Source organism: Corvus kubaryi, unplaced genomic scaffold, assembly GCF_017639235.1.
Source record: "Corvus kubaryi isolate FWS band 111438036 unplaced genomic scaffold, C.kubaryi_AGA036_p1.0 37392, whole genome shotgun sequence".
NCBI lineage: Eukaryota > Metazoa > Chordata > Aves > Passeriformes > Corvidae > Corvus > Corvus kubaryi.
Window position 1 is genome coordinate 5,112,687 of NW_024581131.1, and position 71,457 is coordinate 5,184,143.

The 71,457-nt window shown below is 46.3% G+C and overlaps 1 protein-coding gene and 2 long non-coding RNA genes across 6 annotated transcripts in view; 1 reads left to right on the top strand and 2 right to left on the bottom strand.

The window, feature by feature from the left end:
* The window catches only part of IGF2 (insulin like growth factor 2), an 18,335-nt gene extending 12,280 nt beyond the window's left edge, over nucleotides 1-6,055 (top strand). The window contains exons 3-4 of the mRNA XM_042038586.1: nucleotides 2,823-2,989; nucleotides 3,434-6,055. Coding sequence (XP_041894520.1) covers nucleotides 2,823-2,989; nucleotides 3,434-3,676 — 410 coding nt within the window. The 3' untranslated portion in view covers nucleotides 3,677-6,055. The remainder of the gene's footprint in view (nucleotides 1-2,822; nucleotides 2,990-3,433) is intronic.
* A 26,567-nt stretch (nucleotides 6,056-32,622) lies between these two features.
* Nucleotides 32,623-57,483, bottom strand: LOC121669560. 4 transcript variants are annotated; one of them, XR_006017803.1, is made up of 8 exons: nucleotides 57,344-57,483; nucleotides 56,858-56,977; nucleotides 55,122-55,296; nucleotides 50,036-50,159; nucleotides 43,383-43,459; nucleotides 40,954-41,120; nucleotides 38,212-38,941; nucleotides 32,623-33,323 (listed from the first exon to the last, which is right to left on the bottom strand). It is a non-coding gene; the product is annotated as an uncharacterized LOC121669560 (long non-coding RNA). The 4 variants fall into 4 exon arrangements; XR_006017800.1 differs by having other exon boundaries at nucleotides 32,623-38,941; XR_006017801.1 differs by having other exon boundaries at nucleotides 32,623-38,941; nucleotides 40,954-41,123.
* Nucleotides 57,484-61,459: 3,976 nt separating this feature from the next.
* The window catches only part of LOC121669561, a 130,684-nt gene continuing 120,686 nt past the window's right edge, over nucleotides 61,460-71,457 (bottom strand). The window contains exon 5 of the long non-coding RNA XR_006017804.1: nucleotides 61,460-61,695. This is a non-coding gene — a long non-coding RNA (uncharacterized LOC121669561). The remainder of the gene's footprint in view (nucleotides 61,696-71,457) is intronic.

Below are 71,457 nucleotides of genomic sequence, written 5' to 3' on the forward strand. Positions count from 1 at the left end.
GTTGTCTCCAGGTACTTTCTGTGACTAAATCCCTGTTTGTTTTGTTTGCTTATTTTTTTTCCTAAAGTAACTCTCCCCCAGAGGATTGTAGTGGCATTTGGCAAGGTCTGTACGGACAATTATGTAATGGGAAATGTGCCCTATCGGAGAGTTGTGGTGGAGCTGGCAGTGGTGCCCGCAAGGGGAATGGCTTGCAGCAGCTTTATGCAGGAGAGAAAGGGCAGCACATTGGGGCTGGGGGCCACACATGTGCCTGATGGGCAGGCAAGGGCAGCAATCAGGAAGGAAGAGGCCATACCACAGTGGTGGTCCCTGCTGGGAGCTCACCCTGGCAGTGCCACACCTGGGCATTTGCAAACACACACTGACATGATCTTCCCGTGTGTACACATGCCAGAAATTGCCCTTGATGGCACAGCAGTGAATATGGTCCTGCTTTCCTTGTTGTTTTTTTCCTCCCCTCTTCTTTCCAAACAAACACATAATTGCAAGTGGGAAACTTCTGTTTTTGAGAGGAGATACGTAACCTTTGAAAACCTCAACTTCTCCTCAAACCATGTGTGTCATCACTTGTGCAACCTTCTGTTCAGAGGGAGTGTGAATGTAGCCCTTAGGGGATATGCTAGCAAGAGGGGGGGGGGCTTGAATTTTTTCTCTTTCCCTTCTAAACTCTCCTTCTGCCCCTGTCAGGATGCCTTTGTGGAGCAGCTTAATGCTTCAGCAGCCTGCCATGGATTGAGTTGGGCACTGGGATTGATAGGAGCTGAGCAGGGACCATGTGCAGTGCAGGATGCTGGTGGCAGTGCGCCTCTCCCACGGATCTTACTGGGCATTTCATGCACAGAGATACATGCAGCTGGCCCCAGGCTGGCTCCTGTCCCCATCTCCTTTACCATCACCACTTGGGCTGCCTACTCTGGCACTGCTTGAGCTGTGGACACCCAACACACCTGTCCTGCCTTTCAGGGGAGGACCCAATCCAGTGTGTTTATTGACCACAAGAGAGAAAGTAAAACTCCTAACAGTGTTCCCTTCGATGAACCTTTGCCAAGGGGGAACCATCCTTCTCACCTCCCTGCAGGGCTGGTTAAATGTCGTGCCTGAAATTCTTCTAGAGAAAAAGAAAAGGAAGGTGGTGGCACAGGGGGACGAATGTGGAAAACAAAGCATTTGAAATTACTCCCAAAGGCGGGTCTCATGGTATGGATCAGCTGCCCCATCACCCAGCACCCAGATGCTGTGTCTGTGTGACCTCTGAGCATGGTGGAAGTACACCAGCATGGACCAGAGGGCTCCTAGCCTATGGGAACATGACTGATTTTAGTAGAGAGCAGGTGCCCTGCTGCCAGGGCTATTACAGAGCCATCAATGAGGCACTGTTGTGGTGTTTTCCATGCCTGCATTGCACATGTGGGGCTGCACTGAACTCGCAGGACCACATCCCGCATTCATATCTGTACTGCACATCTGGGGCTGCTTCTCACGTGTGGAGTTGCACTGTATGCATAGAGACCTGTGCTTTGCACTTTGTCCCGAGGCACTTTGGATGGGCATCCAGGGTGGGATACCCTCCAGAGAAAGTGGTCAGCTCCACGTAAGCCGGCCTTAGATCTTCACTGAGGCCTAATACTTGAGTGCCTGCTTCATCAGGAGTGCAAGGGGTGGGGATGATGGGTCATGCACAGGACCAATGTGGAGGGTCGTGTGTGTTCCTGTGGGCCAGCTGGGAGGTGAGGGCTCGGCACTCTGTGGTGAGCATGGTTAGGCATTGCACTTACACCACTCGCTCTCAGTTTTTCCCATGCCCAGAACCTCCTGGCTGGGATGTGGTACCGGATCCTGTTTGCAAGCCTCACTGTTGCTGGCCCCTGTTTCCCTCCCTGGGAGCACCTTGCGCTGGGAAGAGGTGCTCATGGCAGACTACAGAAGCCTGGCTGCAAATCCCACAAACAGCACAAGAGCATAACATGCTACGTGCAAAAGCATGGAGAAAATCCTTTTGTTTTGGGCCAGTTTACATTTTGGAAGTCACAATTCCCAAGCAAATTTGCTTTGCATCAGAAATTCAACTTTACCCGTCTCTTTTACTTCAAGAGGGGGAGGAAACACAGTAAAACTGATGTAAGCTTTTCCTCTGGAGCGCTTTGGCCATATCATTAAGCAGTGATATGAAATGCACTCGGTCATTGCTGCACCAGACATAGGCTTTTGCATCCGTCTGCAGGCAGAAATGGGAGAGGAACCCTTATTAAAAGATTAAGTTTAATAGCTATTCTTGGCGGGTGTGGGAGCCTGTATTCTTTCTGCAGCTGTCTCAGAGCTGTCCCATCTGGTAAAATTTAGCCGCCTTGGTTCACTTCACCTGCCTGAGTGTTGATCTGGCGGAGGGAGGTTGGCAGCCGCAATGCTGTGCTGCTTCTTTCTAATAAAATTCGCTTGCCAGGATCAACATCAGAGACGGTCGCAGTAATCGGCGCAGCGCCGGCGGTCAGGCTGGGCTTGAGCTTCCTTGCCTCAGCTGTGCCCAAGAAGGCCACCCATGCCAGAGATACAGGAGGGAGATAAACCCCATCATTTAAAGTGCCTTTAAACTGCTGCTGGAGGCACGTGTTGGCATCCAATATCATTTGTCTGGGAAAGTCTTAACATGAGACTTGGCTGGTTTGTAGGCACATGTCAGCTGGCATGGGAGAAGTGCTGCTGGTTTTGAAGCATGTGGAGCCCACCAATCTCTGGTGGCTGGAGGTGGAGCAGGTGCTATGGAGCTGGGGAGAGGGTCCAGCACAGGTTGGTGGCTAATGCCAGGATCTCTGCTGTTGCAGGTAGACCAGTGGGACGAAATAACCGGCGGATCAACCGGGGGATCGTGGAGGAGTGCTGCTTCCGGAGCTGCGACCTGGCTCTGCTGGAAACATACTGTGCCAAGTCCGTCAAGTCGGAGCGTGACCTCTCTGCCACCTCCCTGTCGAGCCTGCCAGCACTCAGCAAGGTGAGGAGGCTGCGCAGGGATGGTGGTCCTCCTCGGAAATAGAGAGAGAAAAGACAGGAATGCTGTGGGTGGAGAGGACAAACTCCAGCTTCAAGGTCTGATATTTCGGCAGAGCTTTTGAGAGACAGCCACCATTGGCAAGTCGTGCCAAATAGCCTGCCAACAGTCAGCGCCTAGTAAGGTGGGGAACCAGAGGTGGGCTGGGTCAAGGAGTCATGGAATGGTTTGGGTTGGAAGTGACCTTTAAAGGTCATCTAGTGTAACTGCCCTGCAATAAGCATCAACCGGATCAGGTTTCTCAGAGCCCTGTCCAACCCTTCTGTGACTGTTTCCAGGGATGAGGCAGTATTTCCATGGGAGGGATGGAGGTCCAAGAAGGGAATCCCCATCTGGAGAGTGGGCAGGCCTGAGTGGAGGCTAATATTGCTATCCTTCTCCTCGCAGGAGAGCTTCCAGAAGCCCTCGCACGGCAAGTACTCCAAGTACGACGTGTGGCAGAAGAAGAGCTCGCAGCGGCAGCAGCGGGACGTGCCCAACTTCCTGCGGGCTCGCCAGTACCGGTGGCAGGCAGAGGGGCTGCAAGCGGCCGAGGAAGCCAAGGTGCTGCACCGTCCCCTCATCTCCCTGCCCAGCCAGAGGCCCCCAGCGGCGCGAGCCTCCCCGGAAACGGCTGGCCCCCAGAAATGAACCCTGACCAGCTGTCTCGATTTTTGATCTCCTGGGGAGGACGGGAGGACTGGCGATTCCCGACCCCCAAGCCCCTCCGTCCCCGGGGCCGCTGAGCCGAGGAGCGGGGCGGCGGGGCACCCTCGCGCCGCTCCGGCCCCAACCAAACAACTGACACAGCAAGGAGGGGATGGCGGCAGCGGTGGCGAGCAGCACCGCTCCCACGGCATCTTCCTTTTGGGGTGGGGGGGAGGGTTGTTTCGTTTCCCACACCTGTTTCATTCCCCCGCGCCCCCAGTATTTCCAAACCTGTACTTGCAAAGGGACAGTTTGGCACTTGAACTTTTTGCTGCTGGGTGCTGCGTGACATCCCTGGTGCCAACGCCAGAAGACAAAAGAAAGAGCAAGAGGGAAAAAGGATATGAAGTTAAATTCTTTTTTTAATCTTTTTTTTCTCGAGAAGAGTCCATTCCGTGTCTTTCTTGACAATAAAGTGAAAAAAACAATAGAACGGGGAGAAACATTGAGGGATAAAAATCTTTTGCCTCATTCCCACCCCACTTTTTTTCTTCTTTTTTGTTTGTTTTTTTTTTCTTTTGGTTTTTCTTATTTTTATAACTTTCTTTTGCACCTTTAAAAGAAAAATGTACCTGAGAAGAAGTTCGGAGGAGCCCCCATCTGCGTTTTTGTGTGTGTGCTTCATTACAAGATTCCAAATCGACTTGCACCTTTTTGAAATCACCGATGACGGGAGAAAGAGAGGAAGAGGAGAGAGAAAGCAAGAAAGAGAGAGGGAAAAGGAAAGGGGAAAGAAGAAAAAAAAGAAAAAAAGTGAGCTGATGCTCACTTTAAATGGAGGAGGCGTCTGCATTGCACATTTGCCACGGATTTAGTTGATTTATATATATAATATATTATATAACTTTTTTGGCAAAAAAGCACTATTTTTATGGGACATTTTGTGTAGTATCTGAAGAGGGATTGTAATGTTTAAAATGTGTTATGGTGCTAAAGTAAGTTGGAAGGGAAAAATCCCAGAAATAGCAAGGGAGGGTGGGGAGGGAAGGACAAGATAGCGAATACTGAACTTGAAATTTTAGCTTTTCGTTTTAGGAAAAGTGTGATAAATGTGTTTCTTTTCTCTTCTGAAATATAGCTTGGTCATGACCATATGAGCTAGTTGGCTGTTACTCATGTACACAGATGCACGCACACACAGAAATACATCGACACACATCCTTTTTTTTGTTTTAAAAAAACAAAACAACACAACCACCGCGACTTAGACTAAAAGGGAACTGTTCTGGAGAAAAACTATTTTGAATGGTGAAGGTGTTGCCAGTTAGAACTCAAGGCCCTGCTTCTGCACAGACCCCCTGGCCGAGCTTGGCTTCCCGAGCCATGGGGAATCTTGCTCTTCCCCACCGCTGCTCGAGTGCCGATGGTGCAGCAAGCAGGCGCGCGAGCAGCCCTCACCCCAAGCCCTCGCAGAAGCAGCAGTTCCACCCCTGCCATCTCCTTTTCCTTCTCTTGCCCTTTGTATCCCTCTCGCTGGACCCTCACGTCCCTGCTCCGCACCCCCTGCCCTCCTCCCCTCGCTGCCCTGCCAGGGGCTGTGCAGGAGGAGGGGCCCACCTGCCCCAGGGTGGCCGCAGGGCTGGGACCGCTGCATGGGATGGGGGGAAAGGCAAGTCTTTGGCTTGAAGCTCGGGACTCGGTGAGCGGATGGGTTTGAGAGGTGGGCAGAGGGCTGTAAAATAGGTTGGGTTTAAAATAATATATATTATCTGTCTAGGAACCGTAAAAGGGGGGGAATCAATTACATCTCCCTAATATACTCTCACTTGCTAATAAAATGGGGACACTCTGTTAACCAGTTCTGTACTTGCTTTGTCTTATATATCCATACATTTAAAACATAAAAAAAAAAGACTACTTGAATTGTATTCTATTTCGTGGTTTGGAGGGGAGGGCTAGGGGCAGTCTTGAGAGGGGGAGGATTTTAATGTATAATCCTTTTGTTTGTTATTACCTTGCAATGTTGAGCCATGAAGCCTTTGTTTAAAAAAAATGGCACTGCAATACACAACAAAGAAAATCCTTTATTTATTTTATTAAATATATATGGAAAAGAATGAAAATCAGTCCAAATTTGGGGGGGGGGAGGGGAGGGGAAGGGAAGTGGGTGGGAAGACAGAATAAAAACAGAGAAATTGCAAATAATTGACTTTTTTTTTTCCTTTTCATGTGTCTTTTTTTAAAAGAAACTTAGTTTTTATTTTTTAAAAAGAGAAGTGAAAGCTTTCCTGGATGCTTTGTACCAAAAAAGAAAAAATTAAAAAAAAAAAAAAAAGGAAAGGAAAATCTGTTAAGCAAATAAATATCCATCCAGAATATGAAGCCTGACTTTTTCTTTTACTTTTCATTTATTTTTGCTCCTGGGGTGAGAGTTGGGTGGGAAGAAGGCCACGCCAAGAGCCACTCCCTGTGGAGGAACAGAGTGCGCTGCAGCTCCTCTTTTGGAGCTCAAAATTACAAAAGGGCCTGTGGTACCCTTAAACACAACCATGAAACTTCAATCCTGTGGTAGGTGCCCCCCTGAAACCCCCAATCATCTGTGCAGTGATTCTTGGTGAGATCTGGAGGTGTTTCCCAGCAGCTGTGGGGATTTGCTGAGCTTTTACCAGTTTGAGCTGTTCCCAGAGACCTGAAAGCTGGATGGGAACTGAAGATGGCAAAAAAGAACAAAGAGATGCTGTGTCTAGGTTAGGTTTCCTGACAGATGGTGTTTCCCTGGTTTCTTGGGGTAGATATAGCTTCTCTTTAAGTTTTTTAGGAATCCCAAAGAGCTGCTTTTCATCACATATAACCATCATGCACCACTGCAAATCGGAGGTAAAACACTGCAGTTCCAGTTTGGTAGTAGAGTAAAACAGTGCCCAAGCATCCCTAAAGTGGCAAATCAGTCTGACACCACATTGACTGTGCAGCCCCACTGGCATGGCCAAGGCCTCTGTTGTGCTGTGGGGCAAGAACCTTGCCAAGCCCAACCTCCTGCCCCAGATGATTTGGGCAGGAAAAGATTTTCCATCTTGGAATTGGAGTTGCTCATTTAGACCCTTGGAAATACATGTTTTAAACCAGTTTCTTTTTTAAAATCTGCAATAATAAAAAAAGAATTTTTTTTTCATGTTTTTTTCTCCTGTGATTTTTGTGGTTGATCAGGGAGGGTTTTGTACAGATGCAGGGCTGACTGCTTCCTCTGGACATGTACTTTATTGCAGGTGGAGAAAGGATGTGTCTGCCTTCCTGACCACGTTCCAAGACCTGGCACAGGTTTCCTTTTTATTAAAATGTGTCCCTGTGAAGAGTGAGGACTGATTTCATTGTGCCTTCTGGTTGTCACTGCTGGAAATTTTGCATTTGGGAGCTTTGGTCCTTTTCTGCTCTTTGCTGTGTAAGCCACTGTCATGGGGGGCATTTAGAGATGATTAAAAAGCAAGCAAAACTTCAGCCAAGTCTCTTGCTGCTTTCCCCAGGAAGCAAAGCAGCAAAGCTGGAGGCACCATAAGGGTGATGATGACGTTTCCAAGCATGGCTTTTCTTAAACCCTCTTTTTTGCCTTATGCTGTCAAGAGTCACAATGGGGCCAGACCAGAACAGCTCATTCCTCTGGATATTAAGCGACTGTTCAAGATGTGCCATCTTGCCTTTTGGCTTGTCAAGGATGGCCATTCCTTGCAAGGAGAGACAGAAGCTGCCTCGGAGCATCATCCTGGCCAGAGGGTGGGAGTCTGAATGAAACTGGACCTTAGCTTTGTCTCAAGTATCTTCTGTTGCCTGCAAAGGCTCTTTGCAAGGTGGCAGGTAAGTCGTGGTCTTAGCCTGGAAATCTCAGACAGCAGGCTTGAGAACAAACCCAAGACTGCCATGTTTTCCCAGAAAGATGGGCAGAACTGGCTCTGATTTTTGTCATGATGCCTCTACACGCAGGCGCAGCTCTGAGTGCTTAGCTGCTGGATTGCAGGAGCATGGGAGGCTGCAGCAGTGACTGGCAGTGATCCCTGGGGAGGTACAACTGTCACGTCCGAGCTCCCAATGCACCTCCACATCCAGCCCAGCTGGTCCAGGGACCTCCACCCACTGCCCTGCTGACATGCAAGAGGGTGCAGAGGCAAAGGATAGTTTCGGCAGAGAAGTCCCAAATGCTGCTTAGAGACCCAGGAACAACTGGGAAAGCTAATCCTGCATCCTAGCCCAGCCCCAGCTCGGGCCCCTGGGTCTCAGCATTATCATGTAGCTCTGCAGGCAGCAAAGGGCAAATGTTTTCTTGCATAAAACATCTCTTTGGAGGGCATTTTCACAGGTGATACACAGATACTGGGAAAGAGGGGAGGTCCAGCTTGCTGTGTGGAAGTGGCCACAGTATTATATAAATCAGTGTCTCTGAATTTGTCTGGATAGGGGACAGGAAAAAAAAAAACCACTAACCAACAGTTACTTTTCCTTTCTTTCCCCCCCTCATTTTATATTATTTCTTAGCTTTTTTTTTTTTTTTTTAAACCCAGAATGCAGCTGAGCTGTTACCTAGTTTTCAGTGAGTTGTACTAGTGCCATCACAATGGACTGAGCCTCCAAACTGGTTCCTCTGTATCTCAGAGCAGCTTCATCCCTTTCATCCTGCCTGCTCTCAGAAGTCTTTCAGTGATGTACCTCGCTGCACTAAATGAAGGAACTAGCTGCACCAGGTGAAGGGAAGAACCATGTTTGTTTTTTTTTAAAATCACCTGATTTCCTTGTTGCATTTGTTATTGTCCACTGATTTTTTTAAATGGCTGTGGGGAGAGCCTGAGAAAGGTCCTGTTGTACCATGGATTATTTCACTCAGCAGTAGGCAAGAGTCAGATGCTTTCTGCACCTTTTGTGCTTCTCATTTGTAATGCAGTATCAATAAAGCAAAGCACTTCTAACAAGCTCCTGGCAGCTGATAACTTTCCCCCCTTCACTTTATTTTCTAAAGAGCAGGTGAGTCATAAACTACCCCGAAGCTGGGGTAGCACAGCAATTCCAATGCTCCCAGTGCAGACAAAGGGGGAAGCCTTATTTTCAAAGATAAATAGACCCCATGTCCTAAGAGGGGTCTGTCATTGCCACCAAGGAGCCAGCATTGGCTTTCCCCCCCCCGCAGGTTGCTGAAGGATGCTCTGACTGTCAGCAGGCAGCGTGCAGTGGCAGACATGACTTCAACCTGCTGGAAAGGCACAAGTCCTCACAGGAATCTTGGCCTGCTTTACTGCTGCACTCCCAGCTGTGCACAACCCAAGGAATGCACTTGCTCATTAAAATCATGTCAGAGTTTGCAGAGAGCCCTGCGAGAGCCTCTTTGCCTGACTTCTTCTTGTACCTGCCAACAGCAGACTGAAAGCTGAGGTTTCCAACCTGCCAGGCTCTGGCTCAGGGACCAGCAATAGCCTGAAGGCAGGAAATTTCTGAACTAGGGTGTTTTTTTGACTTGGGCAGCATGGGAGGTCAAACTTGACATGCAAAATGGGCTGTTCTGGTCTTCATCTGGCTGCTTGCAGCTCTGGGTTTGTGTTTCCAGGACAGGCACAGCAGGCAACAGTGATCAGAGGAGAGCCCCATGGTGGAAAACCCATCTTCATGTATGTTCTGCAAAGGGCAACATGACACACAGCTTTGACCAGAAAGTATTAAGCATATCACACTTTCAGATGGAAAAAGGCACTATTCAAATAACCGAGTAACTCCCAGGTAGAGCAGCAGAGACAAGTGCAAAACTTGCACCCTGTCACCAGCAATAAAATACCTGTTTCACTTTTCAAAAATACTTGGAATTAATTCAGCTGATGCTGACTTTTCATTGCTCTCACATCTTGTTCTTGAACATGCTTGTGTTTCTTTGTTGGCCAGCTTTACAAAGAGCATAGCTCACAATTTTAAGTCCGTGAGGTGAAATAGTACCAATGATTACAATGTAAAACAATGTATTTGTATGTTTTTCCATGGGAGAAGTACGGGCACAGTCTCTTTGCCTCCCTGTCCTCCCATCAGCTTGTTTAAATGAAGGTTGTGCTCCTTCTGTACAGGACCACATCCTTCAGCTGTGTCAAACTTGAACTGATTTAGAAAGGCGGTCAAGAGCCAGGGAGCTTATTATAAAGCTTGCCATTACAAACAAATATTATAAAAAAAAATTATTAGCAGACATCTTCCCCCAAAGTATCTAAGTTTCTTGTCTCATTGCCTCTACTGGCAGGCCAATGGTGACTTACCACTTCTGGTGGCTAGAAACCACCTCCTAAATACCAGATGAAGCCACCTATGATCACAATGGCAACGCTGTCTTTTGTGTTCTCTCCCTGGATGGAGGAACCAACTCCTTCATTTCACCAAGGTGACAGCATTTTGGGCACACTTTTGTTAAGCTCCATGTGAGGAGCTGTCTTGGTTTCGAAAGACAGGTGCCTGCTAAGGAAGGCAGGAGCCTCCCTTGCAATGGAAAATGTAACCCCTTCCCTCCCAATCATTATAATCTTGAAATTAAGGGGCTTTCAGGCAAAGATACGAGAAATAGGAATAACAGTTCTTTACTAATATATATAACAGGGCAATAGTACAGAAACACTGGCTTAACCTGACAGGGATACGACCTGACACCCTGTTGGGCAGGGTGGCAGTAGCAGTCTCATTAAATGGTGGCTGCGGTCCTCCTGAAGTGATAGCTGTGGCTCTGTCAAAGTGGTGACCCTGTAGAAGGGCCTGGTCTTCTTCTGAAGGTCCAGTGCTGGTTATGTAGCTCTTATCCTCCAGGAATCCAGTAGGTGAGGACTGACTGTGGTGTTGCAAACCTCAGATTATATCCAGGCAGGAATGCTTGGTTCCTCCCCCTGGGCGGGGCATCTCCCAGTGGGATGATGTAATTTTATGAGTCACGAAGTGAGGCTGGATAGCCCACTAGCAGAAGATATCCGGGCGCCCCCCCCCCCCCCCCCGAGGGAGTTATCAGGGATGTGTCATGGAAGAGATAAAGAACACTACCCCACCTGGTTTTAACAGATGGTGATAGAATACATACTTTTGGTTACATCTTACATTGTAACCTAAGAGCACAGAGACCTATGGTGTTACCCTCCAGCTTCTAAGACAGATTTCTCCTCATTACCCCCCCTCACTAAAAAAAAAATCACCAGTGACAGGAATTTTGGATACTTGATTGTCCTGTCCTAAGCCAGAAGGGCACACTGATAAAGGTAATCTTTGTTTTCTTCACATCTGGGGCATAGCTGAAAAGGGAGGAAGGCAATTACGAGAACATTAAGACTTCATCTTCCAAGACGTTTGCTTCTGTTCCTCCTCCCTCTCCTCTCTATTCCCCGTGTGTAGCAGAGAAAGCGGCAGGAGCATTATTTCTCAAGGCCTACACTGACGTCAATACGCAGGGTATTTATTTATGAAATCGAATCAAACAGTGGGGGAGAGACGAGTGGAGGAAGATGGACGTGCAAAGCTAGCAGCTGCCAAGTTATAATAGAGCAGCTGTCTCCCAGTATTTTTCTATCCTCTTTCTGGGGGAGGGATGCAATGATCAGAGCTTTGGAGGCCCAGGGAAAGCAAGGCGGAAGAGAGAATCAGTGGAGACAGGCTCAGCATCGAGAGCAGAGGAAAGGTGTGACAAGGAGGAATCATTACAAGGTATATAGCCCATTTCTGGTGCTGGAATACTCTGGTGCAGTCCTTATGCAGACACCTGCTTTCAGGCAGGCTCTGACCAGGCTCTAGCAGCCCTTTCCTCTCAGCCTTTTTAGTCTTTATACAGAAAATCCAGAGTTTCTAGCCTAATAAATAATGATGCCTCATTCTCGTTCCCTGTTTTGGCTCAGTCAGCAAAACAGCTGTTTGGGGAGCCCAGCACTGAAGTTAACTTGACAATTAAGTTGTTTCCTGCAGTCAGTGAGAAACAGATTTTCAGAGTATAATTTTTTTCCACCAATATTACCATGTGCAGAAGCATAGGAAGATGAAACTCAGAAAGGGAGAGTAGTTTCTTTTCTTTCCCAAGGAGGATACAGGCACCAGTGCAGAGCAACCACAATGGGGAGGGGAAAAGGAGCCTAAGGAGCACAAGTGACCATGGCAACATGATGCCCTTCAGCTTCAACTCCGGCAATCACTGGGAGAAGATGCCTTTGGGCATCTCTCACCATCCTGGAAGTCATGCATGGAAATGCAAATGGAAGTAGGTGAGGACGGCTTTTGTCTTTCTCTCGCCTGCTTGTGGCCAGCCGGTTAGCATAGGATAGAGCTGGGCAGGGGGAGGAGGGAAAGTGAGCATGGAAATAAAATTCCTTCTCTTTAACTCTCTGGGCTCCTCCAGGTTTATTGTCGAAAGCCTTCCCTGCACAGCTCCTCTCCCAGTCGGAAGAAAGCCTGCTGCGTTGCATGAGGTGCAGATGAAGGAGCCCCGCAGGTCTCCAGGTTTACTGTTAAAGCTCCTGCCTTTCCCGGGATTCCACTGCTGACTTCCCATTGCCTCGGATGAGAGGAGGTGACACTCTGGACGAATTTCTTCCTTTAAGGGAGAGACCTTGCAAACAGCATCAAGGTGTCAGCCAGCCCTGAGTTTATTGTTTTTCCAAAATAAGGAAGGAGAGACATGTTCTGGAGATCCGTTTACAAGTCGGACTATTTCTAGTTATATAATGACACAAGCCTGGCTGCCAGCAAATTGTTGCTCCAAGCTGGGAAAGACAATTAGCTCGCCTCTCAGGGCGGCGAGCGTGCACAATGCCGGCTTTGTGCCACCCTGCCACCGGCCCCGGCATGTGCGGGAGAGCCTGGCTCACCCATCATCTTCAGAGGTGGCAGAGGGAAGAGGGAAAGGAAAAGCCGCCGTGTTCAGAGAGGCAGCGCCCGCAGCTCGGTGGCTGTGCCCGCGCCAGGGCGGGGATCCCTGCGAGGGCTGGGGGCGCCGGGGATGGAGCCCGTCTGCGAGCGCCTTCCTGTCCCGCCACTGACGGGATGACGGTAAATCGGTCGTCGCGCCACAGGGCAGAGACAGCTCTGACCCCTCTGCTGAAAATGGGATGAGAAGCTTCGGTGTTTGGCTTCCTGCGCTTCCTGGTGCGCTGATGGATTTGGGCTTTCGCTGAAACTCCTGGCGCTGCCTGCAGAGTCAGTGGAAAAAATGTGACATCTAGAGATGGGAAATACCTAAGCCGCTCAGAAATGCTCTCACTTCAAAGGGAAAGGCAGCTTCCAGGTGAACTTGCATTCCTGTCCTCAGAGGATGGTGGATGGAAGCAGGGCTTTGGAAAATTCAGACTCTGGTCTGTTTCAAAGCAGCCGGCAGTTAATGATAGCTGGGTCCTGCTCAGACACACACCTGGGGCAAAACAGGCTTCCAGCGCGGTTATGCTGCCAGAACTGCATGCCTGGCCAGGGAGGAAGGTCCTGCCCCTGCTGCCCCCTTGGCACGGTGGGGCAGGGACATGCCATGGAGCTGCACATGAAGAACATCTCTCAGCTCTCCTACATGCAACAGCAACCTTGGTTTCAGCAGGCAGTGACGCATGGAGAGGAAAGATGGTCTGAAATAAAATACCCGATGTCGTCAACAGCCACAGATTAATTCAGTGAAATCGCTCGTTGCTGCAAGGAGTTAGTGAAAGAAAAACATTGGGAAGAGATTGCTGCCTGTGTGACAAATAAGGGTACACAGAGCTGTGTTTTGCAGGGGAAGTGTTGATAAACAACACTAAACCCTCATGCTTCGGGGGAGCTAAGTGATGATAACCTGGGGGGCAGAGGAGACTTCTGCTAGCAGCTTGTTAGTCTCTGAACACTTTTACCTCATTCTCTACAGTGTTTAATTAAATACAGCACTGCTCTGAACCATTCAGGCAGTTTCTGCTTGCCTAGACAAAGGTGCTTTGCAGAATTTTTTCTGTCAAGAGCATGATGAGTATCCTTATGTTAGTACCACTGGTTGCAAATATGTGTAAATCTGCACTGCAGATAAACAGGTGCATCTTCTGCTTGAAGAGCTCCCTCAGTGTTCATAAAGCACACCTGCTCTGCATGCCCATCACACAGTTTCCTGGGTGTCCAACCCATCCCTGTGGATGTCAGTAAAGCCCTAATGGCAACCATGTAGATGCCTAAAACACAATGCTTAGTCCAGCCCAGCAAAAACAGTTCCTTCTGGAAGTGAGTCATATTTCTTCATCTTTCAAACCACTTCAAGCAATTTGTCTTGCAGACTTTCTGACTACATTTACATAAAATGCATCCTTCCTTTCCTTCTATTCTTGGTTCCATGCATGGGGTTATTTTAGATGGTGTTCTCAGAGGTCACTGTGACACACACACACAGAGGGGAGAGCACAGTATGCTTTTGGTAGGTACTCTGTAATGTTTATGCAGGTGGCAGGCTCTTGGTTTCCCTGGGCACTCACCACGGATTTACATGCCAGCACAATGACAGAAAAGGATAAGTTTCTGGCCACTGCCAGAAACGCCATGATTTTGTCTACAAAGTGCAGCTTGTAGACATGAATAACCTCACAAGACCCTGGGAAGATAAGCTGGAGTATGGGTTGCTGGCAAAACTGGGGAGGTGTAAGGGAGGATGGGATCATGGAAAGCTTCCAGGAATGGCTTGTGCATGTGTACGGCATGGTTAGGAACTGTTCCTGCCTGGAATTTGAGTGCAGGCTATTATTTATATTCTCAAAGCTCTGCCAATGCATGGTGCTTGCAGCATTAGAGCTAGAACTCAAGCCCTGAGCAAGCTGGAGGATGTCATTCACATCTGAGAGACGCAACAAGACCCTTCGGAGTCTGAAGGCAAATGAGGCTGGACGATGAAGCAGCCCAAGTCCTTCACAAATTCCACCTTATGGCTTAGTGTCCTTCCCAACTCAGCCAGGTATCTTCAGGTTGGAAAAGAAATGACTGGGGGGGTATATGAGAGAGGTTTCTGAGCTTGCAAGTGGCCTGGGAGCAGGGATGTCGGGAGTCAGGCTTTGCTGTCTCTTCCTGTACAAGAGCAGGCAGCATTACATAAAGTTAGTAGGAGACAGGCTGAAAAACAAACAGAAGGAGATGGTTCCTCATGCAACAGGCAGTAGATCTGTGAATCTTCTTACCAAAGGATGTTGTGGATATGAGAAGCTTGCATGGATTCAAGGAGAGTTCACGGAAGAGAAATCCTCTGAGAGTTACTAAATACATAGAAACCGTATCTGGCTCAGGAAGTTCCTGAGCTGAAAATAGTTGGAGTCGGGGAGAACACTGAGGGGAAGTATTGTACATGCTTGCCCTTGTTCTTACTCTCCCTAAGCTTCCACTCAAGGGCTCTGTTGGGGTCTGCACATTAGGTTAGACAGACCTTTAGTCTGACCCAGTGGAGCTGGTTTTATGTCCTTATGTACCTTCACATACAGACGAGGGGTTCTTGCACGGTTCCTTCCCAAAGCTCACCACCCTCAAGCACCCTCACCACTGCTCACCACAGCTCAGGCACCGTGCACACCTTTTTCCAGGTTGCATTTGACTGAGCAGCTGAAGATCCTGACTGCTGGCAGACAGATTTGTTGAACAACTTAAGGTTTGTGGTGCCTGAAATACACTCACTCTGGAGGTTTGATGCTATCAAGTGTTTGGCAATAATATCACTGTTGGTCACCGCTACCCCCCTCACCTCCTTGATGCCCTATTTGTTCCCATCTTAGCAAACAGTGTGAAAACTACTCCAAACCCAACTGTTTGTTTGCAGTGAATTATAATTCTGCACTGGTCACCATTTGGTACCGAGTTCGGCTATGGAAATTGAGTCCTTATTGACATCTGTGTTAAAAATTGCTGAAGCCGCCAAGACGTGTAAATCTCAGATGAACTGCTTTCGGACTTTATTCATCCTCCTTGGGATATGTTTTAAAGGCTTTATTTGTAGCGATAACAGTCAGAGCCTTTCTCACCCCTCTCTTCCCTGAAAAACAGCATTTGAAAGACGAGTCTTTGAATAACAAGCAAGTGGCCTTGTTAGCCTTCCCTTCACCTCTTCTCAGCTGCTCTCCTGTCCTGGCTCTCTCACTGTGACTTTGAGAAACTGCTGTAAACTAAAAGCAATCAGAACAGCAGTGACCTCTGAAGGGGAATTAGGAAAAAATGGTCTGGAAAAAGATGAAAAAGCATAAGAAAATACGTATACCTGGAGCTTGCTGATCGTCTTCTCTCTCCCAGACAGTTAAAGGGAGAAGCATGCACGGCTACAGCAAGAACTATCTTCTGAGATGAATATATCAGTTCAAGATTTTGGAGATTTCATAGCAAGCCATCTGTTGGGGAAACAAAAACCCTAGCTCTGTTGCAGTTCAAAACTTGCTGGGGTCAATGATGTCCAAGTATCAGCACGTTTGCAGCACTGCAGGGGTTACTTGATGCAGAATTATGGTCCTAACTTTGCTATCCTTTTTGTCACACCAACTGTGGAACTGTGGATCCCCACTGAGGAAGTTTCAAAATTAGCCAAGCACTGCTCGGAGATCTCCAAAAGTGGACTACTGTCGCAATGGGTGTAGTGGGATTTTTGCCTCAGGTGACATCCACAACACCCACATTATCGTTACTCATTTTTTTTTGCTGCTGCTCAAATAATGGCAGAAACTATTCTTAGCAGCTTGGACCCTAATGTTTAAGAAAAAAAAAAAACCAAAACACAACCCTCCCTCCCCCCCCTTTGAGCCATTTCCGCAACAATAACTTGTAGCAGGGAGGAAAGAGAGTAGGCCAAAATATGTAGCTCTCTTCGCCAAATAAGGACCCTTGTAAGGGCAGGCGCCAAAAACTGCAAGGCTTAGGAAGGACAGGGAGGGCTTTGGAGTGGAAGAGTGAACAAGCATGGCCATCAGGTCACACCCACATGAATAATACCTCTCACTTCCCTTGAATTGTACATTGTAATAAAGACCTAGCTGCCTTTTTTTGGTATTCCAGCGTCTGCCTGAGAAGAGTCAGATGTGAAATTAGGTTTCCTGTACCTTAATAGACTAATTTAGTTTAAACTAAAAATGAGGGCACATGTACTGTTGGGAGTCAAGAGGCCTCAAATGACATATGTCTCCTTTTCAATACTTTTCTTTTTTTGGTGTGTGTGCTCTGTGAATCTAAACATTGATTTAAAAGTGTTTTCTTGAAAATTTCTCCCAAATTTTAGAAGTTTACCACTACTAGGAACCTGATTTGTGCAAGTGTTGTGTGCGAGCATCTGCAAAACCAAAGGTGATCACATCTGCTCAGTTTCTTGGGACCCTGTGGAGGCTCTGCCATACCATGGGGAAATATTAACTCCTAACTCCTTTCGTTGTCCTCAAAGTTTTCTGTCTTAACAGCTGTGCTTGCCCATAACACACTGGCTCACCTGCCTTCCTTCTGAGCATCTGAAGGAGAATCCCTGGATCATGTTATCCTTCCAGTGTGCCTCATGGCAGGAAAGATGCAGATTCTGTATCTTAACTGCTACGGGATATTACAGCAGGGAAAGAAATGTACTTCCAGTAGACAATTGCAAAAACCTCATGCTGAAATATGATGTTTTCCTTCAGAGGCCCATAACAGGTTTCCCTTCTCACAGAGGGAACATCGATGGGAATTTCCCTGGTGACTGTGAGTACACCATCTTTATCTGAAAGTAACTCATGATAAATTTTTCCATGGAAAAGTTTTCCCTGTGACCTAGTGAAGGCTGTTAAGTGTCTCAGACAGTCCTGGCTGAACTTTCTTACACTTTTAAGTTCTGCGTTGCTAAAAGAAGCGTTTGCAGTTTTGCCACAAGATTAGCTCTGTCCCCTAGTGTTAAAGATACATGACTGGCAGGAGACTGCTCTGCCCAGTTAAAAATGAACATATATTACTGCTCACTTCACTCAGAGAATAGCAGCTTTTAGGACAAGATACAATGAGAAAAAGATGGAAGAAAGGTTACACAGATATTAGAGTTGCTGAGTTCAGAGTAAACAGACCATGTCAAACTCTTCTTCAGGTCCAGATGCCTTATTGCCCTCCCATCTTACAAACAAACAGCTTTGAAAAAAATTAAGTCAAAATTGGTGCCAACTCTGATTCATGGACAAAAACTTCTGCCATGAGGCCTTTCTGGAGTTTCCATGCCTCTAAAGATCTAAGATAGTCTGATGGTACCCCCAAATACCAGAAGGAGTCATAAGGCATGTCACCCCTTTTTCTGCCATCTCCTTTTTCACCTGTAAATCCCTGCCACATCCAGCAACTCTGTGATATGTTTGGGAGTGGACATAAGGCTCTTTTCTTGAAATCTTACAAATAAACCTTAAGCCCATTGTATTCCAGACACTCTGTATTTTGGGAGGTGGCACTGGCTAACTCACTGGGTTTATGGCACATGTTTTCTGCGTTGGTTCTCTGATTGAAGTCATAAAAACTACCATTAAGCCACTCCTTTTATAACCAGTGCCACTTATCACCCAGTCCCTCCTACTCAAGCAAATGGCAGAACACCAACTGCGGGTGCATCCCAAGTCGTCTCCCAGGGCTGTGTTGTATGGTTACACACTGACATTATTTCCTGAGATGGAGCAAACTCAAACCTAATTTTTAATAAGGTGTGATTTCACCTTGTTAAGAAATGCACCTTCTCCAACACTGCTATGTTGTATCAATGTACTGCTTCACCCAATGGTAAGGACAGATAAAAAGTGGCAGCTCTTGTGCTGCTTGTGGCTTTTGCCGGCCATAGTTTGCTCCCATGGTTTCCTCGCCTCTGGCCAATATGTTTCTGCGGTCACCCACAGGCTCAGCTGCTAAGCCCACAGGGGCAAGGGCCCTCCACATCTGGAAGTCCTGACCAGATCAAGCTCTGGGGCCACAGCAGGAGCCACCACACTCTTTGCCGCCACCTCCTCCTCCCAGCCAGCTGGAAGGAGACGAGAATTTCCAGCTCTCTTGTCCTTCTTTCTTCTTAAAGTGGAATTTTAAGGAACTGTGTCAAGTCAACAGTCTGTGACAAAGACAAAAAAAAACAACAACAAAAAAAAGCATATCAGGAACACCCTGGAATTTCCTAGTGATTGCTGATAGCAGATGAAAGCCGCTGAAGAACAGCATCGATGATTACGATGATTAATGTTTCTTTCCATGTGAATGCTGCTGAAAGAGGACAGATTGTGTGCCTTGAGAGAGCAACATTCCTCTGTCTTGCTCATCTGCCCCTTGTGAAGACCTTTATCTGTTTTTCAAATCCAAAAATGGCTCATAAGAAAATAAGTCCTTCCAGCCTCACAGGTTGTGTCATTATCCTAAGCCTATCCTCAGAAGGCCGGTCAAAATTAAACCGACAATACTTCAGGTCTTTCCCCTCCCATTTATTCCTCTGTCTGCTAAGGGGACCCCATTTTAATTATTATTTAGGAAAAGACAGCTGCTTCCTGTTTGTATCATTAATTTATTTTGTTTCCTGAAGGGAAGCTTCGGTGAAAAGAATCTTTGGATAGCTTGAACGTCTTACAAAATATCTCTGGCTGCACGGGCCAAGGTTAAATACAATAGCTAGGTTTATTTTTAAATGATTATTATTTTTCTAAATCCATGCCAAAGCAGAGACTAAAATTCTAGCACACATAACTAAGCTTTTACAGTAAATTCTGCCTTTCCTACATAACTCCCCAGAAGGGAGACAGACATTCTTAGTTACAACAAAAGCTAAAACACCGATTTCCCTCCAACTCTTATGAAAACCAAGGCCGGAGGGAGATGAGGTGTGGTTCCCTTTCTCCAGTTTCTCAAAACCTCACGCTCTGGTGAATTTGATATGCTGAAATCATTCCTGGCCATCGTGATAGCCTTTCACAATGAGATGAGTGGCTCAGTGTGCAATGAACATTATTTGTGCCAATTTTAACAAGGTTTTCGACACTGTCTCCTATAACATCCTTATAGACAAACTGATGGAGTATGGATGACATAAAAGGACAGTGAGGTAGCTTGAAATCTGGCTGAAGTGCTGGGATCAAGGGCCTGCAGTCAGTGGCATGTAGCCCATCTGGAGGCCAGTCACTAGTGGTGAACCCCGGGGGCTGATACTGAGGCTGGCACTGCTTAACTTTCTCATTAATGACCTGGATGATGGATCTGAAGACACCCTTGATAAGTTACAGAAACAGAGCACATGGTTGTGGTGCCATTCAGAGGGACTTCAGGAGGCTGGAGGTATGGGTCAACAGGAATCTCACAAAGTTGAAAGGGGAATGTGACGTCCTGAACATGGAGACGGATAACCTCAGACAGCAATACAAATCGGGAGACGATCAACCAGCTGGAAAACAGCTCTGCAGAAAAAGACCTTAATGTCCTGGTGCACAACAAGCTGACCGTCAACCAGCAATGTGGCCTCATGCCAAAAATGCCAAAAACATCCTGGGCTGCATTATGAAGAGCATTTCCAGCAGGTCCAGGGAGGTGATCCAACCCTGGAGAGCTGTGTCCAGTTCTGGGTGTCCCAGTACAAAGCATGGATGTGCTGGAACAAGCTGAGCAAAGAGCCCTAAAGGTGATTAAGGAATTGTGACATCTATCATGCAGGGAGGAACTGAGAGCACTGTGACTGCTGAGCCCAGAGAAGAGAAGTCTGTAGGGGAATCATATCACCATGTATAAATATCTGATGGGAGAGGAAAGATGGAGACAGACTCTTCCAGTGATGCCCAGTGGCAGGATAAGAGGCCATGGGCACAAGCTCTCCTAGAGTGGCAGTGAGACACAAGTCGTACCACCAGTGCCATCCTTGACTACGTGAGGAGCTGTGAGCTCCACATTGCACCAAGTCAGGTCTGTTAGAGCATTTTTGGAGGCTGTTAACACTGTCCATTTCCAAGCCCTCCACCCAGCCCCCATTCACCATCTCACTGCTTTGGCCTCATCCCTTCCATTTGTCCTAGCTGAGAGGCACCCACTGGCCCTGGAAGCCTCTCTGCTGTCGAGTCTTGCTGCTGGGAGGAATTATTTGGCACCAGCACTATAGATCTTTTCACAAGACCAAAGATTATGGGAGGTTTTATTTAATGCACATGAAGTAACCCCTTGCCCCCTGCACTGTTTTTTCTGGTTTTCTTTCTTATATTTGGTTCTCTCCTTCACTAGGAGCTTTCACATGCCAAGTTGCTTTGATAAAAACCACTACCTGAGAAAGAAATATTGTACAAGTTCTTTCTTCTACTCCCTCTTTCCATACTGAGTATAGCTTAAAACTAAATAATGAGCATTTGTTTTCTTAGGAGAGTATTTAGCACTGCAAATTCAGCCATGAGAGGCAGGATATGATAAGATATACTCCAAATAATGGTGTTGAAAACACTTAATAACAAAGTGGACAAGGTTTTATATATAGGGAAAGCTACACTTTATTCCTTGCACATCAAGTGACTAAAATGCCTGACAATTTGCTGTACCCTTCCCTGGGTAAATAACTTCATCTTGAAGTGAACACTTAGTTTGGCAAAGTTAAAAGCTACTGAAAAGCAACCTTTTAAGAGAAGTACCAGATAACTTTTGGCGTAAGCCAAGATTGCTGACAGCAAGCCAGTGCAGGATTTCCAGCAGAAAGTGATTGATGCACATGGGCTTGCATAGAGAAAGAAAGGTGGGATGAGCAATGTGCTGGAGAAGGCACGTCCTCCTACGCCATAGAAACGTGGCACCCTTGGGCTGCACATGACAAGCAGCATGAATGAATGAGTGTGGCAACCGCACGCAGAATTAACTTCTGCCACATCCCGGGATTTCTTCCCCCAGGAAAGAAATAATATTACAATGTGCATTAATGAGCATTCTGTGCAGGCAAGAACCACTCTTTACAATTGTGACTGAATTTGAGGTTCGTCCCCCCAGGACTAACTGCAACCAGTTGTGACGGTTCCCAGTGTTGTCTGGAAACTGGTTAACACGTACAACGGTGCTACAACATTTTCCAACATCACCCATGTCCAAGGCTGGGCTCCCACTCTACTGCCGTGGCTGGCTGAGGCGCAGCCCTGGAATTATAAAAGACTTCAGCTTTATTTTTTCTCCAGGAGATGGGCGGGAGACTTTTGATGGTACTATTTCCTGCTGGATGGACAGAATTTAGAAGAAAAATAAAACTTTAACCTCTTCACTCAACTATAGTGAGAAGACAATCTCACCATTGGGCAAGGCTTATTCTGCTGGGAAGCTTAGGCTATTCCCATCCTGGGTATAACACAAGGTCAACAGCAGCAGTCTCCAGGAATATTAATCTTTCACCCCTCAGACTGTGCCACGGGTAATTAATCACTTGATTGCATAACTTCTTGTAAGACAGGAAAAATAAGCTGCCTTTGCCAGCTTTTTGGACAAGCTATTTCACATACATTTGAACTTTCTTCCAGTACTTGTTGGGTTTTGATTGCAATGAATGAATTCCATCCAAAGCCTTTCCCAGCCATGGAGGAGCCAGACAGCATGGAGGCGCACAACGTCCCAGTGCAACTCTGGGGAGTGGGTCACTGTGCTGTTTTGAGGGGGTCTGTCCGGCCTCCCAATGGGTGGGGAAAGGTACAGCATCCAGCAGAGCAGCTCAGCCCAGGGGGAATAGCAGAGCACCACGTTACCCTGCATTTTACATCTGTATGCAATTGAAAGCAGGATCTGGCCGAGTTGTTGCCGACTCCAGAGAGCTGCAACTTGCTTAAGAGTAAGGAAATCCTGGAGTTTAATCCTAGAAAGTGAAGTTGTGTTTTGCTGCGATCACCTGGGACAAACCACTGTGATAGGTCCAGCTGCAGGAGATCTTCGGGCCCTGGAAATCGTGAAAGGCTGTGGGGTATTGAGCCAAGTGCGTTGCTGGAATGGTTGAATATCAGCTAATCCCATCTCCCCAGCATGCTTCAGGACTCTATCTTCCTTTCTATAGCTTTATTAAATGGCTGTGAGAAACCGAGGTTTTCTCTAAAAACATTTTATATGAGGTGGTAATGAAATGGGAAACAGTGATCCAAGGCTATCTTGTGCCTCATGCTCACAGGGACCACTCCCATAAACCAGCTTGCTTCTAACCCTGAGCCTCTAATTTTGGGTGAAGATGAAGGCATTCCTGACTGCCTCAATACTGGCGCACCCCTCAGCAGCTCTGAGCATTTCACCACCCCACTGCTGCTTCCCAAAGCGGGTGGTGGCCATCCTTTGGCTCTTTGGATTGCCCCAGTTAAATATTTGGTGAAGCTTCCCACTCACCATCTGAGTGGCTCAGAACAATTTCTTCCTGTACTGCCTTAACTTAATGGTGATACATGGTGACATGGCAGCAGTCATGAGTTAAGTGCTCTCCTGAGTCCTAAAGTGGAGGGTTCTCAGTCACACACTGAAAAAATATTTAGTGGCCACAAGAACCAGAACTAGATGAGACTGATGGATGCAAGCACTATTCCTTAACAGGTCCTGGAAAAGCATTCGGGAAGCTTGGTTTGAAAGTGTTCCTGCAAAGGTCATTTTGTCCTTTGGCTCTAGGTAGCCCTTTGGTAAAACCGGAGAAAATTTCCATGTCTTAAGTGTTTTGAGATCCTTGCAGGGAAGATGCAAATAAAGTGGATGCCTTAGATATGGCTATGCAAGGCTACCTCATGCTCCAAGCGCTACATGGTGACACAGGGGGAACTGGCACAGTGAAATGCAGTTTTCCAAAGCCACAATGACTGGGGACAAGAGAGTAGAGTAGAAATCCCATGAACATGCAGTCACACTGCAGATGCTGCCATAGAGGGTCATTCTTGCAGCTCATCTGCCTAACCTAAGGCTTCCCAAACATCTCTGGAAGAAAGGAGGCCGTGAGCACTTGATCAGGGCACCAGAGACCTCCAAGAAATACCCTACAGGTTTTTAGCTGGTTGCTCTGCCTTATGCTTCATGGAGCAAAACCATCTATTAAGCAAGCTCCGATGAGAGTTCTGATATATTCCCAGCCATGCACATGTGCTCCTCCTGTGCAATGTGTGGCCACCAGCGGGTCACACTCCATCTGGCCACAGTTAAAGGGCTATCAAGAATAGGTCACCCACATGAATTTCCTCCAAATCTGATGTTGCACCAATGTAATGACACGACGCTGCTGAAATACAGACAAATTAAAACCAAGGCCAGGCACAGCTATTCCCCAGGTACCTTTCACATGAATAAACAAGATAAAGTCTGGGAAGAAAAGCACAGGAAATGGTTCTATTTACAGCATGATCACACATCTTCCAAAAGCAACTGAGCCAGCTGGACAACTTACTATCTTGAACCACTCTCCTGCTGCAGGATGCTGCCCCTTCAGATTGGTTGGCAAGGAACTGCGAGTAGCTCAGAAAGCAACCGCCCAGGCAGTTCAGACATCAAAACAGATAATAACTTCCAACCGGCGACGGTGAAATGCAGGTGAGGACAGAATAGAGGGGCTGATGCCGTCAGCCAATTAGTGAGTAACACAGCAGGCAACTAGATGATTTTGAGACAGCAGCAAAAGAACCAGTAGGAACCAGTTCACCCAAATATCTCATGGCTCATGGACCATGAAGCATTCCAGCTTCCATCTGTGGAAACCTTGCTGACAGCTCAGTTTCCTGGAAGGGGAATCTGCTTTAACCAAGGTTTAGCTACTCCCATGACAGGCAATGCAGGACCAGCTTAGGTCAGAACTTAGGAGGTTCAAAGCAACTGCAAAACTCCTCAAGAAATAATATTTCATGGTCGCTTGGTAAGTGCACGAAAGCCTTAGCCATCCTCTTCCTCACTTTCTCCACCCCTAATGGAGGACAAGAAAAGAGGAACAGCATAGTCTGACCAGTTGGGGGGATCACCTTATAATGACCAGCCACCTTATCATGACCAGCTACAGAGGCTTTGGGACAATAATATGCCATAGATGGGTGCAAATCAGCTAATTTACATTAAAAGTAATGGAGCATCTAAGATGAGCAAGCCGAGGATTGTGTTTTCATAAACAAAATTCAAATAGCTGAAGGTGAGGTCACTGGTTGCTGCTGAGTGGCATTCTTACATTATGTCTTGATCAGTGGTGGACAAAGCTGGTTTTCAGCAAGGTGTCTACCAACACCAGGCCCCTGTGTTCAAAGTCCCATGATCTGGGTTTGAAGGAATTGCTACAGTCAGGAGCAGTTGCTTTTATCCTAGCTGACTGCAAATCAAACATTCCATTTTGATAAAATAAAGGCTAAATCACCCTAGATTTTGCACACCTGTGCAAAAGTGTTCGGATGTGTGAGTGTAGGCAGGAATTATTGAGGACAGCAAAATTAAGAAAGCTTCAGTTTGCATAATATCTGCAGTCTGTGAGTTAACATGAGACTGCTGCTGCCTCATGCATTTCAAACTTTCCTGAGCAACTTTGTAAAGCATTGGTGGGGCAGAGGAAGATTTTGCTTTTCTCATTTACAGGACAGCTCAGCAAACGAGGCAACTGAATCAGTGGCTTTGGTGGGACACCTGCTGCCCATAGCAGAGTCCCAGAAACAAAAATATCTGTGGAGTCCATTTTGGATGTGAGAAGAGAGACCTGCGAGCATAATGCTTGTGGCTAAAGATGATGATAAAATGCTGACTTTACTGATTTTTTTTCCTTCACTCACCTTTCCCCTCCAAGGTGGTTGCAATGAAATGCCAAACTCCTTGCTGAAAGTCCTAAGGCACTTGGAGAACAGGGAGGCGATTCAAGACAGCCAGTACAGCTTCACCACGGGCAAGTCCTGCCTGAACAACATGGTGGCCTTCTACGATGGAGTGACTACAGCAGTGGACAAGGGAAGGGATACAGGTGTCATTTATCTGGACTTCTGTAAAGCCCTTGACATGGTCCCCCACGACATCCTTCTCTTTAAACTGGAGAGGGATGGATTTGATGAGTGGGCTGTTAGATGGATAAGAAGATGGTTGTACGGTCACATCAGTGGCTCAGAGTCCCAACAGACGTAGTGACAAGTAATGTCCCTCAGGGATCTGTATGAGCACCAGTGTTATTTAATATCCTTATTAATGACACAGGTGAAGGGATCATGTTCTGGGCTGCATCAAGAGAATCGTGGCCAGGAGGTTGAGGTAGGTGATTCTTCCCCTCTACTCTGCTCTGGTGAGATCCCCCCTGGAGTGCTGTATCCAGCTCTGGGGTCCCTCGCACAGGAAAGGCACAGACTTACTGGAACAAGTCCAAAGGAGGGCCACCAAGTTTATTAGTGGGATGGAGCACCTCTCCTATGAGGAAAAGCTGAGAAAATTTGGGTTGTTCAACCTGGAAAAGAGAAGGCTTCAGGCTGAACTAATTGCAGCCCTCCAGGACCTGAAGGGAGCCTACAGGAAAGATGGAGAGGGATGGTTTACAAGAGCATGTAGTGATAGGACAAGGGAGAACGGCTTCCAACTGAAAGAGAGTAGTTTTACAATAGATATTAGCAAAAATTGTTTACTTGAAGGATGGTGGGACACTGGAACAGATTGCACAGAGAAGTTGTGGAGAAGTTGTTGATGGGGCTTTGCTTCCAACTCCATCTCTAGAAGTGTTTAAGGCCAGGTTGGATGGGTTCTGAGCAAGTTGGTCTAGTGGAAGGAGCCCCTGTCCACGGCAGGGGAGTTGGAACCAGATGATCTTTAAGGTCTCTCCCAACTCAAACCATTCTATGATTCTATTATTCCTTAGGTTATTAATGTCTAAATACCAGCAAAACATTTTCATTGCTACTTGTTTACTAGAGAATGGAGAAGAAATATCTCAATATTATTTCCAACTCAGACAAGAGGAAGATGGGTAACCCCTTTTCAGGACAGTGTTTTATCTGGGTCTTCAGATTCTGTTTACCTTCTATGCTAATTTGCTTGCTTTGTTTGACCTTCTAACAGGTACTTTTCCCATTCCTCCTAGATTTTTGGCATTTTATGTGGAGGATTTGACATAAAAACTAAGGAGGATGTGAAGACTCATCCGCTACCTGCTATAACTATACTGCATGGCATTATAAAGGTTTTCCTCTCCCGAGGATTGCATGTGGTGGAGAAGTGTGTCATGTGGCTGGACAGCAAAAACTTCAAGAAAGTGAATTCTGCCATCAAACAGACATGCAGATAATTTAAAAGAGCTAAATAAATTGTTCCTTCAGCAAGACCTTCAGGGTGTTACTATACCAGCAAAGGGGTGTCCAGGTCATGATTGGCACTGCTAGCTTCCTTCTTTTAGGCAAAACTTACCACTAGCAGTGGAATTCATGAAGGTAGAAGAGGAATTCCAGGAGCAAATAAATCTTTCCAGGGATGCATTAATTATCTTACCACTTACATGTTCTAGGCCAGACAGTTGAAAATAATAAAAAACAAACCCTGAAGGAACTTTGCTCGAAATGAGCCAGTTGCTGTGAGGACATTAATGTACTGAGCTGTGAATTTGGCTGCCGAAATTCAATAACCAAGAAGAATCAATATTTTGGTTGGGAAATATTGAAGTCACTGGTTTGGTTGGAAACTCTATTCATCCAGTTTTCCTGCTAGGTACCGTTAACCCTGTCACTCTCCACACCCCAGTCCATGCCCATTTGAACTGGAGGGCCAGTCTGCAAGTTGAATGGAGCATAGCTGTGCAACAGCATAACAGACTGGCCAGGATGCAGTGTCCTCTGCTAGCTTGGCCATGTGGTCGTTGTTTACATGTCTCAGGGTCTTTAAGTGACTCCAGTGGCTTTAGCAACACGATATTCTGCAAAAGAAAATGTATTTAGCCCACCAACATGACCTTTACAGAGCAGCTGCTTCCAATCTCCACTGCTTGCTGCTCACTAAAGGGCTCTAGAATGAAAAGAATCCAACACCTGTCTCTTGGGTGTTCATAAGACCAAGTTTGTCATAAAATTGTTGTGATGCCAATCAAGGGAGACCCAGAATTTAATTGCAACCTTAGCATGTGTTCCCACTGTAATATCCCTCACCACGCCAGGATGCAGTGCCTTTGCTTTCAGCCACTTATGTGCCAGGAAAAATTGAGGCAAGAAGAGTAAAAATAGGCATTAAACATAGGACAATTGTTGTCATTGCATGTTAGCAACTTCACTTCCCTGCTGCTGTGGAGATGGCACATGGAGGAGACATGGACTGTCCCAGAGCCAGTTTTGGATCACTTTGTAGATGGATGTATTTTCTGTAGACTGACACTCATGCTTTTTTCAAGGAGAGAATTTCTGCTTGCCAAAATGCTTCTGGAGCCTGTGCGGACCTTCCTGTCCCCCTCAGTGCTCACATACATGCTCACATTGCAGACAACCTTACAGACAACACAGCTCCTGTAGCACCAGGGAGAGCTTGGTGTGCCAGGCTCCCAAACATGAAACCCAACCTGAGCAGCCTGCCTGCAGCAATTAGTCTTTGACACAAATGACTATGGGTTGTCCTATTCAGTCAGCCATCCTACCATCCTCTGGCTATTCAAGCACAATCACTGTATCTGCAGCCACAGAAAAAAAAGAAGCTCTGAATTCTTTTTGGCAACTGCAAAGAGCTGGAATGGCCAGGAAAAGATGAAATCTCCACTAGGTCAGTTGTTTTTTTTTTGATTTTTGCAAACCATGTGTTTAAAATGCTTTCCCGCCCAAGGAGACTTCATATGAGGGAAAGTAAAGCTAAGTTACAACTTCTTAAAAATAGGACACAGAATTTTCTATTTTCTTCACTCCCCCATTACCATGCAGAGCCACCCCACCCACATGAAACTGCTCTCTGATTCACTCTCGTGTCTCACTTGGAGAGAGACTTTCCACCAGCGGGGGCACCTGGTCAAGAACATGACATTCAGGGTGATGTTGCCTCTTTACACTTCAAATAATTTCATACAGCTTTATATCTATGACTACAGGGACCTTTGCATACACATAAGCATTACCAATGGAAGAGACATGTTGTCACATCCTTGCAGTAAGTATAGAGATCAGATCTTCTGGAAAATTAGTCTTCTTGGGCCAAGCTGACTCAGTGGCTCAAACAATCAGACTTCTCTTCTGTATCAGTTCGTTTGCAGTGTGACGCTCCTCAGGCAGCAAGTCACCCTCTGCTATTCTGGGAACACACATTTGACCTCTGTCACAGGGCTTCATTGTCAACATATGTCCACTGGGAGCCTCAGCAACTTCTCCCATTGTCTATTGTCTTATAAACAGGCTTATAAAAGCGCTGCAGCAAAGTCAATAATGCACCAAAGTGGAAATTGCTGGTAACTCAAAAGCTTGACTTCAAACTTCTATGTCTCGCAGTACTAGGAGAGGCAAGCCAAAGGGGAGGAACACACAGCTTGCTTTTCTTGATGTCCCCACACCTTCATGCTTGTTTGTGTCAGGATGCAGAGCTGCCATGCTGCTGCAGGGTTGCTCAATGCGTGGCAAGGAGGAGCCCACTGATGCCAAAAGCATCGTGTCAACTGGGGTTCCTGGCCTTCAGTGGCTTCAAGGGGAAAAACTGGAAAAAGAAAAATAGGAAAGCTGGTGGCAAAGAAGCTTTCCTGGCTGACCCTAAAGTGAAGTGTAATTTCTTCTTTACCAAAACTCCCAGTTTGTGGCTGAGCTATTGTAGTAAGCACAGAAAAATTTGTATTTTTGCACTTAACAACAGTGAAGTCACTCAATTTAATACATGAATGAAACAAACCCTTGGGAGCATGTTCACCCATAGGAAGGTGGCATCCTAAGGAAATATCCCATGAGATCAGTTTAATCATCTGCAGTTTCATAACCCTCAACCTCCAAACTTTGATGTGCAAAAGCAAAATCCCTTCTTATTTTTGAGATGGCCCCACCACTTCCAATTTATTGCTGCGGCCAAGCAAAGGACATGCACAGGCATTTTGGGAAAAAGAGCTAAGTTCTTCCCCATGCAGAGCAGCATCCGGTATCCGAGCAAGATACAGCTTACTTCTTCTCCTGGACCACCAGATCTGACAGAGGGAACAGGAAAGGACAAAGTGGGAAAACCAAAGACTTATATTAGTGTTGCTGCCAGAGGCATCCTATCCACTTTGGTGACAGTGAAGGGGCACTACATCCCTGAGAAACCATCAGTTCCAGGGCCAACCATACACCAGCTGGTGGGACATGCTGTGCTGTTAACCACTAATGCTCAGCCATGGGCAAAGGGAAGCTATCAGTGTGACCGGGGCTACACAAGCATGGGAAGAGCAGAATAATAATAAAAAAATCACTTAACAAAGAGGAAAATAGAGAGGAAACATGAAAGAGACAGACAAGACATTGTGGACTCCACTAGACACCCCTGTTGCACCTCTTCCCACATGCCACCAAAGGTGGTGAGGTCAAGGAAGAGTTTTGAGTCTCTCTTTAAATTTTTAATGCACTTTCAGTGTGTCCTCTCCACTGCCCCACAGCTATTTACTGCCCGTGGTCATGTCTCTTTCATCTGGAAAGCAAAGGCTCCCATCCCAACCGAGAATATTTAAAAGTTGCTCAAGTGTCTGCAAAGGTTATGTTGCCCTGTTTTCTGAAGGCAAAGCAGTTTTATCTGGAAAAGGAAGAAAAACATTTAACAGCAGCAGTAGCAACAACAACAAAAACTGAACAACCCATGGTGTTTGTTTACAAGAGCACATTCATTGGTGTCTGGGGGGTTGACTCAGTCCAAAATGAAAAGGAGTGGCACCAGGCAAGCTCTTGATAAACAAGTCCACCTCCCACCATGAGGTGGTCTGAGAGCTGGCTTTCCTCACCTTGCCAGGCAGCCCTAGCCTTCTCCCTCAAGGGATCCTTCCCTTCCATGAAACCCTGTGAAAGGATGGCTTTGGGCTACTGACGGGCGAGCAGCTGCCACCCTTCACTGTGTAACCCCTGCAAGGTAGAGAAGGGTCTTGGCATGAAAATCTGGGGTCCATGTCTGTTTGGCCATCCCTATGGAGGAAATGGGAAGGTCTCACACCCACATCCGCTTTGCTCTGCAGGGCTGTGTCCTTCCTTGGTGCTTTGCATGCCTGACTACATGAAGGAGACCTTAGCTTGTCTTACTTGGCACACGGGGAAAAGCAGAAACTCCCACAAAGAATGCCAGATCTCATCCAACTCCATCTGCAGCCATCTCACCAATCACAACTGTGTAGGCAAGACAGAAAGGTTGTACTTGAGCTGCTCCTGGTGCATAACACATCATCAGATCATGCAGCCTCATTCAATGATCAAAAGGACACAGTAAAGCCATCAGGATATGTACTAATATGGGTATAACACATGTATAAAGAAGGCTAAGTGAAAGCCTCAGTAATAGCATCTGTGATTCACTGGCCATCCCAACTCAAGTTGTAAAGTACAACTCACCCAGCAGACACACATCCAAAACACCTCCGAAAGATCAACAGTCACACACTTTCTGAAATTTCACTTTTAGCCATGATTAATACCTGAATTTTGGAGTTAGTAATACTATGTTGCTTCTCAAAAGCAGGGTCATCTTCCTTAAATTGAGCAAATGCAGATTTGCTCTGAGCACTGAAAAGAAGTACTTTTAAAGGTGCAGAGTTGCAGTGTTGCCAAAAAAAATTCATATAAAAGGATCAACTCTCTAGAGCCATCAGCATCTTCACTCCTCACTGTACATACAAAGAGTGAGGAGTCCATTTCCTCCCTGAGCCCAGGCAGTGGGAGCGTACTTTGCTTATATGCTGTCCTCTAGAAAAATGTTTTCTCTACATCCAGCCCAACAGAATCTGTGTCCATGTCATGATGCAGGTGAGCAGAAGGGCTTTTGGAGGGGAAATACTGCCTGGTTTCAGAATTACCCCCCTCTTCATGGCCCCCACATCAACCCCAGCAAATGAGTGTCCAGCTTTGGTTCTACAACTGCATTACTCAGCTGATCCTCCTTTAGCTCTGATTTCAGTTCTCAAAAGTGCTTTGCTATTCAACATGGAAGTAAAGCAGCCGTTTGGACCCTAAAGCTTGAAAACCTCAGGAGTCACCAATCTTCCATTTATGCCTTTCTTATGTGGTCCAGACACATTTTTCAGGCTTGTAGCATCGTCTGAACCCTATTTTCCTTCATTTTGCCTCTGAAATTGGCACTGAAGTCTGTTTGCACTATGTAATCAAAAGGTGTATTTGTCGCCGCAGCACTACATCTCACATGGAAAATGGTCTCTCTCATTCCTTCCCCCTGTAATTCTCAGAGTGGCTTGGCACTGTCAGGGACAGGTGCTTAGGAAATGCTGATATATGGCAATTTTATGTTACTGCATGAAGCTGAAAGTTGTTCGCAATACTGATGTGACAAAGGACTACTACTCTGCTTCAACTGAACTTTGAATTTATTAACAGCATGCAGGCTGGGAACGAGAATAGCTGGCAAACCTGCATCCTCTAGCATCTGTAGAAAGACATTATGAGTTGAAACCCCCTTATTCCATTAAGAAATGATTTCAGAAATCCAGAGCACAAGTGGCAAGTGCTGATTGGCTATTGGTGATGTCAGACACATGTCAATAATATTACTTAATGGGTTTTCCTTGTCTTTATTCATAAGTTCCATTTCACGCAGCCATTGCCCCAAAGGGTAATTATGACACTTTTTGGGTGGCTTTGCTCTTTTGGCCTTTGGCCTCATGCCTCAGAAAACCACCCAGGGTATCCAATCTCATAGAAAGTCTTTGTGGCCAGTGCGCTTTCTGGAGCAGGTACCTTTTTCTTTTTTTTCCTCCTAACTTAAATAAGCCATGTAAATGTTTCAAAATATCCTTAGTTTCCATCAGTCCTATGACATCATTGCCCACCCCAAAGGAAGAGCTACGCCCCACACCTCTGGCCAGCTGAGGAAAACACCACTGGTAGGATGCTCATTTTTCTTGGAGCGGAATAACACATACGAGAGCATGTTCTATGTGAAAGGACATTTTGGAGCAACAGTTTTACTTAACATTGTATATTTACACAGTTCTCGTGTCTTCAAACATATGACGCAGTTGGGAGCCTCAGAGCTGATATTTACCTGTTTTAATGCATCTCAGGATATATTTGAGCTTGGATATTTTTTGAAGATGAGTGACAAGGCTCTTTACCCATGCACTTTCAGTTCGCTTCAAATTTGAAGTTGATTTTTATACCATATTATAACCATATTTATTTAAGTTTCCCACATTCTGTCAAAATCTGTTTACACAAAGAACATTTGTTTTCACTACTGCTTGCGAGGAATGAATATAATAAGTGCCAAGGGATTTTAAGAAGTTGAGAGAATTAGTGTTTGGAAACAATACATTCAGCTATTTCTTAAGGGAAGATTCATGGAGCACAGACACATTCTCCACTAAATCTATCAGAGTGAAGTAGTTCTTATGGAGACAAAGCAAATCCAGTCTCTTCTCAAGTTTCAAACATACTATAAAATAGAGAGTTCCTGAAAAAAAAATGAACAGGACTTTTTTCTTTTTTCTTTTTTCTTTTTTTTTTTTTTTTCAGAAAAAATAAAAAAGTAGGTTAAGATCATTTGGCTTGTTGAAAGTGAAATCTGGAGTCTGGCACTGAAAACTGGTGTCCACTGCTGCCCAACAGCATCCTTTTCCACTTGCACTGCTCCACCATGATGTGTACTGAAATAAGAGTTATGACCAAATTATTTGTCAGAGGTTATTTGTCATAGCTTTAATGCACCATTGTAAATTTCAGCATGTACTGCACTGGGTAATTCTGGTTTTAAGACTATCATAAAGAATATTTTAGCCCATCGAATGCTGCTTGCATGCAGGGATTTGCTTCAACATTTCTGTATCTCAGAGGCTGATGTTGCAAAATATCAGGGATAATTCTGAAGCTTTGATTTGCAAATAAGGAAAGGTAAAAAGGAGGTATCAATCTATACCATATTTTGTAGTATTATTTAGAAAATGAAAAGAGCAGCTGCTTATAAGGCAATCCTCATCTCATTTACTACTGAGATGCAGATTGAGTAGTGGCTCCCAAAAATCAGCATTAGCATTACCAGTTGCAAATACTGACACTTTATCAAAATTCATGTAATTTGATTTTAGATATTACACCACCCTTTACATTTCAAATACTCCTAGGAGATTTCCTCTGCTATCTGGAAAATAATGAAGTGTGTAATGGGTTATTCCCTTCTTGACTGTGTCCTAACAAGCTAGAAATATGGGGGTATTTCCATTGAAGAATTAAAAAAAAAAAAAAAAAAGGAAGAAAGACAAGCCCTTTTTACCTAGCCTTTGATTATAGATTTACTTGGATGCAAATACACAGTTGAACTGATGTATTTAAGCTATGCATGAATACCAGAAAATACCCCATATTCTGTACTCTCTGTGGAGATCTTTACACAACAAGTTTGATTCATTTGCATGCCTTCTGTAGGAGACATCTCAGTTATTTTGTCTTTTAAAGTCCCTAAGCACCAACCACCCAAAAGCTGTTTCTGGAGGTTTGTTGTTGGAGGGTAAGCTAGAATATATTTATGATCCACTTAGTTTCCCTGTCGCCTTAAACCTGGCCGTCCATCATGAGCTGACAACGTTTTCCTGCAGAAAAAGCCTTGTGGCAATTATAATTTTCTTTACTGCTCAATAACAGACAATTTATTTACTTACCAAAAGCCCTGCAGCCCTCTTCTGCCCTGCAGAACACTTAATTCCTACCACCCCACCCAGCGCTAGGTTCTCCCACCAAAAAAGCTTTCAGCTTGAACTGCACTGACCGTGAAGCACAAGGACTTGCAGGAGACAGGCAGTGCCTCCCAAAGCAAGCACCTGCAGAAGAGTAAATTATTATCTTTTATCCATGGCCTTTCTTGGCCAGAGAAGCAATGTGACTTGACTCCTCCTTTTCCCAGAGCAGCCTCTAAACTTCTCTAAACAGCCTCTAAACCATTCTTGCTGTCAGCCTTAACCCACGGAAAAACAAAAGTCATCCCCTCTGGGTAGCCTGCAGGAACACAGGTATTGCTAGGGAACTTCACAATGTAAGATGGCAACAAGAGTCCTCAGCTGTCAAGAGAAAGTCACCTGAGAGGAGGCCAAGTCCACAGATCTTTCCACTTGAGGTGTGCTATGATGCTGGGCATCATATTAAATATTCAGTGATCATTGCTATTGATGGAGGACTGCTCCTCTCTGTACCCAAGACTTGCCCTCTCTCCCAATCAACTTTCCTGAGGCAACAAATTGGTGACAGTGCACATGTCTCATGTTCTTCATAGAGAAGAACATGGAAATTTGCGGGGTTTCCCTCTTGAGTTGCCGGGTAAGACACCAAGTAGATCCTCCTAATGCCTTTAGCAGTATGTCTTACTAAGCTTGGCAATGAGCTTGCTCCGTGCTGTCCTTACCCTGGCATTAGGTCTGCAGCTTATTTGCTTTTCGTTTCTGGAAATCATCTCCTAAGACGCCTGGGCAGGTATCTTTGGTACTTTTCCACCACATATTCGGCACAAGACCCATGAGGCAGGAAGCCTTTTGAGATTACAGATGGTGCACAGAAAAATAAAGCAACTTGTGTGAAGTGTCAACTGAATTGGAACTTGCTGAGTCCCAAAAGCGATCACCAGCCCTCGGAAAGCCAGTGGAGAGCCCCAGCACTTAAGCCAAGTCACACAACATATTTGTCTCATGACTAGATTGACATGATCCAAATTCAGGGATGTTTTTTTCCAGGCCGCAAGCTGGTGCAAAGCAAATATAATTGTTCTATGAACAGCCTCCTGCATTTGTTTAGGGTTTGTCATTTCCACGGGCCTCTCATTAATAAATGAGTACACAGGAATATTCGTGTAATTTTAATGTCCAGGGGGCATTTCACGGAAGATTTGAACTGACTGGTCACAGAAAAATCATGTGAAATCTTTCCATGGGTTAAGCAATGAGCCTGCTGGCTCCATGAGGTGGGTCTGGTTTGTTTTGCTACCTTGGGCTCAAAACGAGCAGCTGTGATTAACCATGACAGCCACAGGAATAAAGCTGGGCAGATGCCGCATGGCTTCCCCATGGCCCTGGCTCAGGGATCATACTCCATGAGGCAGCATTAGGGGAAGCTCCCACCACCATCTCCCAGCTCCATGCACACACCCCTGCCCTCCCTGATAGCCACAGCTCCCTCTCAGCTGCTGTTTATTTTTCCTAGATTTTATAGTGTAAAAGCTATAGAATAAATAGCTTGTGTGGGGGCAAAGCAAAGCGCTAAGCTAAAATAGGAAAAGTAGTCTCAACGAGGAGAGGAGAGAGGCAGACTCCTGCAGCTAATAATTCTCTGCATGGCCTAGAATAAGCTAAATCAGGACTGTTGGGAGGCGTCCCCAGGGATCTGTGTTGCCTGGCTCTCCAGATGAAGAGCTTGTCTGGCTGGGCAGATCCCATCCATCACTTCATTAAAGGACAAGACCCTACACTGCCAGAGATCCTGCACTAAAAAAGGGAAAGAGATTTGGGAAATCCTCTGATGATCTTCAAACCCTGCAGCACCCATTTCACTGAAGACTTCAGGACCTTTGGCAACCTGAACCAGGGCAGCCACAGCAGAAATGCACATTTGTACATTTCCCTGGACTCTGCATCCCTATGCCTGCCTGCCACTTTTCATCAGCTGCAACCCTGTCCCCCAAGGATGTCTGTTTCGGCAGGGCTGATCCTGGTTGCACTCCCTTGGGTTACTCAGGTAGTAAGTGAAACAAAGGGTAATAGTGCTGGGAGACAGCAAGGCGGATACCAAGGGGAAAGCGCGCTGAGATTGAGGCAGGTCATGACACTGGTGTTCCTCGAAATTGGAGGCAGCCACACCTCTTCCCGCATGTGGCTGGACCCCGGGGCAGGCAGCGCACCACTTCCTGTTATTAGAAAACCTCAGGATGCTCTCACAAGAGGAGAGCTCATTAGCAAGTGAGTCAGGAGAAAAGGAAAGAGCACTGCCCCATACAGCCCTGACAGTGGGCAGCGAGCTGGAGCTGCCCAACTCATCCCACTTGTGGGCTTATGCCCGAAGTGCAGAGAGAAAGAGCGAGCATGGGCACACAGCACTGGAACCGCCATGGCTGACTGTGGCGAGTATCTATCTTCACGAATCCATCTAAAATTCCCAAGAATAACAGGAAATACCACTGTTAATTTTCTGTTTCACTTGCTTTGGGGCAAGCTCACATCCCACAAGGCCCGGAGCCAAGGAGCCCCACAGAGCCTTGGGGTGGAGGACACTCAGATGAGATAATCATCCACTCTTGAGTCGTGAGAGAAGAAAATAATAATGATAATTAAAAAAACAAGCAGCCACCATGGCAAACAAAAGCAGGGAGGCCAAGCACACACACAGCAGCCACAGGGAGGGACAACTGCAGCCCTGTCCCAGCTAGAAGGGACCGGGCAGGCAGGAAGCACCTCAGCTGCTGCCATCCTTGTCGCGTGCTTGCTGTGCTTTCTTCTCCCTGTGGCCACGCATCATCATCATTTATTCATTCTGTGACCTTGAAATCCCTCTCCCCTACCAGAAAAACAACGAATCCCCATCAGAAAAGTGGGCTCTACAAAAAGGAGGGAAAAAGAAAAAAAAAAGTCTAAAAAAAAATAAAAAATTCATGCAACCTCCCATGTTGCTTGTATTAGGTCAGATGGGAGAACTTATTTAATTAGTGACTTTTATAGGGCTTTATTTTTCGATGCCCAGTGGAATAGTTAAGATTGGTAATAAGAAAGAAGTCTGGTCCTGTGCCAGCCCTCCTAAGACAATGGTGCAGGGAGGAAAGAGCTGAGCAATATATTTGAATGTTTTCAATGCCTTGGGTATTTGGCGTTTTTTTTTAAACTTTATTTTTCAGTGCCATATTCTAAAACCATTTGAAGGGTGTACATGGAGGGGAGGGGAAGGAAATTGTTCAGGGCGGCCCGAGGGGAGGATAACAATGAATAATGGAACAAACCCAGGGAAACTGCTTCTCGTTCCGGTTTCTCCAGGGCAGGGGAATTTTCCCCTGAATGAGACCCACTCCAGCACAGAAAGAGGATGGCTGGCAGGTGGCCAAGCACCAAATTTTTGTAGTATTTGGAGGTGGGTGGATCAGGCTCAAAACCATGATGGACAACTAGGAGGAGGGAGTATAAGAAGAATGCAATTTGCTGCTCTTGTTTGTGCTACTGTCTCTTCTCGCAACCTGTTTCTGCTGCTCATCCCCATCCCAAGAAAATACTGCTGGCTTTTTCTTCCCATACTTTCCACTGAAGGAATAGGGAAGGAAGGTTCAGCTTAAAAAATTTTCCACCGGAGGACTATGCATTTCTCAGCCTGTGGGACGAGCTGCAGATGCTGAGGAATGGGGCACCTTCCCCAACAGCCCTGGCCCAGGCAGCACACATCCCAGACAGCTCAAGGCCATTCTCTGAGGTTGAAATGCAGCACACAGAGTATAAACCAAACCAGATGCTGTGCTACAGATTTTATGGTAGTAGGCTTTTGCTCTCTTCGGGCCCAAAAGCTGTGCTACCCACTCACCTCCCGCTGATAGGGGAACTTCCAGAGGCTGACACCAAAGCTCTTCAATGCCAAGTGTTTGAAGGACATTCATAGGCAACCATCTAAGACAGTAGCCTTACCAGTGGCCAAAAAGCCCCATGCAGCCTAGTTTCTCAGTAGCCAAACTTTGGGAGGGCAGTCAGCCTGTTTCCTGACAGCAAGAAGAATAATGTAACAGCGTTCAATAAATTCCTAGCAAGCACAACTAAAAAAAAAGCCAAAAAAGAAGAAAAAAGAAAAAAAAAAAGTAAAGCCCTGTTGAGCTTTGTCCTTTGCAAAATGAAAAATATGGTTGTTTTGCTCCACGGGAGGAACAGCGGAATCAGCTTTAAAATCGACAGCAGATTTGGCCAGATTCCACAGCCCCTTTGGCTTCAGCTTCCTTCCAACAGTCATCTCCCTGCCAATTTGGAGTGCTCAGGACACAGCTACACACCTGATGATACGCTGAGTAATGGCCTTGGCTTGCAGCTATCTGGTCCATGCAGCAGGGAAGTGGGAGGGTGAATATTTATCAGAGTCCTTCATCTGAGCAGTCGTGGCTTCCACATGGCCGCAGCTCCCTGGTGTGAGGGCCAGTGCTGCGTCACACCAGAAGGGATGTAACTGATGGTTCCTGAGGGGTGTGCGGTGGTCCCCAGGGTTCAGCAGGTGACTGGGTGCAGAGAAACCAGTTCAAATCATCAATGGGTCTCCCAGCATCATGCAGCTTCAAGGTAAAGCAAAATAGACATTCTGTCATTTAAAGGTTAAGTGAATTCACACTGTAGAGATTGTGTTTGGAGGGCACCCCTGCTGAGTGCCAGCTGAAGTGTCCAAGTTCCCAGCACCCAGCCTGTCTTTTTCTGGTGTTCTGCAAACTCTCATCTTCTCCTGCCTACCTCTCACTCCATCCTCACCGATGGCAGCACCATTGTAAAGCCTCCATGCCATCTCCTGGTCCATAGGGAAAGGATTTTCTCGGGAGAGAAAGGAAAGTCAGGAGCACTGCACTGCAGCAGCAGCTGAGAGGCCAGAAGGGCCCTTGCGCAATGGCAGAAACTTTAGGAGCACGTCCTGGTATCTATATGGTTATTTGTATCAGTGCTGACAAGAAGGAGCTTTCAGCACCGCAGCTTGGGTGACAATATTTCTTTCCTCACTGTTCCTGCCTTGACATCAGTGAGAGAGTAGGGGCTCCACAAGGGCATTGTAAGATAGAAAAGACAATTAAAAGAAGTTAGAAATGGGAAAGGACATGCCATAAAAGTCATTATTAAGCCTTCCCTTCAGTCCCTCCACATTTTTCATGGGGATAAATATTCCCTCTGCAAAAAGAAATTTGGAAAATTTCCACCTATTCTACTGGCTGCATCCATGAGAGTATTTCTGCCTCTGGCAATAGATTCTGCTCAAGTCTCACTATGCCGATGAGACATACGGCTCCGACGTATGGCTCCAGTATATTTCTTGAGCAAGGAGGCCTGGTGTGAGCAATACAGCAGGAGGTGCTACAAATAGGCAGAAAGTTTTGCAAAAACATGGAGTGGGAAGAGTGTGCTGTTGCAGCTAAAACCTGTGCTTTCTACATCTAATGCAAACAGTCCTCTGCTTCCAAAATTGCACAAAGCCGGCTGCTAAAATAACTGCTTTTTGACCTTTTTATCTTCTCCCATCTCTCTGAGCCTTGCCATTCTCCTTTTGCTGTCCCCAGCCACCTGCCTTTGTCATTAGCAATAATCAGCAGCAATAAATAGGAGACATTTCATTGCTGAGGAAGCAGCCTGAGATATTTTGGGCCAAGCCATCCGGGCTGGAGCTCAGAGACCCCACTGGCCAGCAGGAAAAGACACAGCTGAAGTCACCTTGCTGCCTATCTTGGTGTTCTGCTGTGAGCAATGTGCCTGCACACAGCAGCTGGGAGGGTCGGGTCCCAGCTGGAAGTTGGCTGGGCTGGAGAGGAATTACCACCCGACAGGGGCTTCTGGAAGAGCAAAGGAAAGAAGGAGAGAAAAACAAAAACCAGGGCAGCATGGCTGGAAGCAAAACCCAAGTACAATGCATCTCTGGTGGGACTAGTGGAAGGAAAGAGAGGAGATCTCTGCTGTGGGACAGACAGAGAGGTCTGTGCAGGTCCCTGCAGGACTTGGAGAAGAGGTGACCTCCTGTTGGGTGTGAGGGTCTGAAATGATGTGACTGAGAGGGGAGAGGACCCCAGACTGGGCAGGATGGATCACCAGGGCAGTGGGATGGAGGTGCTCTTTTAGGTGCTCAGCTCCACAGGAGCTATCTGCAGAGGTACCTTTAAGGCTCTGAGTCTCACGTGCTTCAGTCACATTTTAAAAATAGGACAGGAGGCTTCCACATCACTTAGGTATTTCGGAAAATTTTACTCAGCCTTTCTGCAGCTCCTGTCAATCCTTCTCAGTGTGGTGCCGAGATGCATTCAAGGCATGTATACAAATAGCACATTCTCCTGGCCCCTCTCAGCCACGGCTGGAGACACCTTGAAGGACTTGATAGTTGGATTTGATGATCTTAAAGGTCTTTCCCAACCATAACAATTCTGTGATTTCTCCAGTTCTCCTTCACACCTCTCCAAGAAGGGTTAGGGGCAGGTACGATGCCTCTGGCTCTCCTGGCAGCAGTGCCTCCTGTCCTTGGGGTGCCAAACAACACCAAAAAAGCCTGAACACCACAGTAACCAGAACAAAGGCCCTCTCAGCAAGGAGATGCTTTTACCTCCAGGGCAGAGGCGATGTCCGGGTTCAACCTTCTCCTCATTTCCAGGGACTTTGCCACCATGGGGGAAGCTGACTCAACATGGAGCCTCTAAGGTCTCTGCTGCAACTCAGTGGAAAGACGACAGCACATGACATTTGCAGACCCCTTCACCTGCCCTGCAGTCACTGCTGGACACAAATATCAATAAAGAAGCAGATCAGGGTAAGGACACTGGCCGGTATGCTGCCAGTTGCAGGAATTTGCAGTGGGGAAGAACGTTTCCTATTTGGGCTTTTTCAGATTGGAAAACTCCGTAAAGTTCAGCTCAGACAATTCTATCAAGATTGTAGGGACTGTTTGTTCCCAGTTTTGGCAGGGTCATGAATGATGCATGAGTAACAGCATCCCTTAATTAGTGTAATATGCCATACCAGGTTAGAAAGCACTCTCTAGTTCTGTTTTCCCTCTGCATGTGTGTGTGTGTGTTTCTCTTTAAAGGAGAAGGGAAAGAACTGAAAACACTGCAGTTGTGTTTTTGTTGGTTGGGGCACTGATGAACCCTGTTCCGATTGGGCTGGTTATGAATCACTGGAGAGCCATATCCACACCAAACACTGCTGCAGCCAACCTGATGTCTGCTTGGCAGTTGTACTGAGCAAAAGCTCCTTAATTATTGTTTTTTTGCTGTCTGAATCCTAGTAGAATAAAGAGAAAAGAACAAACTACCTTTGAATTTAAGAGACTGGGTGCATAGGAGGGGGGGGGTGTGTGTGCACCTGCATATGTACACATGTACTAATACACACAGGGTTTGCTTTGACTCTTGGGATAAAGAAGAAAGCTCCATCACTGATTTTATTTGCATTTGTCTGACTCCCTTTCTTCCCTTCCCTGGCTGTTTTTGTTTGGGGCATTTCCAACATGCCCATCTCGTCCTGGCCATCAGGAATGATGTTTTCCTCACTGTGACCACAAAGGACATTGCCTGCCCTCCCACCATTCCTCCTGCAACACATCCTCCCAGGGCTGCTGTACCCAGGAGCTGCTTTGCCAGTCCCCAGCCACCACTTCTGCCCACACTTTGGAGAAGGAGTCTTCATCCACACAGCACCGGCACCTGTCCTCTGCCCCAAGCATTTCTTCTGCTCCCACACCAAGAGAAGGGCTGACACCCTCCCTGAAATCCTGGGTTTAGCCCCTTCTCCTCTGACTCATGCTTTTCCAGAAAGGGATGCCTTGAAATCCCCCTCCTTTTTCTCTTTTCCTCCAGGGCTTGCTGGAGCCACCGGAAAGGTGCCACTGGATGATGCCAAGCCTCAGCTCTGGCCAGCACCACCACTGCTTGTTCCCACAGGACCCTCTTGGCAAGGGGGAAATCACCGGCGTCGAAGGCCGCGGAGCAGAGTGACACCAGGATCTCGGACCGGTGTGGTAAGAGAAAGCTCTCTCCCACTGGGTAACCCAGCAGCAACTGCTATTTCAGTAAACATATCATTTTGTGCTCAGTAAACACACATTCCAGAGGAATGCTCTCATTGTTTTTTTGCTCTGTAATGCATTAATGAAGAAATAAAGTTTAGGTTGTGTAATGGTGACAGCTTGAAGTCATTTTGCCTAGTGTTATTTCTCAGCAAAGGCTCAGCTCTCCCTGGAATGGGAGAAAGAAAAGACAACCAGATTTCACTTCAAACTCACCAACATGTGCAAAAAAAAATCAAAAAACAACAGCAATTAACTCGCTTCCACATGCCCCAATAAAACTACCTCTCTCACTCACTCTGAGCTTTGTCACGTATGGGGCTGTTTATGGAGGAGACAATACAAAGTGGGTTTATACAAGGCTCTTGTTTTAATTTTTGTTTTATATCCATTGGAACCCTCAAGTAGTGAATTCATTTCCTGATATAGTAAACATTTCTGATGGCCAGGATTCTTTCTCTTTTCCCAAATGAACACAAACTCCTGGTCTAACTCACCAGCACTGCAGTCTATACAAACAGACCCATCAACTAAATTTTCAAAGAATGCATCTTAAGCACACAGCTAGGAAAATAAACAAACAGCAACGCCTTCATGAGAGCCCAGCAGACTTTCTCCCCCAAATTTGCTTCAGCCCTCAACTGCATGTGGAAAAACTATCAGCTTTTCCCCATTACTACAGAAAACAACCTCATCCTCGTAGCTGCACATCGATGGATGCCGGCTCACTGCTACATGATCTCCACAGCCCCTCTGATTTGTGACCCTATTTGCACTATGCAAATATCTTCTGACAGCTCTCTTTTCCTGTCATTAAAACAAACAATGGCCCCTGTAACCAAAACGGAAATCAGTAACAGGCGAAAGCTCTTCTCTCTTTTTCTTTGCTTTTTTTTTTCTTCTTTTTTATATTTTTTTTGCTGATTCTGGGACTAACTGTTAGTAATTATCCTGAAATATTTACAAACCTTTTCTTCTCCCAAACTGTTTTGCTCATCCTAGTGGCCAGCTCAACATGTCTAATATAATTGCACTTCCAAAAGACCTAAAAATGAAAAAAAACCAAAATAATGATCAGCCAGGTAAAAAAACACCTTCGGTCTTTCTTTGGATTTATGTATCTTTATATTCATACACATACAGAAAAAGAAGAATTATATTACTGATTTGAGGAGCATTAAAAATAGATCCTAGTGTATGAAGTAATGAGAAATAAGAAGGTATTTGGGGGAGGAGGTTCTCAGGGAGGAAGACACATCTTTCTCTTTAGTCATCTCTCTATTTTCCAGAGCATCCATCCTGTCTTACCCTCTACATCCAGCCCCAAAAAGTGTATTGTTGATGGCCGTGCCTTGCCAGTGGCAGGTAGAGGACACCTGATTCCACTCCTCCCAGCACACAGATGCTCTGCTTTTGATTTCAGTGGGAAAAGTCTACATTCAGAGACTTCAGCATACTTACACACTCCTGGGATTTGTCTCTTTGTCTTTTAAATAATACGATATACATAATCCTAAACTGGGACAGTTTCCCACCCCATCACACAAGCTTTGTGCCTGTAGGGCTCAGCTGAAGTCAATGGTGTTAATGTTGACATAAAATCATGGTGACCAAGTGGGAAATTAGTCCCGTAACATTTGATTGTCTTTTGCAAAAATTTTCTAAATGGTCTTAATGGTTTTGTTTGTGGTATGTGTTGCTCACTCCTGATTGTACTTCTGCCAAGTTGTACTTTTAACTGCAAACACTGGCCTCTCAGAAAATTTGAAGTAAAGCAAACCAGAAAAGATGTTCAAAATAATGATACAAGCTAATTTAATTTATCCCTTGGTAATTGCATTTGTAGATAATGAACAACGCAAACAAAACAGAACCCAAGCCCTTCCAGCCTTGCAATTGCTTTCACATGTGGACACACCAGTTACAGCCAGCATATGGTTAAATCTCCGTCTGCATCAGGAGAAGAGTTTGGGAGCTGGGGGGCAATTCAAGGTGACGCCAGCCTTGGATCCCTGCTCATAGGTGCCACCTATTGAACAGTAGCACATTTGCGCACCTTGGCAAGCTCACCCAGTCAGCTCTTCCTTTTTCTGTAGTCCCCATCCTTCATTCTTCCAGTATCAATCGATCCACCCCACATGTCGATCCCGGAGGAAATATAGCTGGGCGACTGCTTGCCAAACTCAATTAACCATGCAACTGGAGTCCTGTCTCCTGGCCCTGTTCCAGTAAGATATTTGCATGCTTGCCTGATTTTAATCTCATGAACTGCTCCAAGTAAATCCTGTTGAACTTAGGCCACTGTTTGCCAATGCTACAGGAACTTTACAGATGTGTTTGAGATGCTGTTATTACGTGAATGGTTTCTTTGGCTGTTTCTCAGTCTTTGGGTTGCTTGTAAACTATGCAGCCTGACTGCAGTTAGACTATTTGTTGTTGCCTTTTTTTTGCTAATTTTCATTTGTGCTCTTCTTGGTGAGTGTCTGCGTGTGTCCCTGTTTACCTCCTTCGTGTGGCAGAGCTTCTCTGCTTTGATTCGAGGAGGCTGGAACCCACAAGCAGCAATCAAAACCAGTTATGCAAACCCCTCGCTACACAGGTTTGCACAAGTGTTTGCCCAACAGCTGACATTTACACAAGTATCTGCAACATGTCCCCCTCCTCTGAGTATTTCAGCAAGTGTTGTTGTACCTGCCTGAGTGCTTGCCAGAAGCAATCACCAGGAGAATCACTGTCAATGCCAAAATAAACTCATGGTTTTTATTTGAGGGAGGACTTGTAAATAGTATTTTTCTAGCATTCACCCATTTCTAAGTGGAACTCCCTGTGTGATGAATACTGTTTACAGCGCAGATCTGTTGTGAAACAGGGAAAAAAAGGCAGATTCTTGCACTTGCTGGCAGCACGCCGATGCAGTGGAGGAAGATACATCCCCTCCTGCTGTCACTCCATTTCTTGCCCCATTTCTTGCTCTGCTTCGCACTTAAAGCCCACATGGATACACAGGATTTTCATGCTCTGGGAATGGCAAATTTTAAGAAAGATGAATGGGGAAGTCCTAATTTGGGTGGAGAAATTTTGACATTTTTTCTACAAGTCTGGCCCTGTTTTCACCACTCAAAGAGCCATTAAAGGAAATACATAGTACACCCTGCAAGGAATGATGAGCCACGTCAAAGACAGGGAAAGCTCCTCCCTAAAGAGGAAATGCAGGTAGCAGGTGGATTTCTGAAAAGCATCTCTTCCTAGGTCAGCAATGAAGCTGCAGTAACAGGAGGGGCTCAGGAGTAGGTCAGGACCTGGTGCAGCACAGGAGGAAGGCAGGCCAGAGAGCCAGAAGGCCCATCTCCACCACTTTGTCTCTCCAGGTAATTGTGGATTCTCCTACACACCCCAAGAAACCCACACTCGCAATGATGAAATCACACATTTCTCCCACAACGAAAAATTTTTCTTTCCGCTTTTTCCCGTTTTTACTGTGTTTACAGTGAAAGGGAAGTCTCTTTGCAGATGGAGCGTAGGAATGGGAGGGTTGTGTGTCTCTGCAAGAGCCACATAGTCCTTCTGAATCCCTGCACCTTCAACCATTCAAGACCTGCTGTTTTTCTCTCCATACCATCCTCAGGGAGGAAGAAAAAACATCTGGAAGCTAATGGTGGCTCCAGGGTGGTTTGGAAAGTTGAAGGATGCAGAGGATTATACAGGAATGCAAGCTCAGTTAAGGCCAACACTGTTTGAAATCGAGAGCAACTCTGGCAGTGTGAATGGCATCACTCCCTATTTCTAAGACTTGAAGCTGCTTTTGGTCCAAGGTCTGATCACTCCCCCATCTCCCTCCATCAGTTCTCACATCTTAAATGAGAGCTAGGTGCAAGTGTCTTTTGCTCCATGGAGTCCATTGGCCCCCAGGCTGGAAAGTAGTTGCCAGCTTTAGAGACACTTTAACCCTCTTTTTCCTTCTGAGGTATGTCCTCCCTTCACCTACACTTCTTTGCTTTGTTTTTGGTTTTTTTTTTCATTCCCATAGTTAAAGCTGATTACTTCCCTTGCTGCATTAGCTGTTCACCTGTTCCTGTGATTGAGGAATGGCTTAAACACTCTTTTGACATAGTCCCTTGAAAGTGGGTTGCTCAGCTGCGGTCGATGAACATAGCGTGGGAAAAATGCATTAATACTTTCACCAGTAACACTGAAGATGGCTATAAATAAACCCTTCATTACAGTATTTATATATTATTACATCATATAGCCACTTAAAACAGAGAGCAATTGGAAGTGTTGAATAATGTAAGGATAATCGCCTCTACATTAGTTCCACTGTCATTGGCATTATGTATTTCCTGGTGACATCGCCGTGCTCGTTGCTTCACCCAGTGTTGCGTGACATTGGTGGTGACGTTAGAGTATCAACGGGCCCTCTGCAAATGACAGACAGCACTTTGCACGACACATGTAGCTTGGTATTATATAATAAGGGTGCTTCACTGGAGAATTTTGGCAGCACATGCTATTTTTCTGAGCATTTCATGCAAACCAAGTGCCTGTTTCTCGAAGGTTTTCTTCAAAGCAATGGGCCCATGGTGCAAGGCTCCAGCACCCTCCGTGCGTGAAGGAGGGAGATGTGCATCACAGTGGCCAACCATGTGTCTTAGGGATCACCGCATATTGTGCTGATGAGGCATGTCCCAGGTGGGTCCTACCCACTCTGATGCCTTCTCCAGCCAGAGCCAGAGGCATAGCCAAGAGAGATGGTGAGGGAAGGAAACTTGAGATGCCCAGAGCCTGACAAGAAGGAGTTTCAGTGGTGAGGCTCCCACTCATGTCGTCTGAATCCAGTTATGGGGCATACAGAGGATTTCCTCCCAGAATGAATCAGATTACTTAAATGTGTTATTAAATGACACAGAAGTATCCTAATTCTTCTGGGATTTTTTGTTGTTGTTGCTGCTTTTCTTCCTTTTTCAGAGCAGGGGAGTGGGTGGATACATGGTTGGTGTGTCTGTGCTTAGACCACAGCTGAGTAAGATTTCTTGCTGACTGTGGATTTCAGTTTCCTCAGTTTTGACATGCTTCCCCTTAAGGAAGCCCAGCAAAACAAAACCCCTTTCTCTTGACTTGAATGTCTCACTGCTGGTTTTCATGGCAGGGATGCTCGTCTCAATTACACTGTGGTCAGCAGCGTTCAGTGCCTCATTGATCGTCACTTGTCAAACAAGCTCCTGTGTGGCACAGAAGACCAAGTCCGGAGGAGGATCTCCACCACAGTGCTTGGAAGGAGCTGCTCCCAGAAGAAGTCATTTCAGATGTTGAGAAATCTCATCTCCAAACCTTGTCCTCACATGACATATGACCAATTTCTGCACAAAGATCTGCAGTTGACTTTTATTACAGCTCTGATTTAGCTGCTTCTTTGATTTATCGCAACAATGCACATTCAATATCTTTCTTCTGATGTGGAGGCCAGAAGTATAACTCTACTCATATGTTTGTATTCTCAGGACTTTGGATTTCGCAGATTCAGAAACTCATTCATAGATTCACAGGATTTAAGGCCAGAAGGAGCCATGAGAACATCTGGTATGACTTCCTATATTTCAAAGCCATTCAGTTGCAGTCAATTAGCCCAGTACCGAGCCCAGTAGCTTTGCTGCATCTTCCAGAAAAACATCCAGCTCCGGACATACCAATATACGGGAATATGAACACATCAGAAGCTGGAGACTCATCAAATTACTTGATTTCGAAGCTCACATTAATTTAAAAATGTGCCTCATTCCTAATCTGCTTTTGTTTGGCTTCACATGTAGCCATGAGTTTTTTTCTCTGCTTCATAACTGAGCGGCATTGCCTGGCATGCTACATTCTTCAAACTTTGGAGTTGGTTTTTTTTTAATCCTGGCATCTGGACAAAAAGCTGATATATCAGAAGTATTTGTGAGTCAACTTTACTGCAGTTTTAGCTATTCAAAAACTTTTTGTGCTGCTGTCTGCATTATCATTTGTCCTTAACTAATACAGAGAAAATTCACTTGGGATGTTTAAAAATTTTTTTTCAAAATACTTTCACTTAGAAAAATGAACAGAAATTGAACTTGCTGATGTAAAAACCAGACCGACATTTCTTGCTGAAACAAGGGCTCTGACCAGCCTTGCCAAAGGACTTCTGAACACCTCACCCATCTCTCTGCACAGATGTGTTGTACATTATTACTCTCCCCCCATCCCCTTTTGACATGGAGATGGAGATAGATCTGTGTCTCACACCATCAAGACATATTTTCCATCTTTGAAACTATTTGTGCAGACTTATTCTACATCCCTTCTATTTTTGAGTAGCTATACCATTCACTGGAACTCCTGTTCATGAAGAGCTTGATCATGGCAGTAGTTTGTCCTTCTGGCTATTTGTCAAGGACATACTTTTCTCACCATTGCAAATTTACACCAGGAGCTTTTAGGTTTTTCTTAGCATTATCCTTCCTTCCCCTTTCCGAGTGGGCAGAAATTTTAATGATACACAAATGGCCTTCTGAAAAAAGGCTCATTTAAATTTTCATTTTCTGAACTTTATGACTTTCTGCCCTCCATTCAAATGTCTTTGGTTTTCATTAATTTTAATGTACTCAATAAATAGCAGTGGAAGAGCTGGGAAGAATCAGATACTTGTCTCACATGGATTTCTCCATCTCTTGCAGTACACGAAATTCAAGAAAGCTGCTGTTTGGGGTGAGGAATGCAATTGCTGGATGCTGGCAGGGAGAAATGCCGGTGATGTTAATGGCAGGAGTGTTGGTACCACCTATCCACTGTGTTGCTAATATTGTAGGTTTTACCTCTGGGCCTGGAGAGCCATATCATCTGTGTGAGATGCAAGTCATGCTCTGAACTTGTTTTGGAGAGCTGGTGGGTGATTCTAAAGACTTACAGCTAAGGAATGTGGCTGTGTCTCACACAGCCCTGTTTAAAAGCATCCAGGCTCGGGTTGTTGGCCTCCCAGGAACCCCAGGGTGTGGAAGGGGGAGAAAATTATTAATATTAATAGCACCAGCCTTGGAGCAGCACCCCAGGGCTCCATCAGTGAGTGCAATGCCAGCATGCAAGGTGTGGAGCAAACCAGAACACTGTCCCTTTGCTCGAGGACAACCATGAGACAGACGGACCTGAACACACAGGCATGGTTCTACTGCACCTTTTGAAGGCTTCTGGAAATGAGCTATCACTTCTGTGGGGTCATTCTGGCAATGGAGAGTATCCAAAAGGCTGTGAAAAAGGAGTCTGTCTCTGAGAAAACATTTTTGCTGGTAGGAGGAGAGCATTTGGACAGAGGTAGTCTGGCTGCTTGTAAAAAAATAGAAGAATGTAAAGTCTGTGGCAAAGCCTGTCATTTCTGGAAAATTCTGACTTCCTTCTTTCTGTATTTTAACACTGACCCATCAATTTATGAAATAGTTACACATCCCATGCTGCTGATATATGACCCCCAAGTGGGTGAAAACTTCTGCCAGTTTTACTGGGAAGGAGCTGAAGTCCAGAAGAAAATTAGAGGAGCTGAAGGACTGAGCCACGAGGGAAGCCTCTAGTAAAGGAAGGAGTTATCCTGCTTTCCTTTCACCACACTTACTCTCTCTTCCAGTCTTGCAACAGCAATGGTAGACAATAGCCAAGCTGGGCAGAGTAGCAACCCACTCCTGTAGATCTCCAAATGTCAAAAGCATGTTGGTATGGGTGTGCAGGCTCAGCCTCTCCTTCATTTAAAAAAAAAAAAAAAAAAGGAAAAAAAGAAAGGAAAAGGATAAAAGAAGAAAGGTATAACACTGCTGTGAGGGAGCCAAAGGTGATTTTTCTTTTTTCTTGGCCCTCTTGCTACTTCTGTGGGAACCCAGCAGTACTGTTTCCAGAAGGCTCGGTCTCTGTCACCCAAGTGTTTGGCATGTTTGGGGACACCCTTACTACTTCCCTTTCCTCCCCTGCAGAAGAGTCCAACTCAGCTTTGACCACAAAGCCCAGGAGGCCCTGGAGTTTGTCTGAAACAAAAGAAAGAGATTGCGAAAGGCAGTGGTGTCAAATAATGCTTCCATTTAGTAGGAATTTTGCTCCCCTTGCATTCCCAGGCAGCACCTGCTGTGTGAGGCTCTTGGCCAGCTCCTCTGAGCCTCTGTGGTAAAACAAACAAAAACAGCAGGGAAAAAAATTTCTCTTTATAACGCCTGTTATCCTCAGGCTACCTTCCAACGCTGCCTTGCCTCCCCATGTTGACTGTACTCTCCAGGGAAACAGGCTACTACGGGGCCAGAAAGCCTTGTGCAAACGGGCCGTTGAGCAACGGAGGAAGAGACCCTGTCTTCTTGAAAAACAAAACTGTTTTCCTTCCCTTCCTTCATGTCTAAATGCAGAAGGGTCCTGATTGCTGTCCCTGCCAGAATAAAAAAAAAAAAGGAAAACACCCTGACATGACATTACTTCCATAGCAAAAGCAATTAGGAATTATCCTGCATTAGTGGAAAATAGGGCTGGGAAGGAAAGGGATGGGTAGCCTGTCTGGAGGGGCTGGGGGACATGTCTTTGGAGATGTTTATAGTCCTCTGTTCAGCACTTTTTATCCACTATTTCTTCTCACACGTCCTAACATTCCAAGGTTTTTCAGAAGTTGTTTTCTGTTTCAGAGCATGGTGGAACTGGCTGTGCTGGAGGTTATTCATGTTTGTCTGGGGTCTGGCACAAATGGCCCACCTGCCTTTTGCCTGCTCAGCCTTCAGCTCTGCCACACCACCAGTGTTGCTGGTGGGGGCTTGTGCGACATTCTGGAACAAGGTTAACTCTCACAGGAGTTTGACAACATCTTTCTCACCTCACACTTCCCCTGCAATCCCTGCGTGCTCTGCATGTGCTCAGCTGAGGAAAGAAAAACATTCAGGACCTTAGTTTTGATCCTACCTTAAGGCAACATCTTGTAGATAACTGTCCCTAGCCTAAATAGCCCTGGGACAGAGATGCACAGGCTGTTGTGATCCCCTGGCCTGACCTTAGGAGTTTTAAGCATCACTTCAATTTCTGTAGCAGAAAGCTTACTTCTAGCAACAACACTGGAATTTCCATGAGTGCCACTGCCGAAGAAAGTCCCAAGCCACCTGCCATAGTCCACAGATCATGCTCACAGATGCAAACATCGCATCCCTAGAGCATGTCCCCAGCACTGGGTTCTTCACTAAACAGCCACCGCTGTGGTCAGGAGAAGGAGATTCCTTCTCCTGACCCCCTTCCTCCCTCTATACCCCTAAACCCAAGCACGGCACATCAGCTTTTCCCAGTGACTTTGCAATTTCAGGCCACAGTTAGCATTTAACTGGCCAGAATGGTGCAAGGAGCCTGGATAATTACTGCTGGGATTGTGCTGCATAGGCCCCGTGTAACAAACTAGCCTCAAATAACCCAGCTTGAATGTCAGAGTCCGTGCTGTATTGTGTTTCACATTGTGGCTGTGGGAGTGCTTCCCCAGCAGGAATCAGGGTAACAAATCCCTTGCTCTCGCAGGAGGGCCCCATAAAATGAATGATTCTGGATCTCACGCTCCTGAGGAGGTCTCGGTTACTCCAGCAGTTGCCGCTCGTAGCGGGAGCGACCATAGGGGACAGAAGGAGGGAAGGGTGGTTTGGCAGGCTTCACTGTACCATCAGCCCAGTGTCAGAGCAGGAAGGAGCACTAGGGCTCTGCTCTCCTCTCCAATCTATACTTTTGCATAGATGTCAGATTAAAAAGAAATCAAAAAACGGAGAGTGGATAAACCCTGAGGCTTAGATTGAATCGAATGTATCTGCCTGAAATCCTGCTGCTGGTGGAAGAAGGCTCCCAATTCCTCTCAGCTCAGACTTCCCTGCAAGCAGCACCAGCTTCCCTGTGAGCAGCACCATACGTTTGTGGGGTGGCAAAGAATGAGACATGCTTGCTCCGTGTGCACCATGCCAACCCCCCTGCTCCCTCTTGGAGTAGCTTAAGGCATTGCCTCCACCAAGCCCTGTGGCTCAACAACCAGCACAGCCGCCTCTCCATCCATATCAGAAACCTGAACTCCCCCACTTCTCCTTGGGAGAGGGAGGTTGTTCCCTGAACTATCTCCAGTCTCTTCTTATCTTGCTTTCCTTGTCAGCCAGTGAACTGTGAAGCGACAGCAGAGAAAAAAATGAACTCTGACCTCATTTTTCCCCCCCTACAATTAGCCAGAACTGTGCCTTTTATTTTTTTTTCCTCCCCACTTTCTAAATGATTAATAAGACAACTTGGTCCTTAGCTTCTGCAGTGAGGCAAGTGTGCTGACAAAGCACTGCAATGCCTCTTCCAGGTCACCCGGCAGCAGGCCATGCCTTTATGAAAACATAAAAATTGGAGGGACTATTTGAGGAATTTGGAGACTGAGGCACAGGAATTTCGCCCTTCAGACCCTGGCAACTGCATATCTGTGGTGGTCTCTGAGCCCCAGAGACTGCCATGGAAAGAAGTAACTACTTAACAGCAACCTGCAAGCTGTGAAAAGCAGACTATTTTTTCTTCTTTTATTATGTTTCCTTTAAATATGCAGCCACTGCCCTTCACCTGTTTCATGTGGTGATGGCCTCGGGCTGTGCAGCAAGCTGGATGCAGTGGCACAACACAGATCTGTAAACACCATCAGTGGCAATGCACAGGGAGATCCTCACTCCATGAACATTGCCCTTCCATGTGTGCTCATCTGTCTTTTGAGTTTCAAAAGCTCCTGTTGCAGTAGGGAGTAGGGAATTAAGGCCATGTGGAGTTTATTCTTTTAGATCATCCTTCCTATGTTTGTGCCTTCTTTATGCCACCTGTTATATTTGGAGACAGGAAAAAGCCTCTGTGCACTCCCAGGCACTGCCAGGGTAGGAAGAACTCACCCCACAAGGATGCTCCTGCAGGGGCAGGCAGGCAGGGGAAGGACCTCCACCAGCACAGACGTAAATGGACAAAGCACTGGAAAACAGCACTGGGGGGAACAATTCTGCACTGGCCTCTGGTTGATGGATTAATAACTGGATTGGCTTTCTCCCCTAGCAGCAGGTAGTGCCTGCCCTCCAGTCCTGTCAACTGGAAAGCATCACTTAAGGAGCTGCTTTCCACACTGTTCCCAGCAGACCCCTCTGTATCGCTGGGGCTTGAGAAAACCAACAACAGGCCAACACATGCAATACATTCAAGACATTTTAAAAGCAGACGAGCGTTCCAGGGGAGTTTGTCAGGCTGCAGGGCTGCTGCCGAAGGGGTACTGGGGTAAGAGCTTTTCTGAAAGCATCCTTGGCATGTTAGAGAAACAATTTGCCCTCAGCTATATCTGTGGAGTGGCGTGTAGCACAAATGATGTGGCTCTTGCCATATCATGATGTCCTTGTGTAGCAGCTGTGGGTCACTTAGCAGGAAGAGAAGGGCACCCTCTTGGCTGAGGGACAGCGCTGGCACTGCCAGGGGGACTCTGAGTGGAGTAGAAGCCAGTGGGTGAGCATGGAGTCTCCTCAAGGGTCACAAATGCAATGGCAAATCCTTCATTACACCTTTTGATACCATCCATAGAGTTACATGGATTTCAAAGCTGCAGCACTTGCCTGAAAGAGGTGTATTCTGGAATCAAAGCTCTTGTGGTTTCACCCAAAGATGATCTGCCCCATAGGCTTTTGGTGGCCTTGGTTTTGTCTGTTCCATCCCTGACTTCTGGATGACAGGGCCTGCGTTAGCCCCTGCAGCCTCTCTCCACCTTTCTCCACTTTTCTCACCTTTCTCTCCACCCCTGGTGCTAACCAGGCTCCAAAGTGGAGTGTTTCCCTGCCCTTTCCAGGAGGCCTCCCCAGCTCTCTCAACCTTTCTCACAAGAACTGGTATCTGTCCAGATGTTTGTGAGGGGGAGGACTCCAAGAGGAGCCTTCCTCATTACCTCTAACAAACATTCCCTTTTCTTTGGCAGATGCTTCCCACTCCTCCCACTGTGCAGCTGGGACAGGGAGAAGATGTCAATATTTATGGGGCTGGTAGATATGGTCTTCAGTGTGGCCATGGAAAAGGAACAAAAACAGTTGTTGCCCCTGGACAAGCACTCTGAACTGCCAGAGATGTTCTGCTAGTTCATGTATGCCACTTAATAAGTAAAAACTCCCATACAATTGTTTAGCAAATGCTAGTTTTTAGTCATCATCATGAATTTTTTACTGTAGTACCTCCCAGAAGCAAGTCTGATTGGGCTCCTGTCATGCTATGCAATCTTCAAGCAGCCAGGGAGGCTGAATTCCTTTCTCTAGGAGTTGACAGTCCAAATAAACAAGGCAGACAAAGGAGAGGAAGGGAAACAGAAGCTCAGGGGAGGTGAAGTGAGTTGTCCAAGGTCACACAGCAGGTCAGTGCCAAAGCTGGGAGCAGAACCCATGCTGCCAGCTCTTGCTCTCAAGTCCTAACTCCTGGGGGAAGACTGGGCCAAAATAATTTATGAGACAAAGAACTTCTATCACATCCCTCCTGGCACCATGAAGTTCTTCAGCTTGTGCAAATAAAGCACAGCCAGATAAAGAGGCAGCTGGGCACTAGTTATATTTTGGTTTGCTAGGTCTTTGATTCTTCATATGTTTCTTCATGTTAGAAAAATTCTTTACCAGCTAAAATGATCATCTGGGTAGAAGTATCAGAATCAAGGAAGAACATTGCTTCAGGGCACTGACCTGAAGATCTGGATGGTGGAAATCAAGGTTGGATGGCACCTGCTGGAAGGAAAGTGCTGAATCCCACCTCCTAATGGTGCTGACTCCCACCTCTCATGGTTCAGAGATGAGATCCCCTTCTGCTGCCCACTGGAACTGACACTGTGGTGGAGGTGTCAACAAACAACCTGGGCAGCTGCAGGGAGGGAGAAGAGAGAAAGAGAAGTCAATTGAGATAAGGAAACAGCTGTGCTCCATCACGATTTTCCTATGGAGAGAGATGAAGAAGCTGATGAGGCTTCTATGAGGCATCTTCTGTGAGGGCAGCCAGGCAATGGACCTGGAATCTTCATCTGGTTTCAGAGCATGGTGGAGGTGATGTGGCTGCTGCTTGCAGGGAGATGATAATCTTGGCACTCACCTCACCCTGTCTGCCCCGAGAAGTAGGAAAAAAACCAACAAGGAAGCAAAGCAGCCTCCTTCCTTAAGGACTTGCCTGTTCTTTGCCTGAGGCAGAGCTGTGGATGCTAGTGCTCTCTCAGTGCCACTGGAGGCATCACTGCTTTCATGCTCCATAATTGATCTTTCATCTCTTTCTGAGGAAACAGAGGGTCCTGCTGTACACAGCATCCATCCAGATGCATGTACTTCACCATCAAAATGGTATCAGCCAGCTCTCCCTTCAAGCAACAACTCTGGCTGATTTGTTCTTACACCGTTGTGGTAGGGAGGGAGGGCTGGGGGCTGGACTAGGACACCTGACGTGTATGGGGGGCTGTCAAGCTCAGACTCAAGCCCTGAAGTCTTTGTATCCCCTGTGCTGTGAAGCAATAATCTGCTTGAAACTAAACTGCCCTTTGATCCTGGCAGTGTGTTCCTATAGGGAGCACAGTCCTGAGAAGTGCTGTGGCCTCATGAGTTTGGGAAGCTGAAGCAGTGACCATTCTTGCTTTTGCAGTTGATTAAATGATTTTTCATTAACAGATGTTAAACATAAGGATGTTCACCGACACTTCCCTCTTGCCCCTCACTTTAAATTTCTTGCAGTGCAAGGAGGGTCATATCTCAATGGCAGGGTTAGGCAGGTGGAAGCTGCTCAAGCCATCCTGGCCAGCTGAAATGTCACTGGCTGATTTTTTTTCTTGTCTGCAAAAGGTTCACTATCTCCTGCATAATATTTTGTTGCTCAGATGCTTGAGTGCTGTAAGGACATGTGCCACCCATGCACTAGGTGGTCCTGATGCCCTCATACCTCCCTCAGCCCCTCCAAGGCTCGGGCAATTCTCAGGGCAAGACAAGGACCACAGCAGCATCTGCAGGAGCATATGGTATTAGATCAGCACTGGAATAGGAAAGACAGCCCAAGAGACAATATTGGATGTTTGGAAAAGCACTCAGCCCATCTTCCCAGCATACAGTCCTGTGAACCAGGCTGCCTGTCAGATAAAAGAGCAAGAAGAAGCAAAAAAAAAAAACCCCAACAAAAAACCACACAGCTATTAAGTAGCATGGCAGTTTAGCAATGGACTCCCAGAAAGTCTCAGTGCTGTCCCTGAGGTCAGGTTACTGAGTGCCACATCTGACTGAGGGGTTGTCACAGCTGTCCAAGATCACCTCACCTCCAGTGGAGCTCATCGCAAAACCTCTGTGTGCTGCCAAATCCAGGCAGTGAAAACTGGCAGGATCTGCTCATTCCGTCCCACATCGGGCTTTGCAATGGTGACGTCAGTGTGGTCATGCAATGAAAAACGCTGTACCTTTGATGTCGGTGCCACCAAACTCAGCAGAGAGATTTCTGACTGATCGCTTGTGAATGAGAGCACTTGAAGCTGCTGGCCTGGATGTTTGTTTGAATCTTGCCCAAGTGGATTTTTACCCTGTAAATGAGCAGAGTTAACCAGAATCAGAAAGACTGGTTAATCAGCAGGGTCAGAAATTACTGTAAGACAGCATTCCTCAGGGTATTTTGGTGCCTCTACCTCCAGTCAAACCCCAAAGAGGGCAGAGGAATGTGAAAGTTGAAAAAAATGTTGACAGAACTTTTCAAACTCAACAGAAGAGTCAAGTAAAGTTTGGTTTAAGTCTGAGGCGAAGGCTGGGTATGGATCATGGGCAGGGCACCCAGCCCCATGAGGGCCAGAGACCAGCACAGCTTCAACCCCTCCCATGCAAGGGCAAGGGCCCAAGGCCAAAGGGCTGCTGTGACATTTGAGGTGCTCTAGAAGGATTTCATGGTGACCCACCTGCCATGCCAACAAATCCTCAATTCAATCCTCTGTGCTGCCACCAGTTTCTTTTGTGACTTTGGGCAAGTTAGTCAGATCTCATTCTTTTAAGAAGTCCTCAGGACACCATGGAGATAAGGAAAAAACTGATGCTCTGTGATACTTTGGAGATAAGGAAAAGATACCACATAAGTACAAAGGATGTGGGCTAGGCACAGTACACATTCACCAGTCTCAAGACAAGGTTAAGAACTCTGCTCATTCATGCACTTCTGAATTCTAATAAATGTCCCTTAACAGGAAAGCAAATGACACTTATAGGTAACCTGAGGTGCCATTTAATTAGGTGTCTTGCAAAACACAAGCAGGTCTTTGGTGTCGGTTTCCCTCCATTCTTCACTCTTCCTCCCACCTGAAAGAGTTTGAATTGGCCAGAAACAGCAAACAATGACACAGAGAGTGTTTAACCATTAATAAGGGTGGACAATGGTTAGGGAAGTAGCTAAATACACTAGTTATAGCTAACTGGCTGTCTTCTTGTCTCTGTGTTATTGAGCTTGGGTTGGGGTTTTTTTTTGCAAGCTGGCCCTGGTTAAAGTCTTTTCAGGAGTTAATGAGCCAGAGGAGAATCATCTTCCCCATGGGCATGTTTCAAGCCTATGGTTCTTGCAGGTTTTCTTGGCTACTGTGTGCAGGAGCAAGGCTGTGGTCAGGGTTGTAAATGCTGGCTCTCTGCTGAAGGGCTGCCCAGCTGGGCACAACCCTGCCTCTTCTCTCAGCCTGGCCTCAAGAAAGAGCCTGCCTTAGATCTTGGCCACACCAGCTGGTGTTTGGACAAAGACAATGTCTGACCCAATGCGCCATCAGCTTCAGCTGTCAGCAGAAAGAGACATTTCAGGGCTACTGTAATGCACATCCAGCTGCATAGCTGAACTCAGCTGAGGGCTACTGGGGACACAGGCACAGTGTCCTACACCTTCACCTGGCTCAGCCCCTCCTGGGAAAAGGACTCCCAGCTGAGTACTCACAGCTGATCCTTTGGCTGCCTGGCTGTGGCTGCATGGGAAGGAGGACAGCCAGCAGAACTGCTCACAGCAGAACCATCCCTGGGACTTCCCTCATTTCTCAAAGAAACCAGTTCAGAAACAACCCAGGGTCCATACAGCAAAACTCAGCACTAAACCCTGGAGCCTGGGTTTGTTCTTCAGCCATCTGTTTAGGAACCTCAGCCTGGTAGTGGCAGAAAAATAAATAAGGTACTCTGAGGTATTTCTGGATTGTATGTGTGCTGATAGTTACATAACAACAAGAGAAGAGAGACTGCTGGATAAATCAATTTTGAAAAAAGAAAGAAAGAAAAAGAGTTACAACATCTACATTTGTCAAAGAGCAGGGGTAGGGATAGGGGAAGAGGGGCTGAGCAACCCTTTTTGGGTTGACACTAGAAATTAGCATTTTGAGGAGGGGTCAAAGTTTGTGGTCAGAGAAGTGACTTTAACCAGCTGGAGTCTACTCTCTCTGCCCCTTGAGTAACAAGCAAGCAGCTTTGAAGACTGATAAAAACAAGTTTTCACTAAAGTCAGCACTCCCAAGCTCATGCAAAGCTAAAAGAGGGAAGTTCAGGCCAGTTTTAGCTTCTCCCACCAGCCGGGCCACCAGCTGAATCCTGACCTCAGCATGTTTTTGGTAGGTGACAGTTTAGAAGCAGTAAGGACAAGGACAGGAATATGAATGCACCAAATGCACCAGGAGTCACCTGAATCCTCCTCTCTGATGTGAACTGAAACCCATAATCAACCATTTCAGAAATTCCAGTGAAGTTCAGACCTCTGACACGGTCCATATAGTTTAGAAACTTAAATAAACATCCTGACTTCTGAATTTCGTAGAAGACTGGAAGCAATCTCACTTCTTGCTCAGATACCCATGTGAGACTTGCAGTATTGCCAGGTAAGGGAAAAAAACTACCTTGATTTAACCTATAAGCAGTGCTCATCCTGGGAAAGGCAGGAGTCATTCAAAGGAAATATATCTGGGAGACAAGGTAGTTTTGATGAGGTCCCCTTTATTGATTCTAATCTGTCAGGAGGGATGCTTCAGGTACTGGCCCAAACCAGTTGCTATGAGAATTGTTTTCCAAACTGCTGAAAATTTTGTTCCCAGCTTTTCTGTGAGCTCCTCAGATCTGCTCCTACTCTTGCCAGTGTTGTCGGACCTGGCTGTTTCCTAATGAAGTGATGGAACTTGGGGCGTTTGCATAAAATGCAAAGGGACTGATGGGAATAATCCCAAACTGGGCTGAGAAGGAAGAAGAACGAGCAAGCCATATTACATCAATGGACTGGTAGTTTTGTTTTCTCAGACCCTCACACAAAACATATAAGCTACCTGCAAAACCTAGAAAAGAACACTCAGAGGATTTATTAATACAGAAAACGGTCTCAAAGGTCTTTTTACTCCACATTTTCTATATTCATAATACTATTACTGAACCTAACATACTTTTGGTGCAGGATTCCTCAGAGCTGAAACCACTGACAGGAGACTATTTGCATTTGCTGACACTGAAACTATCTTTTTTCCAGAGATAGTTTTGCTTTGGAGAAAGTGGTATTTTCAAGTTACAAACCTGAAACTCTTTCAGCGGAAAACTCCTGATCACTTTGAAGAATGAGCTCCTAAAAGGACCCTGTAGCCTGCACACTGGATTAGCCTGACCCTCTGGCATCTGCTGGCTTCCTGGCAAGCCTTTGCAGGTGGCTCCCTCTCCTACACCAGCGTGCCCCTGGAAACTTTCACTTGCTCTCTCTCCCTCCGCTAGCTGTACTTTGGGACACAGAGCAGCAGCTGGGGAATGTGCTGAAATCCATCTTTCCCCAAACCACAATGTTTGCTGATGCCGTTTGGTTCTATCTGATAAAACACAAACAGCAAGACCTGCTCCACTCTCTTCCTCCCTCTGACGGAGGAATGAGCTCAGCACGCCCTGGCGTCTCAGCCAAATCCCGCGGGGGTCATATAATCGCATTCCTGCTCCGTCTGCCTCAGTTACCCCACTTGGACATGTTATGTCTCCGTGCTTCCTGTTGTGGCATCCTCGGCATTCCCCACCACACTGCAGCCACATTGCTCCTCCGTGTGCGTCACGGCCCAGGGCTCGCTGCTGGCGCACATGCAGGCTGGCAGGGCCACCGGGATGCATTCCTGGGATAGACAGGTAAAAGCTCCTTCAGAGCTATTCTGAACCCAGCACTGCTCAGTCAGGGCGTATCTGGGGACACGAACGTGTTTGATTCTTGCCTTGGCACCGTATTGACAGAAGGAGACCACGGGGGAGTCTGGGTTTAGTGCTGATTTTAGGGGATCAATGGGATCTACCAAGAGGGCATTAGGCTCCTTGTGCAGTTTGCTATTGGAAGCTTAGTGAGTGTTTTAGAAAGAGCACAAAACTCATGAGTGCTGAAAGCTGCTGTAAAAACACCTCCTAATAAGCAAATTAACACCAGATTCCCAAATCTCGTGAGCCAGGGTTCTGCATGAGACCCTAAATGATGGGAAAATCTATTTTAAGGATGTTTAGGGAACTTCTCAGGATGTGACAATTTTAAAATTTTTTTGTGTGTACTGAATATAATATTTTGTGCACTGGTGCAAGCACAATCTCTGCTCAGTACCCAGTGCCTGTGCAGACACACAAGGTGGTGAAAGATGGTGGGTAGGGGTCTCTTCTTTGGGGAAGTGTGAGAGAGGACATTCCCTGTGGAAGCATCCACGTTCAGCAAATATCACTGTCTTGCTTCACAGGTGAAAATATATTAAATACAAGCCCCTCGATTTTCAAGGTCCAACTGATCTGTATTCTTGTCCATTTAAATATGTGGGTGAATGAGTGAGTAGTACATCAGTGATTGGAATAAGAGATGGGAAATGGTGCAAATAAGGACATTGGACAGAGTACAAAGAATACCATCAATAATGTGATATCATTGCCGGCCTTGCAGAAAAAGTCATACAGATAAAATATGTTATTACTAAGTTGCAAAGTATCAATTTTTTTTTTCCATTAGGACTTATAAATGCCTTCAGGTCTGTCTGCAAAATATTCATCAGTTGTTGGCTTTTTACTTGCCTGGTTGCATCCTGTCCTGGGGCCGCATCCTTCAGGTCGGGAAGGCTGAGTCTGTGGATGGGCAGGCTCTTTCCTCCTCCCATCCCCACGGAGGACTCTGGTCCTGTTTTTGTGCTTCTGGTCCTGTTTCTGTGCTGCACAGATGATGGGAGGTGTAGTGACATTAGCCTGGAAACAGACAGGAGCGTGCTATGTTGCAGCCACAGTGATGCTCCTTGGGTTGCCTTCCATCATGGAAAATCTGACAAATGAATTTAAAAAGGGGAAAAACAGTCAGATAGAGTGGATAGAGGAGGTCTGGCTTAAACAAGGAAGGTGCAGCTCAGCCCTACCTGCCATGGACATGCCTGAGGGTAGCCAGGGACACACACACTGAAAATCACAATAAATATTGGGTGGAAAGAAGGGAGACTCCATTGTTTGGCTCCTCTTCCCTCCCATCCTGCTCCTGTTTGTACAGTCCCCATAATGACACATCTATCTTGGCCTGCTGGACTTTACACTCAGGTGTATGTGTGCTTTGGGCGCTGACTTCAGGGCCCAAAATTAGAAAGACGATGAAAAGAAAACACATTTCCAACACTGCTTAGCTGGAACGAAAGCATTTCTGCTACCCTGCCTGACATCCTGGCTGGCAGGAGCACCCACTGGGTCCCAGCCCCACTGCCCAGGCACACAGCCAGTCTCTCCTCACCAAGGAAAGCAATAAATTATTGCTTGTATGGTAGAGCAGGGACCCAATCCCACCATGCACACTGGAATAGGCAGACCCCAGCCCTCCTACTGGCCATGCAGAGCAGCTGGTAGACCTGGAAATATAAAAGCAAGCTAGAGGCAGGCAGAATAACCTGTTCCCAAAACCACTGTGGGATGCTCAGCCTCAGGAATGTGCAAGCTTTAACTGTCCCAGAGCTGTAAAGTACTGGAGGAGAATGGCTTACTTGGGCTGTGGGTTTGCCATCTCTGTGGTGCTGCCCCAGCAAAGCCCTGCCACATGGTGAGAGCCAGCCACAGGGAACCTCACAGTGGGTGAGGAGGGTCTTTGGGTGGCTGGGGGATCTGGGAGAAGCTTCTGACTAGTTGCCAGGCATTAAGAGTGGCAGAAGTCATTGCTCAGAACTTCACTTGTACCTTGAAAGTGTTCTGGTGTCCAAGCTGATCATCAGCCAGCGAGAAGCTGTGCCAAAAGCTGAACCAGAAAGGGGGACTTTGATAGGAAGAAAAAATCAAACCCAAATCTGTCCCTTCTGCCCATGTCTCCCCAAGGTGGAGGTGAGAAGCTGTCAAAGGGCTCAAGTAGAAGTGTAGCTATTGCAGAGATGTTCAAACTGGACCCAGCTGTATGATGAGGCAGGGACCATCCTCCTGTCCCATCTCCTCAACCTGCAAACTCCCAGCAGATGGCTGAGACTGAGGATGCATGCAGATGGAGAAGGTTGTAAGAACACGGATTTTGCTGATTTGGGCTCCAGCAACTCTGTTTTTCCTCATCTAAAAACTCAAGAAAATGCATTGCCCCACAGTTGTTTTGCACGAGTAGCACTGGAACAATCAGTTTGGAGTTTTGTGGAAGGGGAGGGAGATGTAAGTACAACTTAATCTGATATTTGTTTGATATATTTGTTTGATATAGCCAGTGATTACAAATCTTGTGAGGTATGTGTAATGGTCCAATTGTAAGATATGTGTAATAGCCTTACCACAGGAGTCTTTGAAAATAACACTGCAGGGGTGATGTCAGCTTTACTTTAAACTTAAGCATCTACTGAACATCTATGGCATGAACATGGCATCAAGACACCAAGAAGGTAATGTCAAGCCCTCACAGGCTAGGAAATTAGAGACTTGAGATGTGTATTGCATATCTTTCATTTCAAGTTGCCAAGTGCAAGACATGAGAGATTGGATGAGCAGAGGTTGTCAGCCTTTGGGACTGGACATGGGGCCAGCCAGAGCCACGCTGAGTATGCATAAAGAGCTACAAAAAAGCTAATAAGGAAAATGGAAATTTATATGGCTCGCAGTAGGTAACACAAGGAGTGGTTACACTTTGCTGATAGTCTCTTGGTGCCTTATTTCCCTCACTCTGAAATTAGGATGATGGTTTGCTCGTATCTCACAGGTAAGCCACAAAGACACATTCATTAAACTCTGGGTAATATTTGTAAAGGGTGCAGACATTGGGATGAGACCCTCACAGAAACACCCAGAAACTAAAGCCTAAGTTAAGACAATATTTTCTAAGTGGGACACATCCATCTTGTGACAATGTTTAGTTACAGTGACTTTTATCTCTGCTATGCCAGTCAAGGCACTAAATCATTGCATTTGATGGATGCTGGGGCAGCACGGCCACAATTGCTCATTGTCAGGCTGATACAAAGGTCAGAGCTTTGCTAAGCTTTGGATCAAAATCCAAACCAGTCCCTGTCACGTCCCTCAGGTTTGAAAGAACAATAAATTTACTAATTTAGCTTTAGTGTTGGGTAGTAGCTGGTGCCACCTTTCTCTGTTTCTCCTGAGAAAATAAACCCAGCATCACCATCCCCAAAGCAGCACCGTGATGCTGCAATATGCTGTTAACCTTCACAGCACAAGACAAAGGCTCTGGGGGGAAGGTGAAGGAGGGCAGGAGTTTGTGGGATGACTCAAAGGCTCTGCAACACCTCCCTTGCTGAACTAGAGACAGTTTCATGGAAGTGGCTGTGTGTCCCTGAGCTTTGTGAGGGGTGATGATGCTGGTGAATCAGACCCTGGATGCTCACTGGAGCCTCCCACAGCTGTGGTTCAGTGGCAAGGACACTGGTATTGAAACGACAGAAAAAAAAGGGATCATCCTTTTGGGGTGACCACTCTAGTGGGGATCACCCACTACTGTGGCTTACCCTTAATCCTTTAAAAACGAGTATACAGTCTCCAGCATTATAATTAGCCCAGATGTTTCAAGAAAGATGCAAAAAGTAGGCACAGATAAACCATCTCTGATTCTCTTAATACCAAAATATCTAAATATCTTTTTTTTTTAATTTCCTTTTCCAGCTTTGATCAACAGGTGCTACTCTGAGGTTGTTGATACCACTGTTGCCTAAACACACATATCCCCCATTTCCTTTTGAATATGGATGTATTCTTGGAGGAGCCCGAGGGGATCACTGAACCACACGACACATCCAAATTGGAGATGGACAGAGGGAGTGAGAATGAAGCCAGAGGAGGAGTGGATAGGATGGGGGCATGAGAGACTGGGGCCTATGGGAAGGTACAATTGTGGCAGAAATGGAGGAAGCACTGTGGACTTTATTCTCTGTCTGCGGGAACATCAACATTGAAATCTCTGCTTGGATCTGGATTTGTTGACACAAAATCCAGTGCCCAAACGTGGGGGGTTGGAAGCAGTTTACCTGTTACATTCCCAGTGCTATCTCAGGAACACAACTCCACAGGCTGCAGCAGTTGTAGTATATCTGTCTGCCTCTTATCTAGTGTGTAACCTTCTGGACTGAAGACACAATGTACTGTCTATCCTTTCTGTGATAAAAATAAAGCATATAAAACACACACATATACACACACACACACAATCCCAGGCCAAAAATTCCCTTAGGGGAACATACTGTGACTAGATAAGAAGCTACTAGCTGGCACGTAGTTACCTCTTCATTTCCTAACTGGGACACTCAGGGAAGGGTGGAGTTGGTGCTGGTGAGGGGCCACAGGAGAAGGGGGAGAGAGAGATGTCATGGGATGGATAGCAAGATTAAAAAAAGAGCCATGGAAAGAGCCAACTCAAGGAAAAAGAAGTCAAAAGCAGGCTGGACTTATTCCAGGCTTTCATAACCCCTCCAGCCAGCTGTAAAATCTGACAATTTTTGGGCCATGGGCAGCAAGCCCTGCTAATGCTGTCCTGAGGGACTGAATAGGAGGTCTTTGGGGCTCAGAGCATCAACTTCTAGGTGAGATAAAAATTGAAAAACCTTCTGGAAACTGGAAATCCTCCTGGAAAACTCCTGGAGAGCTGGCAGGTGTATCATGCATGGCAGTGCGTGTTGTTGGTGCTTCACACACCGCACCTTCTGAAGGTCAACTTTCCAGGTGGGAGCAATCTGGTCTCTTCTGGAGGCTGATTTTTCCATCTCTCCTTTACTACTGTTTCCCTTCAGTGGTCCTGGTAAATTTGTGGGTAATATTTTCTTCTGAATGAGAGGTGTGATGTTGTAGTGCTAGGTTTGGTTTAGCAAGCTGCAGCTTTCCCTGAGAGCTCAGCAGGGCTGCTTAGGGCAGTGTGACCATGGTCGCCCTCCCACAGTCCATTTCGGACGGCTCCGCACTCTTGCTCTGGCAGCTCTCAGCTCTACAACCCAGTGACGGCGAAGCAGGCGAGAAGGGTCTCCCCATGAGGGTTTCAGAGGACTTTTAATGGTTACATCTTGTCCTGGTGACACCCAAAGGCAGAGAGACCTCGTGATCCGGGCGCAGGGGGGTTTTTTCAGGGGCTCAGGGGCAGTACATGGGTGGGGTTGGGGTACAGGAACTAATAGGGAGATCTTGAGGGAGTCGCCAGGGCTAGGGGCAGGGGAAAGTGGGGGGAACAATATGGGATCAGAAAAGCAGTGGGTGAACAGATCACCACAGTGTGACTGGCATCACCTCCTGGGCACATGGGGAGGCTCTGCTGCCAGGTCCTGAGAGCTGTGTCCAACACATCAGAGGCTGGTGGGATTTGGGAAACACTGAAGAAAATAGAGCTTTGGAGGAAAGGTGGAAGTGAAAGAGAAGGGAAACCAGAGGCTCACCATGTTTATGAAACAAACCTTGCTGGAGATCCTGAGCCCAACTCAGCATCCAAGGCCACCAAACTCATACCCACTGCTCAGTTTTTCACTCACTCTGGGTTCTCTTTGTAGATCCAAAGCAATAGAATGGATGAAGGAGAATTGCAATCATAATCAATCCTTATCACCAGTGTTTACACAGTGCTTAAAAACTGTCAGAACCACACCAGTGCTTCCTTTCCTATCAACAACTTCTGCTGGCTCCAGGGCTTGGCAACCAGCAAGGCAGCAGCAGCTCCCACATCGTGCTTTTGTATTATTCTGCATCCAGGAAACCCACCTTCAAATATCTCCCTTCCTCAACATCTCTTGCCCTCAAGCACCTTCAGAGAAAGCAATTTTTCTAAATCCAGCAGCTGGATGAAATTTTTGGTTTATCTTTCCTTTGGATCAAGGTGATGGCCTGGGTTGTAACCTGCCCCTGCCTTGATGCTCTCCGCACTGGTAAGGCAATTGTCCTGGTACCCTGCCAAGGATGCATTTTACAGGTGTCTGCTGGCTGGAGGATGCCAGCAGCCCAAAAGATCACCAGTTGTGGGCAGGGCTCTTTGGAAACATTTTCACAACTAACTGGCTTAGATAGTGGAGTAAAACATGCATTTCCCAAAAGAGGGCATCTCATTTTCACTTTGATGGATGGGCTCAAGTGTTGAGTCAGAATGAAAAGATAATATTTGTGGAAAGCCCACATACTTCAGAAGAACTTAAACCTTCTTTTTCCTTTGGTCTCTTTGTAGTATTTTTAAGAAAACGTTAACTCAAATTTTAAGAACTGTGCTAGGATGGAATAGGAAAACATTTGGTTCTGAAAATGTCAATATTACATATTTGGACATTTTCTGTGTTTGTTTTTTTAAAACAAACAAAACAAAACATTGAAATTTATACTGGCTTTGCTAAAAATGTCAGTTCCATCAAAATGACATTTTGCAATGAGAAACTGGTTTATGCTTCCCCCCTTTTTTTGCTGACTGCTCGCACTTTCTTCAGAAAAAGTGTCCGTCTGGCTTTTACTGGGAACAAACACTTTGTGTGCATCCAGGGGCATTTGCACGTGCAAAAATGCCTTTCGTGTTGGTGCCTGTATGGCAATGCACATACCAGGAAAACATTCCTGCTCATGGAGCCTTCGCCTGCAACTTGCTTGGATTGAGTGAAGAACTGAGCTGCAGCCAGCTCATGAAATAAATTCAAGCATCCTCAGCCATGTGGACCAGCCTTCCCAGGGGGGAGACGCAGCCCTTTACTCCTGTGCTGCCAGATCCAGCACCGGTGCCAGCCAGGCCCTGCTGCTGCCCTGCAGTAAAGCCACCTGGCCTGTGGGCCCTTGGGCAGGGCCAAATCTGCACCGGCCCTGGGCACTCCGGCAGGAGGCTGTGAGAAAGGACAGCTCGGGAGCCATCATAAACACAGGTTGCACTGTGAGCACCAGTCAGTCTGCAGACCGCTTGAGTCAGTGAGGCGTACTTCCCATGGGAACTCTTAGTCCTGGCTAACTTGAGGCAGGACCAATTAGAGCAGGGAGTAAATACACTTAGCATGCTCAGGAAAATACATCTAAAGCTGTTTATACACATTCCTTTGGACCAGTCAGCAACAAAAATGTCCTTACAGCTGTTTCCTCCTTCCTTTCTTCCCCCTCTCTCTCTGTGCTGCTTCAAAAATAAAGCTCGCTGGCCTCACCTAACCCTTGCTGGGTTTACTCCTATTCACTCCCAAGTCTGTCAGGTCTTCTGTGACACCAGCCCCTCGACTGGTGACCTCCCGGCAGACTTCTAACTGTGGGATTTTTCTGGCTCCCCTCAAGGAGCCAAGAGGAAAATGGAATGCAGTAGGAGCCAAGAGGAAAAAGGTTTGCATGTTTCCTTATAATCAAGGAGCTGATACCTGGTACCAAGTCACCTTCATCACCTCGGGCCACCTTCGTCATCAAGCTGGGATTTTGCGTACAGGGTGCACTTGATTGGTACTAATGGCACGTTGAGAGCCACTGCCAAAGCCATAATCGCTATCTAACAAGGATGATCTCAGGCGATGGGGCCATGGCCACAGAGACCACTTACAGGGAACAGGGAACCCAGATCTCATGTCCTAGACCACTGCCCAACCCACAGGGTTGTTCTTTTTCCTCATTGATAGCACGCTTGACTCAATGTGCGTGTTTCATGACCGGTCACGTTAACTACATGGGGCTTTTCCTGTTTTCCAGGTGAGGGACCAAGGCTTTTGTAAGAGAACTCCAACTGAATGACACGGTTGTGCAGCATAAATAGGGTTTGATCCTGAAGAAGATCTTCCCATTAAGCTTTGCTGTGAACCAGTATTTTGTTTTACCAAAAAAAGTGAGGTACTCTAATTTGGATTCACTCAAGATCAGAAGGGTTTTCTCTTCAAAGCCAGGATAAAACCTGAATATGACTAAATTCTCTATGAAAAAAACCCCAAACTTTTTTCTTTAAAATCTGGACAAGACTAGTTGGACTTACTTACTTTATATTTCATATTACTTATTGCACCACATTTTAAAAAGTTGCTCCAGGATTTTTAAAATAGCACGTTTCATACTAAAAATATTTCAAGATACTTGGAGTATTGACAGAGCTGCATTGTCCAAAGTAAAACCTGCTCTTCCTGTGTTTGCCCTACCAGCTGTTTGGTGATTTTGTATGTGGTACAACTGAGGTGTCGGAGTGACAGCACCTCCAGAGCTGGGCAGGCAAGAGGGAGAGATTCATCTCCCCCAGCCATCAAGGATGGGCAGGGCTCTTTGGTTTCCAAAGCTTTCTCCTACCGATCCAGCTGTGGTTAAATGGCTGGCTGATATCTGCCAGACAAACTGGAGGCCAGCTCAGAGGAATCCAGTAGGCGTTGAAGTCACAAGTCCAAGTTTCTGGAAAGAAGCCTCTGCCAAGCTCAAGGAGGCTGAGACAGAGCATCTGGCTGAAACACACACGTGTGCATGCACACATACACACATGCACACACAGCAATTCTCAGAGCTGGGCTAGTTCAGCATTTGCTCAGAGTACTTTAAAGCTTAATTCCAGTGATCGCAGTGGCTTTGTGAGCACATCTCACTAATGGAGCAGTTCCAGGCTTTATTTGGTCAACCCTCTCCACCTTCCCTCATGCTTGTACAACAGAGCAGAGCCTCAATTTCTGGTCCAAAACGTAGGAAGCCCATGGCCTGGACAGAAACAAAGACATGATCCTGTATGTGTGTGTTTAGGGCTGGAAGGGTAACAGTAGGTAAAGATGTGATGGGAGGGGAAGGCAGGACTAGATGTGTTGAGATGAGCAAGAAAGGATCATGTTGTCATCAAAATGCAAGATACCTGTGTGAACTGCTTGGCTTTGTCACAGATTTCTACATGTCTCAAGAGTAAGCAAAGTGAAACCCCCTGTGTCAGGTCGGAATTGTCTAGGAGAGCTCCGTCTGCATTCAGACATGGTCTCCCAAACAAAAACGAGTGAAGAAGACTGGTTGTGGCTTATATGACTACATCTAGTCCACACAGGATGGAAGAAATGGTCATTAGGTCAAGATCTTTGCCACACAAAGAAGAATTTAAGCCACACAATTATACCTGTCTTCCAAACAAAAAACACTCCTTCTGAAACTCTGCTTGAGGGCCATCGAGATGATCAGACAGCAAGTAGACTCCATCAAGAAAAAAAGACCATTTTTGTATGTGTCAAGTCAACCAGCAATGCAGGGGTGGTAAGAGGCAGCCAACACCGCCCAGAAAAGCAGGTGGCAATGTGTCCCACAGCAAACCTCAGCACCATTCCACAGGAGCACCTCTGTGATAGGAAAGCCATTCAATCACTAGTGAACCTAAGCAAAGAGCAGTCCTAATGGAAAGCTGAGATTCAGTTAAATCCACGTGTTAACAGAGATTAGTTCCTTTCCTTGAAAATTTTCAATTATTTTTCTTTAATTGGAAATCTGAAAAGCCTTAAAGATCTTCAGCAGCTGAAAACGTATCTCTCCTTTTCCAACAGAACCTGTAAATTTCCATGGAATAATTCAATGAAAACAAACATTTTGTCACTCACATCAACATTTTCCAGGAAGGAGGGAGAGGATAAGAAGAAACATTATTTTTGACAAGGTATGCTAATTGGCAGAGCTCTTTAATAAATAGATCAGACCAGAGTGCACAACTTCAGTCCACATGGCAGAACGGTTGGTCCTTGAAAGGCTGATAGAGATCTTGTTGGCTGAGTTTCCCCTGTGGTTGACAGAGCATTAGCTAAAGACAGGATACAGGCAACCAGTCCTGCTGAGAGTGACTGGATGCCAAACCAGTGGCTGGCAAGATCTCTAAAGACTTAATGACAGAACGCAAATGCTCACACAGAGACCTGACCAGCAGAGAATTTGCTAGCTGGGGAACTGCAGCCTACCACATACCGTAACAGGAGCTTGCTCTCAAAGAGTGAGGAAAAAAAAAAAACAACAAAAAAGAGAGGCGGTCTGCTCTTCAAGTATTTCCAAGGTGGTTATAACCTTTCTCCAAAGAGGCAAATCCAACATTAAACACCAGGAGAATAAATCAGCTGCAGGGACTGGCAAAAGGCTGAGAATCTAAATTACAGCAAGGTCAATAGGAAGCAGGGGGCTGCTCAGAGGGAGCCAGAGTGAGAAATTCAGCACATCTGGTAGGTACAAAGCAATGCCCTTCGGGCAAACTCAGCCCCCAGCCCACCCCTATGCAGTGCCTAGAACTCAGCAGAGGGAACAACATGCGCAGAGACAGCCGCGGGGAGGTCCTGTCTGAGGGAAATCCGTCTGGAAGAGGGTGGAGGGGGGGAAAGAAAAAAAAGGCAGGTGAATAAATGAGAAGCAGCAGTGTGGCTGTGCAGCTCGTATGGCCGCCTGAACAGATGCGAGCTGCTGCCTCTGCTGGCTCAGGGGATGCTCTCCTGCTCTGGAGACAGAGCTGGCTGCAGTGTTTTCTTTGGTGTGGTTGCATGCATGCCAGCAGCAAGGCTGCACAGCCCCTGGCATAGCCAGCTTTTCCACAGATCTTGCAGGAGAGCTCCAGAGCAGCCCTTTGCATCCCCGCTCTAAGGTGCAATGCTCTTTGACAGCCCTCTGCTTCACACAGCTCCTGGGACGTCAAAATCAATGCAGGGAAGCCTTAAAGCTCCCCTAAAATCAATGC